This window comes from Haliotis cracherodii, unplaced genomic scaffold (assembly GCF_022045235.1).
Source record: "Haliotis cracherodii isolate W230 unplaced genomic scaffold, xgHalCrac1.p SCAF_14, whole genome shotgun sequence".
Taxonomy (NCBI): domain Eukaryota; kingdom Metazoa; phylum Mollusca; class Gastropoda; order Lepetellida; family Haliotidae; genus Haliotis; species Haliotis cracherodii.
The window spans coordinates 3,075,582-3,147,670 of NW_027266269.1; the positions used below are offsets into that span (position 1 = coordinate 3,075,582).

General features: G+C 41.1%; 2 protein-coding genes, 2 long non-coding RNA genes and 1 pseudogene across 4 annotated transcripts; 1 reads left to right on the forward strand and 4 right to left on the reverse strand.

Moving 5' to 3' along the window:
* Positions 1-137: 137 nt before the first annotated feature.
* Positions 138-10,110, reverse strand: LOC139460915 (glycoprotein-N-acetylgalactosamine 3-beta-galactosyltransferase 1-like; annotated as a pseudogene).
* An 8,572-nt stretch (positions 10,111-18,682) lies between these two features.
* On the reverse strand, positions 18,683-43,278 carry LOC139460904 (serine/threonine-protein phosphatase 6 regulatory ankyrin repeat subunit B-like). Its single transcript, XM_071242378.1, has 8 exons — positions 43,148-43,278; positions 36,840-37,124; positions 36,161-36,314; positions 35,857-35,895; positions 35,580-35,593; positions 34,948-34,983; positions 22,822-22,860; positions 18,683-22,633 (listed from the first exon to the last, which is right to left on the reverse strand). The coding sequence occupies exons 1-8, from the start codon at positions 43,275-43,277 to the stop codon at positions 18,720-18,722; spliced, it is 4,611 nt and encodes a 1,536-aa protein (XP_071098479.1). The 5' UTR covers position 43,278; the 3' UTR covers positions 18,683-18,719.
* Positions 24,695-28,061, reverse strand: LOC139460970 (uncharacterized). The gene is made up of 4 exons (XR_011652857.1): positions 27,802-28,061; positions 27,270-27,328; positions 26,056-26,134; positions 24,695-25,311 (listed from the first exon to the last, which is right to left on the reverse strand). It is a non-coding gene; the product is annotated as an uncharacterized lncRNA (long non-coding RNA).
* On the forward strand, positions 27,936-33,830 carry LOC139460962 (uncharacterized). Its single transcript, XR_011652847.1, has 3 exons — positions 27,936-28,394; positions 28,648-28,729; positions 33,350-33,830. It is a non-coding gene; the product is annotated as an uncharacterized lncRNA (long non-coding RNA).
* An 11,368-nt stretch (positions 43,279-54,646) lies between the features above and the next one.
* Positions 54,647-70,918, reverse strand: LOC139460931 (multiple epidermal growth factor-like domains protein 10). Its single transcript, XM_071242407.1, has 5 exons — positions 70,867-70,918; positions 68,970-69,290; positions 57,335-57,679; positions 55,965-56,073; positions 54,647-54,902 (listed from the first exon to the last, which is right to left on the reverse strand). The coding sequence occupies exons 1-5, from the start codon at positions 70,916-70,918 to the stop codon at positions 54,647-54,649; spliced, it is 1,083 nt and encodes a 360-aa protein (XP_071098508.1).
* Positions 70,919-72,089: the final 1,171 nt, after the last annotated feature.

Below are 72,089 nucleotides of genomic sequence, written 5' to 3' on the forward strand. Positions count from 1 at the left end.
AAAAAATATTGTAAGCCTAAAATTTAGATTCGGTGGAATATCATACTATCGAAAAGATCTATGTATTTATTTTTCGAAATGGCAAAAAGAAGTATGTTGCTCATATGAATAGCAAGACACAATTCCTGACTCCAGACTCACGCTCCTGTTTTTTTCTTTGGTTTCGTCTTGTCTGGAATATAGATAGTTGTGTTCTTCAGTCTCCACTCTGTAGCATTCTTGTAGTACTGCTCTATTGTCTCCCCTGGGTAAGGGCGCCTCCGACGTTCTTGTGGTATGTGAAACTCCTCTGCTCGGAACAGATTCCAGAGCTCCTTGTATTTCACCGTCCGACCAAACACAGTGATCTGGTAGAGGAACATATCCAGAGTTCTCATCAGCTCCGGTTCCACATAGTGGAAGCTTATGGTCAGCTGTGAGCAGCACTCAGGGCCCTGTGTCAAGAACAGAAATTGAAACAACTCAACTACATATTATGTGTTTGTTGATTGTTGCAGGCGACAATAGTACAGCAGCGAAAGTGGGCCATGGAAGTATGTGATACACGCCCATTTTACGATGCTCCCAATCTGCCCAGTCACAGACCTGACCACCTGATCTCCCATTTCAGACTGACACGGAATCCAAACGGGAATATACAGCCTCTAAGTCGCTTTATATAAAAAAAGCTATCAATATATAAACATTGTCTATAGAAGTCTCGCCGTGCTGTAATTATAAAGTACAAGGAAAAACTATACTAGAAATCAAGAAAAAGCCAATACTAGAGTTTAAACCCTAAATCTGAAACGGTGAGAAAATGATTGTATATATATATATATATATATATATATATATATATATATATATATATATATATATATGTAAAACGTTAGAAACAAGTCACTTGAAACTAACAGACACAGTTATGCTAGTTGATATAAACCGTCAGCAACTGCAATCAATACAGGGATTTTTCATGAGGTTCTACTTCATAAATACAGGTTTTCGTTTCGTTAATGAACGCTTGACATATGAGACCTAGATACTAAGACCAAGTTAAGAAACTCTGTATCAAAGGCACAGATACAAGATACACTGGAATAATGAAACCTGGCCCATGCTAGTTGGTCTGTCAACACAATATAATGGTACGTGTTTTGTTTTAGCCAGAGGGAATATAGCCCTTTATTCCAACATTGAGAAAACTGTAATCCTGTTCATAGTAGCGTTACACCAAATTACCCATTCACCAAACAGGAACAGGTAAACTCAGCTTACCGAGTGGTATTTGTTGGCAGAAAACCCGGAGATAAAGCTACACCAACTTGGAATGTGTCAGGATTTGCACCATGAAAGGTCGATCTGTTGTACTTGTCTAACGAAAGATATGTAGACACTGCAACCTTGTACATGCATCGCCCGGTCTCGATGTCTTCACTTCCTCCAGCGTGGCGACATCTACCTGGCACCCTGTAACCCTGCTCCACCAGTCGACGGAGAGCTTCCCTACTGACAGCATACCCCGCCCCACCACCCATGTACCCGTTAGGTGAGAAGGGTGCGAAGTGGTCGCCAACGTAGACAGGTTTGCTGGCGTTTAGATGCGCGAGAAGAAATTTGAGATTTTCTACAATGACATATGTGTCATCATCAGCCTTGAGGAACCAGTCATACTCGTCTAGTGATGTACTATACATGTGAGTGAAAGCATGGACGATTTTCTCTGTGAGAGTGCGATGGGAGTCAGGAATGGTCACTCCTAATATGTCCGGCCCTGTTTTGTTGGTTGTCATTACATACAGCATCTTGTCACATCTCTTGCCCCACGTCTCATTGACAGCCTTCAATTTGGTCTCCATGTTGACCTCCCTGGTGGTGATGAAACAGGCCAGACGGACCTTCCTGGAAAGAGCTTCAGCCACGGTGCTGTCCACAGCTACTGCAAGAGTGGCAACAATGGGATGTTATATGACAGTCATGCATCAATCAGTCAATCACAGAGCTCCCCATAGCTACTGCAGGAGGGGCAACAGCAGAATATTATTAAGTATCTAATAATATTTAGGGTCACGAACGTTTTTCATCATACATTTAGATATGAATATATACACAATCAACATTAACAAAAGATATTCTTGAAAACTAGGAGCCTGCTGTTGGAAGCAAAATAATACATTCTGGTCAAGTAAAAAAATGGCGCTTTGCGAAACGAACAGTCTCCATTGACGAGTTATATAAGCAATTTACAGTTTGTAAGTAAATATTTACGAGATAATAAAAAAACCTGGCAAGAAGTGATGTTAACTCCATGAATGACGATCTGTCTTTTGCCTTGTCAATGTAGAATTAAAGAAACATGGACGTCAACAGTTTGTGTTCGGGCATGAAACTTGAGATAATGGAGAGCTATATCTTGTAGGACAATAGCTCTGTTAAAGTTTGATGTTCACTGCAGTAAAATTACAAAAGAAAATATCACTTTTCTTAACATCGGAAAACTCAGTCTTTTACACTGATGTATATCATAAAGAAAGTATTTTTTCAGATATTTCAATTTTTTGTAAATCACATATCTAAAAGACTTGTCTGCATAACTGTCTGATGACAAACCATTGGCCAGGTGACATGGATAAAAAACAGGCAGATGAAATGAGAAGCTTCACTGTCAAATCCATTATTATAAAGCACAAATATGTTTAGTAAGATTATATTACAAGTTTCTTGCATTTTCATATACATTAAATGAACACGTTACTCATGGTATAGTCGATTGTTCTATGTCAATGTCCAAAGTAGATCAGAACAGTCTGAAACTAAAATACCCATCTCATAGAACCAATTATATTATAAATAAACATGGAGGTAATCCAAAGTTGTCACGGTACTCTTTCCTATTTGAGAGAGAGTTGAAACTTACAAATATGTGAAATGAAATCACTATTCACATCTTGGGGTTTATTTTTTTGGTGGACAACCGAATACATTTAAACATGTTTCGGAAATCATTGAAAAAAACGCCTAGAATTTGTTGAGACCTTGAGTTATATGAGAGAACATTTTCAACATTTCAGCTTCATGGGCCGTTAAGAAAAACGGTTTCCTTTATATAGTTTCTAATTCCCAAAGCTGATGTTGGTGTCAACGTTTCGTCGATTGAGTACACTTTTGTAACCAAAGCCGAAATCCCTAAGTGGTTAACTTTGGCTCTTGCTTTCTTGATCAGTCTGCCAAACTGGGAGCTTGTATTTTTTACAGCATCATTGATGAGGACTTCACAGGCCGGAAACCCTAAGTGGTTAACTTTGGCTCTTGCTTTCTTGATCAGTCTGCCAAACTGGGAGCTTGTATTTTTTACAGCATCATTGACGACGACTGCACAGGCCGGAAACCCTAAGTGGTTAACTTTGGCTCTTGCTTTCTTGATCAGTCTGCCAAACTGGGAGCTTGTATTTTTTACAGCATCATTGACGACGACTGCACAGGCCGGAAACCCTAAGTGGTTAACTTTGGCTCTTGCTTTCTTGATCAGTCTGCCAAACTGGGAGCTTGTATTTTTTACAGCATCATTGACGACGACTGCACAGGCCGGAAACCCTAAGTGGTTAACTTTGGCTCTTGCTTTCTTGATCAGTCTGCCAAACTGGGAGCTTGTATTTTTTACAGCATCATTGACGACGACTGCACAGGCCGGAAACCCTAAGTGGTTAACTTTGGCTCTTGCTTTCTTGATCAGTCTGCCAAACTGGGAGCTTCTATTTTTTACATCATCATTGATGACGACTTTACAGGGATAAATACCAAACGTCAACCACAGAGAATAAACAGTCTCGATTATCCAAAATAATGGAGGTAACAGTGTATGAATGGGCCTCTGAAAATAAGTGGTGACACCAGGTTTTCGTGAAAAGGGAAATGTAAGTTTGTCTTGCCCTACCAGTTGCAATGAACACTCACACAATTGGCATACAATAAGTATGCGTTTGTTGCTTTAAACATGTTAACACATTTTAATGATATGTTGGCTTGTCGTGACTATCAAACAATTTCATTGTTCATAGTTCATGGTTTGCTGGTTTTGAGTGAAGCCTTGGGCTATTCCATTTACTCTCTCACTGGTCAGAAAGACAAGACGATCAATTGAGACAAGGCAATGTTTTCATGCAATTGGTAAGCAGACTGTTTACAAACTGACTTCAAATTGATTCCATGTTGCTACAGCCCAGGGATCATTGTCGTATGTATGGTCATTGTTTACTCAGCATACCAAGGAACCTGCTGTGGCTTGAAGCACCAGGCAATGATCCATATATCTGACTAGTCATAATATAACTGATATCATATTCATTAGTGGCGTCAAACCAAATTTGTGATGTGATGACGGAAAGCATTGACTTACAAGTGAAATCTTCGTTATTCCCTTCTCCGTCCTTGACCTCATCCTTGCTTTCTAGAAACAGGTCAAGGCCGTGTTCTGTCAGGCGAATGTCATCTTCATGAGCACCGGTCCCAATAATCGAATCTTGTAGGTGGGTAAAATCACTTGCAAAACGTGCTGTTGAATAGCGACTATCTGCAATTTTTTTTTTGAATTAATCATAGTTCATTGGGTATCAAACTAACAAATGCCCAATGTGTCATTTATAGTCCTCTGTGTGTTCAGGGATAACAAGAAGGACTGGAGAAATTTGACAAAGCACATTGTTTCGTACATGATCAAGCACATGGTACATCACATGATCAAGCACATTGTACATCACATGGTACATCACATGGTGCAGCGCATGGTACATAACATAGTACATTACATGGTACATCACATGGTGCAGCGCATGGTACATCACATGGCACATCACATGGTACATCACATGGTACCTCATATGGATATATCACATGGTACAACACATGGTACATCACATGGTTCATCACATTGTACAACACATGGTACATCACAACATGGTACATGCAACAATTAGATGCAAGCCGTGCTCATCAACGTCTTACTCACCTGAATGCGTCATCACGAGGAGTAAGATGACGAAGACGGCACCACCGAGGAAGGTGAACAAGACAAAGAATCTCCTCAAACTGTACATACTGGTGTCCTTTAACCACCTGTAACAAAGTACCTCATGACACTGTACATACTGGCGTCCTGTAACCACCTGTAACAAAGTATATCATGACACTGTACATAATGGCGTCCTTTAACCACCTGTAACAAAGTATCTCATGACACTGTACATACTGGCGTCCTTTAACCACCTGCAACAAAGTATCTCATGACACTGTACATACTGGCGTCCTCTAACCACCTGTAACAAAGAATCTCATGACACTGTACGTATTCGCGTCCCGTAACCACCTGCAACAAAGTATCTCATGACACTGTACATACTAGCGTCCTTGTAAACACATGTAACAAAATATTTCCTGACATTGTACATATTGGCGTCCTGTAACCACCTGTCACAAATTATTTCCTCACACTCTACATATTGGCGTCCTGTAACCACTTGTAACACAACCTATCTCCGAACACCATACATATTTGCTTACTATAACCACCTGTAACACAACTTATCCCATGGAACTTGCGCCCACGTGTGTGTGTGTGTGTGTGTGTGTGTGTGTGTGTGTGTGTGTGTGTGTGTGTGTGTGTGCGAAATGTTTTCATTGACAAAGTGTTAGTTTAGACCAGACAGACTGGTGATTAATATCAGGTGCAGCGTGCCATCAACCAAGTCACATAAAGTAATCACTTAATCGTCTCTTTTGACCATGGGTTGAAAGGGACCAATTGTAAGCTGTAATTCTAATGCGGCATCTGCACCGGTTCCCAAGCCAATAACATTTTACAACTAGCGACTCGCGCTAATAAGGTCATCATGTACCGCATCGTGCACCTTCTTAGTGTCTATGCGACCACGCGCTAATAGGGTCATCATGTACCGCATCCTGCCCCTTCTCAGTGTCTATGCGACCACGCGCTAATAGGGTCATCATGTACCGCATCCTGCACCTTCTTTCTGTCTAGGCGACCACGCGCTAATAGGGTCATCATGTACCGCATCCTGCCCCTTCTTAGTGTCTATGCGACCACGCGCTAATAGGGTCATCATGTACCGCATCATGCCCCTTCTTAGCGTCTAGGCGACCACGCGCTAATAGGGTCATCATGTACCGCATCCTGCCCCTTCTTAGCGTCTAGGCGACCACGCGCTAATAGGGTCATCATGTACCGCATCCTGCCCCTTCTTAGTGTCTAGGCGACCACGCGCTAATAGGGTCATCATGTACCGCATCCTGCCTCTTCTTAGTGTCTATGCGACCCCGTGTAACGAGTGGATTAGCGTTGGTGAGATGGACCAGTTTGTTTGTATACGTAAAAGGTAATATAGTTCCAAGTAATGTATGTTTGAATCCCGTCTTTGCCACATCCCGCATTTCTGAATCACTTCATCACCAACACATGCCCTTCCAAACCCGCGCAATCCCGTCAACACACCGGAAAACACCATCCCTTACCCTCAAAAAGAATAAAAAAACGAAACTACGCGTAGAATCAATTGACCCGGCCAGGTGTAACACACGGTGATGTATACGGTCGGATATCGCTGGACATGTAGTTACATAGGCAGGTGTGACACACGGTGATGTAGAAGGTCGGATACCGCTGGACATGTAGTTACATAGGTAGGTGTAACACACGGTGATGTACACGGTCGGATATCGCTGGACATGTAGTTACATAGGCAGGTGTGACACACGGTGATGTATACGGTCGGATACCGCTGGACATGTAGGTAGGTGTAACACACGGTGATGTAGAAGGTCGGATACCGCTGGACATGTAGTTACATAGGCAGGTGTAACACGCGGTGTTGTAGAAGGTCGGATATCGCTGGACATGTAGTAACATAGGTAGGTGTAACACACTGTGATGTACACGGTCGGATACCGCTGGACATGTAGGTAGGTGTGACACACGGCTTGCACCTGTTACGCCTGTTACACTTACATGTATATGTACCGAAACGTTGCATCATAATGGGATAAAGAAATTGCCATCAATAAAATACTGTGTCCTTCTGGTATTTAACAACTTCTGAATATGCCAATCAATCAGTTCAGACGCAGTGTCTTGAACACCACCGCGTGTTGCACCTGTCCAGGTCGAAAATATATAACAGCCTGGTAATGATACTTGAAGATGAACGGCAAGGATAACAGTCGTTCTATAGACTGTATACCACACCTGCGTTATCTGGCTCCTCGTTACACACCTAGCACTGTGAAAACAACAGGTGGAATAATACGCTGGGTACTTGCTCGTGGGTGTAATTTAGACCGGGAACCAAGACGGACACGAATGAATTAGCTTAGCCTTTCTGAAGGGTGACGTGACGTCTTTCAACTTTCCACAGCTGCATAGATCATTGAATGTCTTGAAGTGTCATCCCCCAGAGGTGACACTGCTTGGGAGTGAGTGAGTGAGTATGGTTTTACACCGCTTTTAGCAATATTCCAGCAATATCACGGCGGGGGACACCAGAAATTGGCTTCACACATTGTACCCATGTCGGGAAGCAAACCCGGGTCTTTGGTGTGACGAGCGAACGCTTTAACCACTAGGCTACCCGACCGCACCTGACACTGCTTGGGGAAATGGAATATTTATTTAACGATGACAAAACACCAGTACAGGAGACAGATGTTCCGATTTGCAATATGTACACTTCATTTCAAAAGTTCCTTCCCCTGTATCGCAAATTAATTTCGCGATACGTTCAGTGCGACTGTCGCATTCTCTCTAAATTTATAGAAAAATGAAATTTGAAGAAACAGCCACCCGTAGATATTACTTTCCGTTTCGTGGTCAAATAAAACCAAGAAATACGTTAACAAAGATCTGTAAACAGCAACGGAATAACTTTCTGGCTGTCACAACTTAGCTTTGTAGGTGGGGACCGTTTGGCATATGTCGCCAGAGACAATATAAGTATAATTCCCCTCCTCCTCCTCTCTCTCTCTCTCTCTCTCTCTCTCTCTCTCTCTCTCTCTCTCTCTCTCTCTCTCTCCCTCTCTCTCTCTCTCTAGGTAATATAATATATGAATAAAAAAATAAGCTCGATACGAAATCCCAACCACCAGTGTCAGTGAGTAAGCAGTTTGTGAATTCCAAAAGTAGCATAGGTATTCATGTTGACAAGCGACATGAGATGCGTCACGCATAAATACACAGAGCTGGCTGTTTTGCCATACCTGTTATTCGGTATCGCCTGTGGCAGGAGTGTGCGACCCTTTATATTTGGTGATAACAGTGCACGCATGGCTGCTCATACATGACTTCAAGATTCTACTCCAGTAAGATAGTGACAAGACAAACCAAGAACATTTAATCTCACGCGTTTTTATTCTATGACCTTGCCCTAACAGTACTATATGAGTACAGGCGCAAACACATCAAGTCAAAACGAGCTTGCCATCATCGCCGGGAGGAAAGTAGCAGGAGGGACAGACTAGAGACTGTGTAGTGATAACACGTCGGGTATTGCCAGATAGAGATGTGAACAGCTTATTGCAGAGGGACACACTAGAGACTGTGAAGTGATAACACGTCGGGTATTGCCAGATAGAGATGTGAACAGCTTATTGCAGTGGAAGAAGTCTCAATGCATCCATGTCAACTGTGTCATATCACATGCAACACATCAGCAAAGCACAGTTATAGCACAACGTCCTCGTATTGTATGTGTGATACGTGTTATCAAGTAGACAGTTTTAGCACAACATCTTCGTGTGATACATGTTATCAAGTAGACAGTTATAGCACAACATCCTCGTATTGTATGTGTGATGAGTGTTATCAAGTAGACAGTTTTAGCACAACATCTTCGTGTGATACATGTTATCAAGTAGACAGTTATAGCACAACATCCTCGTATTGTATGTGTGATGAGTGTTATCAAGTAGACAGTTTTAGCACAACATACTCGTATTGTATGTGTGATGAGTGTTATCAAGTAGACAGTTTTAGCACAACATCATCGTACTGTATGTGTGATAAGTGTTATCAAGTAGACAGTTATAGCACAACGTACTCGTATTCTATTTGTGATACATGTTATGAAGTAGACAGTTATAGCACAGCATCCTCGCATTGTATGTGTGATAAGTGTTATCAAGTAGATAGTTTTAGCACAACATCTTCGTGTGATACATGTTATCAAGTAGACAGTTATAGCACAACATACTCGTATTGTATGCTTGATACGTGACATCAAGTAGACAGTTATAGCACAACATACTCGTATTGTATGCTTGATACGTGTTATCTAATAAACAGTTTTAGCACAACATCCTCGTATTGTGATACGAGTTATGACGGTGGTGTACTACTTATCGCAACATCAATTATTGCAAACGAACACAATGATTTACTTTCGTCGCAAACCTCATTTTTAACAGACAATACAACGGACACAATGGTGCACAATTTTGTCGCAATATTCAAATATGTTGTATCATGCAAAAATACAGCGGATACAAAGGTGTACTGTTTCTCGCAATGTAGTGAGTGAGTGAGTGAGTATGGTTTTACGCCGCTTTTAGCAATATTCCAGCAATATCACGGCGGGGGACACCAGAAATGGGCTTCACACATTGTACCCATGTCGGGAATCGAACCCGGGTCTTCGGCGTGACGAGCGGACGCTTTAACCACTATGCTACCCGACTGCCCCTTCTCGCAATGTACAACTATGCGGTTGATGTTTCCATGAAGGAGTGCACCACCCCAGGACTCTCGACAGGCTGCATCCCCCACAGTGTCTGCTGTCTACCCCACTGTGCTGAACAGGGTTCTAGACACTTGACTTTAACACAATTATACTCCTAACAGTTTAGATGAAAAAGGTTTGGAAGAAAGTGGAGACTTTTATATTCAACTGTCTACATTCCATGTAATATGTGTCGATTAAGACGTGGCTTTTACCATGAAAAACAAAACGTATATCGACAATAGCAAACTTACCTATCTCTAATGGATGCCACAGCAATGTATAGGTCTCGTTTTAGAGCGGCGTTTAAACTTGCCCTCAGCAGACTTGTATTCCGAGATAAAATCATCGATTGTTTCGTATGTTTTATTTCTCGCTCGGAGCAAGCTATACGTCACAAGAAGAATCTATCCATCTTGGGGAAATATGATTATTGAATATTGTCCCACAGTCAGACTTACATGAACAGCTTTAAGATGTACTCTAATTGGTTGACATGCTGGATCAATGGTGTACCAGTACAGCTGACTGGGATGTTTTATTTAACAATATTGACTTCACTATTGTTTTCCGTTGATTGAGGTATATTTATACTAGGACGCAAAGCGTGCATATCATTGTTTACGTTTATACCTGTATAAACTCAATATCATGTTGAAATAGGTTCGTATTACAATCAAGTCACAGTAATAACTTTACAGACTATTTATCTACAAGTATTTATGAAGACACAAAAATTCCGGAGACAACAATAGTGACATCGTTCGGAGCAGCATTGCAACCCAAACCAAGCTCACCCTATCATCAGCCGACAACAGGCAGGCAGGCAGGCAGGCAGGCAGACAGGCAGGCAGGCAGACGGACAGACAGACAGACAGACAGACAGACAGACAGACAGACAGACAGAGAGAAACACAATGCTTAGTTAGACAATCAAATACCATGGGGTCGCTTCATATGCATTTACTTGCTAAACAACTTATATATTAATGTAATGTGTTTGAGCTTGGTTTACAAGAGACGTTTTGTCTAAATTAAATACTTAAATAATTATATACTCTGTAGATTTTACAAACTAATGTGTGAAGGTCGAAATACGAATAATAAAAATATATAAAAGCAAAAGGCAGCAACATAAAAGGTGCTAACGTCCATACAGTGTGACATACACAAAAAAACACCTGTTGCCTTGAGTTTATCTGAGATGGCAAAGTACATCGTGACACATACTGGTCGAATTTGGATGTTATTGCTCAGAAATAGATGCGTGGACTTGCCAAACTGCAGTGTGCAATGTTTCATAAGATGTTTATCTCTTAGCTAAAATAAGTCAAACAATAGTGGTTCCGTCCATTTACATAAATAGGGAGGAAACTGAATTACCAGTGTGCCAACAGGAATTTCTGTCAGGATATTGGGATGTGGACACAATGGGATTTAAACACACTGGGATTTAACCTATGCACTTTTTATGTAAATCATAGTTATCCCAAGCCACCTGACATATCTATTTTAGCAGGAATCGACTTCTCAAGTACGGTCGTGTTTACAATCACAACACGCGTTATTTTCAATATTCATCAACCTCTTCAACCCTCTGTTTACAATCACAGCTTACGCTCTAAATCTCTTTGTTTACAATCACTGCACGTGTTATTTTCAACATTCATCGACCTCTATATCCCTTTGTTTACCATCACCGCACTGTTACAACCCTTAATGTAAAAATACTTTTAAAGTAAACATTTTTACATTAGGGGTTACCTGTTAACTCTCAATGTAAAAAAGTACATTAAGAGAAAAAAACGCAACCCTTAATTATTTCTTTTTTACATTGGAACCAGTTTGTACAATGTAAAAGGAGTGACCTAGAAAATACAGCAGCGGTAGACTCTAAACGTTTCTGGGAAATCGTAAAGCTTGTGTCTGGACGACTGCAACAACCTAACCCTATTGATATACAAGACTGGGGGTGGGGACTATTTCTCGTCGCTGAATTGTGAACCAATGGGTATTCAAGATAATCTTGGTGAGGTGGAGGACAAAGCGACTTGTCAAGGTTATGTGCAAGAATTGAACAATTGACATATAAAAATACCCAATTACCGGATCCGAACTTTTTGAAAGCATCAGTCCCAAGAAACATAATAAATCAGGTGACCGCGACGCCATCTATGGAAGCCATTGTACAATGGTGGTAATAAAACCGCACTTTTAAATATGTGACATCAGCGGTTAAAACTGTTTTTCAGGTTTGGCATTGTGATCTATGAAAAAGCCCCCAAACGCCTTATTATGCACAGTTTAAAACACCCATTTCATGTAAGAACTATTTAAGTTATGGACACACACACACACACGCACACACGCACGCACGCGCGCACGCACGCACACATGTAAATGTCTCGCTTTAGAGCGGCGTTGAAACTTGCCCTCAGCAGATTTGTACTCCGAGATAAAATCATTGATATTTACGTAAGTATTACTGCTAGCTCGGAGCAAACTATACGTCACAAGAAGATTCTGTTCATCTTGGTGAAATATGATTTTTGAATATCACTTAAATATAACACATTGGATTCCATCATAAATTCCAAATATGTTCGATTCTGAGTAAATTTTGTCGAACAGAGTTCAAACCAAAGTGACCATTTCTGATTGAAAAAAGGTGATTTGAAGGCCGCTTCACAAAATGCCTAGGGGGTCATGTTCAAAGAAACCCAGATAACACCAGATTGATGAATAGTACCGGTATTTCCTAAATTAAATCGGTAACCCACTCAAAACAACGGACTCGCCTACAAAGGTGTTGAGAATATAAAGTCGCATTGATTGTTGAGAATATAAATTTTACCGGACCGCTCACCTTACGATATCTATTATGTGCAGTGATTGTGGACGGAACTTTGCGCTTTCCAACTTGGAATGACACGGGCGCCGCAGCATCGAAGGACGATCTGTTATACATGTCTAAAGATAGATATGTTGGCACTGCCAGTTTATACAAACACGTTGCTGTCTGAATGTCTTCATTGGAACCTGCCATTCATGTATCCTTGAGGGTACGATGTGCTCACCGACGTAGACACGTTTGTTGGAGTTTAAATGGGAAAGGATGAATTTGAGATTCTCTACTATAACACACGTGTCATCATCAGCCTTGAGATACCAGTCGTACTTGTCTAGTGATGTGGTGTACATGTGTGTGAAAGCATGCACAACATTCTTGGTTAAAGTAGCGCGAGAATCAGAGATTGTCACTCCTAATATGTCCGGCCCTGTTTTGTTGGTTGTCATCACATACGGCATTTTGTCACATCTCCTGCCCTACGTCTCATTAACGGCCTTCAATTTGGTCTCCATGTTGACCTCCCTGGTGGTAATGAAACAGGCTAGACGGACCTTCCTGGACAGAGCTGCAGTCACGGTGGTGTCCACGGTGCTGTCCACGGAACTGTCCACGGAACTGTCCACGGAACTGTTCACAGCTCCTGCAAGTGGGGCAACAATTGGATGTTATATAATGACCCTACATCAATCATAGAGCTCCCCACAGCTACTGCAAGAGAACCAACAATTGGATGTGAAATAATGGTCCTACTGTGTCTGAGTGGGGCATTCACGTTAAACTGCGACATGGTATCTCAGTGAGCTAGCACTAAAAATCGGCTTCAGTCCGGACTAATACTCGCAGCCACACACACACATACAAACACGTGCATGCACGTCGCAATATAAGTGTAATAATCTTGGACGCGACGTTAAACCCAATTTCACATCACCTCACCTACATCTCAAACAGATGATGACCTGTCACTGCACGTTTATGTTTATAGTTGAGATTGGTAAATCAGCGGTGTTGAATTGTTTTTTAACCATTATTGATCCGTTCTAGGTCAATAATATACCTGGCCTTGAATTTGAATTTCTTGCCCAGGTTTCCTTTCTTTCATTTTGCCGATTCGAGAATGAATTCCGATTGATTGTATAGAGTAACAGATTAGAAAGGAGGGGAGCACAAATGTACCAATGGGGATGACTACATGTACTTCCTGCCTCCATGTCTTATACACAAGTTTTAAATGGACACGTTATCGATGAAGTCGAGCATTTTATATTTTGTTTCCTCAGATAGTATTAGGCCTCATTTTTTTATAACTTACCCTTTTAGAAGTATATTCCATAGTTTGACCTCTAAATAGAGTTTCGAAATAATAATGGTAATATATTTTAAATCTGGCATTGCCTTGTTCATCGACCCTTTTTTATAATGTTCTGTTGTAGTTTCTTTTTCTCAAAGGTTTTGTCGGTTAGTAGGGAATTAGGGAATAGGGAGTTTGCCATTTTGGGTCGTACTGGATACAATTTGAAAAAAAATCAAATGTTTTGAACAAGAGGAATGGGCAAAAGTTGACAGTACTGATGCGTGGTTCTGCCATATTTCCTCCTCAGTTTATAAAATGGCCTTACATGTGGCATTGTTTGATGTCATGTGTACCAAGTCCTTTGTTTGAATCTCGGTGGCCCTGATTACGTTTCTCGGTTCGTCAGCACCATACCCGTGCTCATGGGTTTCACAGAAGTGGTAAACGTCTGAGACCTGCATCACTTCGGGCTTTCTCCCCCCCCCCCCCCCCCCCCCCCATCACCCACCCACCCCATCACCCCCCCCCCCACACACACACACACCACATTAAGCTGATCCGCCGTGATGTAACTGGTATAATGTTAAAAGCGGTGTTCAACCCAACTCACTCACTCACTCACTCCATCAGTCGAGGTTTGTTGACAGGAAACGTTTATGTCACGTCGTATTAGAATGTCATACAGGTGATAGCGCCTTACGACCAACACAGAATGGAGATTGGTACGCATCCAAGCATCAGTGAACTTATAGTTCCGTCTGTCGCCTGATTTGTCATACATACTTTCCTTATTGATGGTTGGGTGTTGGTGAAGCTTTTTCCAGCCATTTGCATAATCCTTGGTGGACGACTGGCCTGAATGTGTTATCATGATCATAGATGCGACCACACCCACAGTCAGCACATAGTACTTCTCTGAAGTCTTCATGTCTAGGCCATACATTCACAATCACCTGTAACACAATGTCCCTCTTGACGTCATGTAATTACTAATAATTCGTTTAATTTGGTAAACAAATACGATACGCACACTTTGTTTGGCAGTTTAGACCGTCTTGAACGTTCATAAGTCCATACTTACGTTGTTCTTACAGGTACATATATATGTCTGACGCATAGCATTTATTTATTTAATCAAGGCGTAAGTATATACTCCGAAACGCTGTGTTCCTCATAATAAATATATTATCAATAACTGCTCTTTCTTATGAGTGTCAAATCTCAATGCCACTGATAGACTTGATATAAAACGTGTTCTTAAAAAAATAGTAGCAAATTGTAACCGATTTTAGTGTGGAGGCAACAACAAAAGTCCAAGACACTGGTTACGGGGTGAGAACGTTTTATTCCCGGTCAATTAAACACACCCTGAAACAATATATCATTCAATATATATAGCGTCATACAATATACCCGAGGCTTAAAAACAGTCCATTACACAAATTAGGTGAAACAAAAATGACAGATCGTATGACAATACAACAAGGGGAGATAACTGCTTGATTCACTCATATCTTCAAAATATCTTCAAATTAAATATGACACAGACGTCTTAAAGCAATACGCATATCAAATAGAATAAATGTGATACTCAGTATCACATAAACATACGAGATGCAAAATAGCATAATTCCTACCCGGTGTATGGCACTAGGGTGCACACGACGTTCACCAAGCTCCGCCAAGCCAGATATACCAAGCGTACCTAAAATCCGTGTAAACAATATGCAACATTATTTCTACAGTAACTACAAATCAACATAGCTATTATCATTACCAACACCTGGAACACATCAAAACAACTTAGGCTAAAATCACATTCGTACTTACATTCACATATACACTATTCTTCCTCTCATATATGAAATCAGTCAATCAATCAAACACTCAAACATGCAACAATTCACTCATAGGGAAAATATAATTACCTGAATGAATTATATGAGTTATTTGATAGTTTTTTGTATTGATTCTATACTCTGAAATGCACTAGAACCTGACTGAAGTGTTATTTACATTTAGGTTAGATTTACCATTATTAAGGTTGAATTTACTTGTTTTATTTATATCCACACAATACAAATATAACATAAAGTGTACACACACATAAACCAATGTAAGAGATTAAACTAACCTGTGAGGTATTTGCATTTGTTTATGACTCCATGGCATAACAATCCTGATGGTGCAAAGAGTGACTGTGAAGTGCAGCTTTGAATTAGGAAAGAGGGCAAGAGTTTGAATGATCCAATCGGTGTTCATGAAATCAGGCCACGTAATAATGTGGTAGCCCTACCTATCTACCCTTAATCATATTAGAATGAAACTAACTATAGAGCTAATAATAGACTCAACCTTCTGTGTCCTTATAATTATAGCCTGTATCAAAAATGACCAAACCTGTTGATAGAAAAAATACATTCATTAGTTAAAATCGGAAATAATACACCTGCAATTCATAATGCAATTGTCATTATACAAATATCAATGCAACACTCAAATGACTTAAAACTAATATTTACATAACTATATAATACAATAATATGTATCTGCCACACGTTCAACACATAACAGGAGCAGGTCAAGTCACATGGATGGTATATACTGACTGGGTAGTTGTCGTTAGGCCAGTCTGATACATGTGTATGTAGCCGTCCCGTGCATACCGGTTTGGGACAACTCATTTCATCCGTACAAACGTCTTGTGTTATGTCCAGGTGAATGAGCATGGTTTGAAAACGAGTCACAACACGCATTTACCTGTTCTTCACAACCCCCTCGTGTAATTGACGACTTCACGCTCTGGTTAACCTACTTCTCACCAAATGCAGGCCACAAATTATATATCGGCGCAGGATGAGAGTCTTGTCGGGTTTTCAGGGTACGGTGTGTGCTTGTTACACTGCTGTTAGAGACATACTATGGCGGCTGTAAACAATCGAGTCTGGCTAGGTAAACTAGTGGTTGATAGCATGAGCACTCTCTTTCGTTTCAGTTAGGGTACATGTATTTCCATTCCTTGTTTCCAGCTTGGCTAAACCCTACTGAAGATAAGACGTAATTCTATCCTTTCTGTCGAGATCGCATGAATATTCCTTCTGTTTCGATATAATTAATTTCTCACAGTTCGGTGTTTGCCGCTTTATGTTCCTTCAATATTTCATTTTTAATTCATATATCATTTGATGTATCTAGATTGAATTGCAATTCATCGATATTGTTGGTATGTCGTTTTCTTTCTGATCTGGTTTTCGTTTCCATTCGGAGGTGAATTTTAAAGTTTTACCTTCTTGCATCAACAGTAGTGTTTCGAAAAAGAGTTGGTCATCATACCCGGACAATGACATGCAAAACAAGCATATGAGGGGGTTCGCTAGGCCGAGTTGCGTGGCTTGGGCACGCCAGAAACCTATGATTGTGGGTTCGAATCCCGGTTCGCCCCGATTATGTTTCTAGGTTTGTCAGCACCATACCCGTGCTCGTGGGTTTCACCGAAGTGGTAAAGGTCTGAGACCTGCATCACTTCGGGCTTTCCTCACACATTAAGCTGACACGCCGTGATATACTGGCATAGTGTTAAAAGCGGCGTTAAAACTCAACTCACTCGCTCACTCACATTGCACAACTCATTGCGCAACACATTGCACAACACATTGCACAACACATTGCGCAACACATTGCACAACACATTGTGCAACACATTGCACAACACATTGCGCAACACATTGCATACCACATTGCGCAGCACATTGCACAACACATTGCGCAACACATTGCACAACACATTACGCAGCACATTGCACAACACATTGAACAACACATTACGCAACACATTGTACAACACATTGCGCAGCACATTGCGCAGCACATTGTGCAACACATTGCACAACACATTGCGCAGCACATTCCACAACTTATTGCACAACACATTGCGATAGTTCTGAACCAAGAATACATTAGTTAAAAACTGTTTAAAAGAAAATATTTTATTGAGCTTCTAGCTAGGCTACAATATGTTATACAATTTATGAATATTCTCCTTCTATAAATGCACAAATAATGAAAAACATTCCCCAAATAACATTCACTTGGTAGGCATTTTCATGGTATTTTAAAATGGTTCAACTAATATCTAAGAGCATTTGGTATCCGAGTAATACTGTAAATCTTGAAAACAATGGGACTGTGAAAAATGTGAGTGGCCTTTGTTTCTAGTAGTTAAACAGGGCATGTGTATCTCAAAATGACTTTCAACAATAAGTATAACATAGAAATGTGTACACTCTCTCCGTACATTACCCCGAGACATATTTACATGCACATGAGTGATCCAATTGAACAGCATACAAATAGTTCAAGACATACATAGAGCGAAATAAGGTGTTGTGCCAAATGTGTGGTGAGGTGCGGTGACATTGGGTTTAACGACGCGTTCAGAGTAATTGCACTAATATGGCGACGTGCATGATCGTGTGTGATTGCTTAGTCCGATTTTATAGTGCTGGCTCACTGAGATACCATGCTGCAGTTTCAAATGAATACCCTACTCGTGGCATTGCATAACCATTATTATTTACGGTTGACAAACGCGATTGTGTAGCACCTGATCGCAAAGCAATCAATGTGTGCTGTTCACATAAACACATATGTGAGTATCATGCTTCCAACAAACAAGGATACACAGGCTGATTTGTCGCTGTGACGTTATCCCATGGGTCTGTCACTCTCCTTTCCATTCGTTATTGCAAAAAAACATATGGAGATGTAAGTTCAATATAAATGAAGAATTCAATACTTTGCTCAGATTTAATGTTCATGGAATACTTTCATTCCAATCATGTTTCTCTATTTGTGTGATTATTTCTTTGTTGTTTCCACGCCGAGCAATTGTGAGCATATTCTCTCCTGTGCGTGATTCCAGGAAGATATCTGCCTCATGATCCACCAGTAGCTGGAAGACATCAGCATGTCCACAAACAGCCGCCATCATCGCCGGTGTCCAGCCATAGCGACCTTGGACATCGATGTCATAGGATGGGAGCAGATACTCCACACATTGTATGTTGCCTCCTCGACAGGCGAGGTGTAGTAAACTGTCGCCATCATGATCTGTCTGAACCAGGTCAGGACTCCCTTGACTGTAGGTCTTCAGGAAAACTACTTCACCCCTGACCAGGGACTTCATTAGCTCATTCCACGGTGCCACCTGCTTGACTTGTTTTCTGTCCAGTTGTTTTATGATTTGTCTGTTACCGAGTTTCAGGGCGAGAGTAAGGGCATCGTCTCCCGTGTTGTCAACTGAAGTCAGATCCGTGCCTCTATTTGTCAGGTATTTGACAACTGCAGCTTTTCTGTGCAGTACAGCCGTCATGACAGGTGTGAGGCCCATATTGTCCTTTGAGTTGACATCAAAATCAGCTATGATATGTTTCAACATTGCAAGCTTTCCGTGATGACATGCAAGATGTAGTAGAGTGTGTCCGTCTTTGTCCACCAGAGTATGGTCAGCACCTCGGGACATCAAGTATCTGTACACAGCAATGTGGCCTCCACAGACTGCTCGCATCAGAGGAGTCTCGCCATTATTTCCCCTGGTGTTGATGTCAAAGATCACAATCACCTCCTTCACAATGGCTAGATTACCCCCAAGACAGGCTGCATGAAGGACATTATCATTTTCAGAGGTAGTTAATAATTGATTGCCCCCTTCTGCTGCGATCAGATCATAAGCCTCCTTCTTCCCACTGAGAGCTCCCATCATTAATGGTGACAATCCATGTTCTCCAGGGCTGTTCATGTCAAACAGTGGTATGAAATTCTCTATGATGAACGTATTTCCACCTCGGCATGCAAGATGAAGAATGTTGTTTTTGTTGTCATCAGTCAGAGTGAGATCAGCTTTCTTTGAAATCAGAAAGTCAAACACATCCTTCTTCCCTGCCACAGCTGCAGCCATGACTGGAGTCCGGCCATTCTTTCCCCGAATGTTAACATCTATTCTCAACAGAAGTGATTGTACAATGGATATATTTCCGCCTTCACATGCCAAGTGAAGTATTGTGTCACGATATACATTGTATGCAGACATGGAATCTTGTTTTGAAGAAAGTAGTTCAAATGCGTCTTTCTTTCCAGACCAGGCTGCAGACATCACTGATGTGAAATCGTTTTTCCCACGACAACTTATGTCAAACTGTTTCTCTATCAAGTCTTCAACAATGAAGCAGTTTCCTCCCTGACTGGCAAGGTGAAGTATAGTATCATTGTTATCATCAACTGTTGTGAGATCAACTTTCTTTGACACAAGAAGTTTGAAAACATCAGCATTGCCTGCCCAAGCAGACTTCATAACCCCTGTTCTCCCAAGGTTTCCCTGACTGTTCTTATCAGCTTTTGGCAGTAGATCTTTCACTATGGTTCTGTTTCCTCCGATACATCCCAAATGAAATACAGAGTTGTTGTAGTCATCTTCCAGGGAGAGATCAGCCCCCCTTGACACAAGCAGGCGGAACACATCGCTGTCTCCATTGACAGCGGCATACATCACTGGCGTCCAGCCATTGCCTCCACGACTGTTGATGTTAAACTGTGGGAGTAGGTATTTCACAATGGAGACATTTCCGCCGTGACATGCAAGATGGAGGAGATTGTTACCACTGTCATCAGTCAGTTCAATATTCACTTTCTCTTTCACAAGCAGGTCAAATACATCCTTCCTTCCATTCACAGCTGCCTTCATTACCGGAGTCCAGCCATGTTTTCCTGGCCTATTGATGTCAAGCTGTGTAAGTAGATACTCTAAAATTGATGTATCGTCCGACTTGCAAGCCACATGAAGGAGGCTGTTGTTGTCATCATCAGTCAGGTTGATGTTGGCCTTTCTTGACAAAAGAAGGTCGAACGTGTTCTTCTTTCCAGATGATGCAGAACACATTATGGGTATCTGGCCATGTTTACCAGTGGCATTCACATCCGTTAATTGCAGCAGGCGTTCCACAATGGAATTAATCCCACACTCACATGCCAGATGTATCGCATTCCTGATGTTTGTATCTCTTAATCTATCGTCAGTTTTGTGTTTCAAAAGAACATCCAAAACATCCTTCTTCCCATCAAACACTGCACACACAAGTGGTGTCCAGCCGTGCATTCCTCGAGTGTTGATGTCACATTTCAATTCTTTAAGTAGATATTCTACACTGGACTTTGTCCCATTCTCAACTACCAGATGTAATAAGCTGTTATTGTTGTTGTCACATAGTCTTACATCAGCGTTGTGTTTCACCAGGAGTTTCAGGCTACCCACCTGTCCAGAGACAACTGCGTACATAACTGGCGTCCAGCCATTCAACCCACGACTATTGATGTCACAGTGACGAACAAGTTGCTTCAGGATATTCTTGTTCCCAGTGAAGCAGGCGTAATGGAAGATGTTGTGCATGGCATCATGAGACAGAAAAGCTAGATCTTTAATCTTTTGAGATAATCTGTCAACTATTTCCTTTCTTCTACATATGGGATGCATGATGTATCCACTTAAAGAACCACTGGCAAGACAATCAGCCATTCTGTCAACAATGGTTCCACTGTAGGCCCCTGAGAAAGGAATGATGAGCTGGTGTTCATTGACGGGAGCAATGTCTGCTTGCTGATCCTGTACATGTTCAAAGAGAAACTTAATACTACAATGTTTACGGAAATACTCAGGATCAATACTGAACAAGACAGAAGCACAGACATCATAAATCATCGAATGGGAAAATGATATTATGTTTCCTTCTGTCAAAAGGGATCCACATAAACTTCTGACAGCCTCAGCTACATCTTGTCTGGTTGATGTCTTCACAAAGGACAGAGCTGACTTGATGTGGGCCTCCAGGTCTGGGTTGTCAGATTCAGTCTCCAGGTGACTGAGGTTCAGCTGCCCGTCACACAGGAGCACCAGGATTAGGGCAGCTGACTGGTTATCCAATCGACTTATAACCGTGTTGAATTCAAGTTTTAGACATGATACGGGATTTTCAAAAAAACGCTTTTGGTGTTTTTGAAAGGCAGCACAACTGGAGAACAATTTGAATACAAGAGGAAATCCAACAGTTTGTTTATCACATGCACCAAGTTCGATCTCATCGACGTTTGCTTTGCCTTTGTAATGGTGTTTATGTTTCAACCATATTTCTTTCTTCTCCTCCGGTGTATAAGACAATGATGCTTCTGTAGAGTTACTGAAAAAACAGATTGGATGACCTTCAAGTTTTAACATTGCATGTTCTAGGGCGGAGGTTTCTGTGGTGAATATGAGGTACATGTCTGACTGATTGTCTCTTCTTTCTTCCTCTCCCGACTCCTGCTGCATACTCTCATATCGTCTCTCAGACCTGTCCTTGCACTGTGCTAGGTACAGATGGAGGTCATACAGAAGGTGTTTAAAACGAGGCACATCCATATGGGACCCTGCCTTCTGAAATATGTCATCAAATATCACACATACATCATGGCCATGCCAGTCAGACAAATTTACTTGTAAGAGATCATCAACCAGTAGCAGCTCATACCCCTGCTTCCTGTATTCAGCACCCAGCATCAGGGCCATGGATGTTTTACCTTCACCCGGAGCACCACAGATGGTCACATGATGGAACGTCGCCAACATTTCTCTCACTTTCTTAAAGATTTCAGTTTCCACAAACAATGTTCGTGTATTGTTTATCTCTCGGTCAATTGGATCTGTACAGGAAGAAAACGATTATGTAAAGAAAATTGAAATGTAAATAATACACATCAAGTGAGATTATTATATCAATGCTATTTATATTGTCATCACATTATATATCACATTTGATTTGGATATATGTACGTTGTTCAATACAATTGTTATAACTCATGCTACAGTGTGAAAAGCAGTTTGTATGTACCTGGCTCCACGCGTTGTTCATCCAGACCATGTCCCAATTCTGGTAAAAAAATAAGAACCACAACTCACATACCCACTCATGTACAGTTCAGAAAAAACAGATGTGGTGATGTATGACTTCAGAATGTCCATGTCAAAATATACACTTAAAGCAAAAAGAGGACCATGTACGTATATATAGCGCTACACACGTATGTAGGGTGTCATTGTTGGTTTTGTCACTTTCACGGAAGGTCGATTGATCTCTGTGAACAATTATGTCTGTCGATCTTATTGTTTCTGCCTATGATACAGTTTTGGTCTACTTGATTCAAATCATTGTTTGTTTATGAACAAGTGATACGAGGTAATGACATTCAGCAATCTGCCAGACGCCAAGACACGTTCAATGTATAACCAACTTCTTTTTATTATTCTTTGTAGTCTGCTACCTTTATCAAGCAAGTGATTAATATCAAGCTGAAATATGATATAATTTCACAGCAAAAAAAGTGTAGGTTTCCGTCTTCCGGAAACCTTCCGGAAACCTTCCGGATACCTTCCCATTTTGGATCCGGCCCGGATACCTTCCGGAAACCTTCCGGAAACCTTCCAAAAAAAATGTCAAAATTTGGGGGGTGCATTTTGTTCACTTAAGTGTGAAACACATAAAAAAATTAACTTGAAAATACCAAGCAATTTGAAGGTTGTTGAAGGCATCTGGAAGGTTTCCGGAAGGTTTCCGGAAGGTATCCGGAAGGTATCCGGATGCAAATTTTCTTCATGACTTGCTTCTGGTAAATAATGTTAGCCTGTGCATTACAGGTACCTGTTGTAATATTCTGTGTTATTTTAATGGTAAATATCCTCCTAAAACATTTTTGGAGAAGAAAATTGTTCAATTTCATATTTTGTCCTTTTCGGATGTTAATGGTATTTAATGAACAAACATCAGTTCTTGTATAATGATATCCTTAAATTTCATGTCCAGACTTCCAGTTTGTACTGAGAAAAAGAAAAAGTCATTGACAATGTGCTCACTTGGGCCTTTGGTCCTAGTGAGATGATAATAAGACTATTTGTAACGGTACATGTACTTGTTATATCCAAAATACTAACTTCATTGACATTTGCCTCACCCTAGTTTTATGGTACTACAGTAAGCTCTTCCTCAGTTACTGTGAATTATTTTATTAAAAGGGATTGACAGTTAATTTGACACTGGAGTTGTAACCACTGCACATATATGTGCATTCAAATAATATAACAACGATGTGCTTAATACTTCACAAATATCTCCAGAAATAGGCATTTTAGTTATAATTGCAGAAATACTTTATGAATGACCCCTTCACTGTTTCCTTGATCTTACACTTCAACCCCTCATGAGTTATCACTTCTGAGTGTGAATTTGACCTTCAATATCAGTGATAAATATTTCAAAAACATTTCAAAGAGCTATCCAGCACATAAACCAAATATGCAGTCCTTTGGTAGAATTCAACATATCATTGACCAAAATATGGAAGTAATGTAACCAGTATATGTATAAGAGTTACTAAGACTTCTGTAGAAAAGGCAATTTAAGGGAAAATGTAGTATATATAGATCACACACGACCTTTTTCCAACTTCGACCCCTGCCCAAAGGAAGAGTTAGACCACAAACAAACTTTTTGTCTGGTTGTGACTTTAACCTTTGACATAACAGATCAATGTGTCATCAGACATTTTCAGAGCAAAGGAAACATGTGTTATTTATCTTGAGATGCCCAAGCAATGCATGGTTTCATAAGATAAGTGTGGCTTATAAACTGAGGCAAAATCATGAAACATCCCCATTTACACAGCTGGCAAATGAAACATAAGCAACAATCAAATTATCAATTTCTTTTATTCATATGCCTATAGTATATCGCACATTGAACAGTGTTCACATGATGGTTCCTGATGCAGTATGCAATTTCATCCTATTCTTCAATACTCATAACAGAGTGTGATAACTGTTCGCTTGACAGTACCTACGGATTATGTTCACCAGTTCAGATGACTTACTTTCCCTCAATCCTCCTTTTCTTTCTATATTGCCATGGATGAACAGGAACCAGGATGAGGGGATACCAGTTAGACTCTATCTCTGCTGCATTGTGTTAGTAGAATTGTGAACTTTCCATTTGGTGTTTGGGTCCACATTTAAAGACAATAAGTCCAATTTATCATTCCTTTCAAGTGTTTACAAGAATTTCCTGAATGTCCTGGAAGAATTCCACTCCAGCTTGGCATTGGTTGGTCTTCTCACATTAGCCAGACCAGCCTTTGTGTGTCCCAGTACCATTTGGCATACTATTTCTCGGTCGGCCTCCATTGAAATAACAGGACCCTCATCGTCGCTGTCTGCAAATCACCTCTGATATCTGAAGGGGTGCAGCCTCTGTTTAGGACTCCCTTGTCTGGTCCTTCCAGACTGTCAACCTGGAGTACTCATCCAGGGATCTCAAGCAGGACTTCAGTTTCTGCAGCATTATGTAAAAAGATTTTAGCAATCAAAAAGAATTGTTGCCACATGTACTTACAGATAGAAGGCAGCAAAATCACTTAAGTTGTCATATGTGAGTCTATATGCTAAACATTTAAGATAATCACATCTCAAATCTCAACCAGACAAACCAGTGACTAATGTTATGAACTCGGTCCAGACAAACCGATGATAACTATTATGGACAATATCCCACATCACTGTGGTATGATTACATGTGATCAATGAGCCTACTCAATCACAACCTTATCTATTAATTAGGCTTGGAATGCTGGGAATCTTTTTAAGAGATGTCATTTAGTGATTGTTTCAACTCATCAACATGGAAAAATATATATTCACAATCCTTGTCACATAGCCAAACTATTGCTGGATGCAGTGTTAAATAAATGATTTGGCTTTAACACTGCTTTGAACAGTATTCCAGATATATCACCGCATGTTAGTTTGATGTGGGAAGAAAGTCCTAAGTGATGCAGGTCTTTGATGAATCCCACGAGTATGTGTATAATGCTGACAAACCTAGCAACATAATCGGGGAGAACCAGGATTTGAACCCATGACTATAGGTTTCTGCTAAGCCCAAGAGATGCAACTCTGCACAGAAAATTGTAGTGCCTTAGATAATAGGACATCCGTGCCTACAGCGATAAGGAACAAACTGAAGACATATTTGCAAAATAACCATATGAACCAAACAGAATAATTTCAAAATATTTACCACTCACTGTTGCTCTTCTATGGTCTTTCTTTGCATTGATGCTGCACGGATGACTGTCTCTTTTATTCATCCGGACATTCTACAAACATAAGTAGCATTCACATCACAAAAATGTCCAAACTGTACATGTTGTACATTTGATTCAAATGAGAAGTGATTCCGACTTAGAACTACCCTAATCATAATAATTCATGTCAAACATTCAGAGATGACATTTATCCCCATATTTAACAAATGTTAAAACAATATTTTGACAACAAAGTCAGGGTCATTCAACACATACATTACATAGGAAATAACTTGTTCGACAATGCAGAGAGATCCTCACCATGTTGAATATCATTCCATGAATTATTGCCACATTTTCTTGAAATGCAGATTAATGCAATGCAGTATTTACTTTTATTTCTAGGCTATTTGTTTGGCTTTTCCATGGCACTGTTTTGACAGAGATCTAACCTTGATATGACACTTTGTTCAGAAATGATATAAATAAGAGAATACTTTATTATTCCCGAGAAAATTTGGGTTACATTGTAAAAGCACAGAGAAACAAGTATAGGATTCATGATTTAAGTTAAATACACTCGACCCGTGAAGATTCCGGGGTAGACTAGGTCTTCAGCAACCCATGCTTGCCGTAAAAGGCCATTGTGCTTGTCGTAAAAGGTGACTAACGGGATCGGGTGGTCAGACTCTGACTTGGTTGATGCATGTCATTGATCTAAATTCCGTGGCTCGATGCTCATGATATGAATCACTGGGTTGTCTGGTCCAGACTCGATTATTTACAGACCGCCATCATACAGCTGAGTGCGGCGTTAAACAACAAACCAACCTAAATACACTCATACATACACACACAAACACAACATCCAAACACCAGGGTTAGAAATTGGCACTAGTCATTTTGACATTTTAAAGGTTTTGCTATATGCTATCATTTTAGGACTAGTGGACTGAAAGTGTTAGTTTCTACCACTGCAAACACTTATCAACTAATGAATTGAGTGGTCAGACTAGGTTGTCATCATACTCTGAGGGCATGGATCTTTACTGAAAATAACAATCACTAGATTGCCTGGTCCATGTTCAATTATTTACAGGCTGTCATCACAGAGCTGGACTATTGTGAGTGTGATGTTTCACACTACATTGAAATATACCATGATGAATACATGTAGTTTGTATTTATCACAAACAAAAATACTCACTCAATACTTGGTATCCTCCCTGAGGATGTCTGTGAACCTCCCCACAAACCCTGAACATGCTGAAACAGAAAACAACTAACTTGTCTTTATCCTTTCAATGTTTCAGTGTGAATTTGTTAAAGATTGATAATCTGTCATTATTCATTGTAATCCATATCTCACTTTCAGGTGGTTCAGGTGGCAACACATGATTGGAATTGAATGCCACGTTTTGTTTGACATGCACTTTGCCAGATTTATACCCTTGGTAACTAACCCTCATCATCAAATCCCAGCGTTATGTTGAGAATAAGGACACGACCCTTAAAAGTCCTGCAACTGTAGCTCTTATGCAAGCCCAAATAGAAATACCATGTCACAACAAACACTTGATCATAATAATAACAAAGGGTTTCCGAAAACAACAAAACTAAAAGGCCCTTGACGTTTACAGTAGTAACATGGAGATCAGGAAAATATCTAAATCAATCCATTCCATAAGATCTCTGTATAGAAATCATGGAACATTATGTCTCGAAGCCCTGCTACATACCTGGCATCTGCAAGCTGCTCTTCCTTCCTTCGGCTGTCAATCGAGTTTTCGAAATACTTGACGTCCTCGTTGTGGATGGCTCAGGTGGATTTCGACCGGGATTTCCGAGTTACGGGTGATTGAGAACAATGTATCCATACACGAGGTAAGCATATCGCAATCAAGCATCACGGTGTACATCGAGTACACGAGGTTTGAGTGTTTGTTTACAATTGTGTTCCAAAATGGCGCCCTCGGCCATACAGGGAATTATGGGTAGACTTGCTTGTCCCGGAATAACACGAGTTGGTCACGAATGACGAGCGGTCATTTCTGCAGCAGTTACGGAAAGAGACGAGGTTGGCCGATTACAGTTCATACAGGCCATATTGGGAGCCGCGGGGATTTCGACAGTGTGTATTAGGAAGTATACCTATGTGGTGTATGGAATATGCGTTTGCCTACCATGCCAGGCAGTGTGACAAGGGATATCCCAGCGGATGTAATATTCCTATAGCAGAAATGTTTCACAACCTCGATTGCAGGGAGCTGAAGATGTGACATATTCAGACAGAGACCATAATACATAGACTGTTATATGGTCTCTGATTCAGGTAAGGAATATGTTAATCATATTGATCACGTATTAAAGTTATTTATCTTCTGTAAGCCACTTATTCTGTGTTATATATGTTAGTAAATGTGTGATTTAATTTTTGTAGGATAAGCAATCTACCTAATTTATGTTAATCCTTGCTAATGTATATGATGTAGAAATATGTTTGCTTACTTGTATTCCTTTATCTAGATACTCTATAGTGACTCATTTTTTAGTTCATACCGTACCGACTAAACTTACTTTTGCAGGTGTGAATAATCAAGAACAAATTAAATGACAGGAGTTTTGCAACAGTGAACATAGTGAAGTGGAAGATAAGACATTTGAAAGGTATGGATATTTTCACTTGAACTTGTTGAAGAATACCGTGATAACAACTTTATCATGTTGGGAATTTTGGCGGTGGGGTAGCATAGTGGTTGAAGTGCTGAAGACCAAGGTTCGATTCTTGTCATGGGTACAATGTGTGAAGTCTATGTCAGGTGTCCCTTGCTGTGGTATTGCTAAAAACAGCGTAAAACCATACCCACTCATTTGGGGATTCCGGGTTGGAATTGGTCCCCATCAACCTATGCTAGGTGTAAGAGAGGGTAAAACTATAAAGGGAAATAGTACCTCGCCTACTATTGCCTGGTGAAAACAGCACCTTGTTATTTTTTTTTACCTTGGGTCTGAATATGCCCGAATACATGAAATTAAACTTGCATGGTCACTTGTAAACACAAATAACTGAGAAATTTTCAAAAAGGTTTACATTAAAAACTAGCATCTACTTGCCGACTCTGATTTGGAGATGCAACTAAACTTATTGTGAAAATATAATATGCTTTGATTTCTTTGAAGTAAAATAAATGCAATTAAACTTGCAAACACAAATAATTGTTAAATGTTAGTCACCTAAAAATAGTTTACATTAGAAATTAGCCTCTGCTCAAATTTACTCATGATTCTGATTGGGAGGTGCAACTAAACTTATCATTGAAAGATCACATGCTTTGAAGTTTTAAGTAGCTTTACTCAGATTAGCTCAATGTCAAGCTGAACCTGAGTCTGGCGAAAATGTCAAGAAACTGGACAGCAGGTATACTATATATGTCATATTTATTTTAGTATGTAGGAAATAAATAGTAATTTTATAGAAATTTCATTTATATATATTTCGGCCAGGAATCAACATGTCTCTCCAGATAACAGACAACAATTAGTAGCCCTTTTTGCCAAATCAAGGTGCTGTTTTCGTTGGAGAAATCAGTGACATTTTGCTGAGGTGCCGTTTTAGCCTCACCCATAAGAGATAACCTAATAGATCAGGTGATCAGGCTCAGTGACCTGGTTCATGGCATCTGACAGTGACCATCTAACAGTGTGGATTGATGTTCACAATATCAATCACTGGATTGTCTAGAATTTTGGGCCTACCTTTAGAATACAGTACCTTTTCAAACAGGTCACAGTACCCTGTGATGTAATTCGTAGTATTCTGTTGCCTGACACCCTGGCAAAACAATGCCTTGTGATGTCAGGGGTCATTGGATGTGCATATATATGCTCTTTTCAGTGGTCTATCGTCTTCACACGCTATGTTGTTGCATGAGTTTAAATTATTTGTTTACTAAATATTGTTTTAAACATTTATATGTGAACTGGATGGGTAAACAAGCAAAAACTTATTTGAATACCGCTCCAGAATTAGAATACAATATGATATGACAAAAGTACAGTCAAGGAATACAATTATATACATGTTCTAATTATAGAAACTACGTTGTCGGCGCTGTCAGGTCGCATTTTTAGTAGTAATAGTGTACTGCAATATACGGCAAGGAATAGTATTATAAATTTAAGATGCTATGTACAATCACAAAACCTATTGGATAGCTGAATGTAGTCTTCTACTGATTTAAGAATTTCTAAGTTTATTTTTGACGTCCTTTCAGGATTACCTAATAGAATTGAATTTAGATCATATCCCTTAACATAATAGTACATATTCTGTCTTAAATCATTGTAATTTGGACATATGAAAAAGAAGTGAAGTGCATCTTCAGTGTGATGGCCACAGCTACATGCAGGATTATCTTATAAATATTGCCTGCGGATGCACATTTTATAACAAGTGCTTGTTTATTTTCTATATACTTTTATTTCATTTTTTTACTTATTACAGTGGTTAAAATGATTATAAATATAAATTGAAACTAATAATGTGCAATAAGCGGGTTATAGCTGAAACGACACCTTAGCAAAACAGCACTGACTGGCGAAATACTCGCCGAAAGCGAAAACGGCGATTATTACTTGACGAAAATGACACCTTATTTTTTTTTTTACCTTGGTAAAATAAATGAATTTAAACTAGGAATGATAACTTGCAAAGACCAATAATTGTGAAATGTTAAAACAGGTTTACAATAGAAATTAGCCTCTACTCCAACTTATCCGATACCCGACTCAATTTATTGTGATAACATGCTTTGAAGTAAAATATATGGAATTAAACACACATCGTCTCATACAAACACAAATGCATGTAGTTGTTAAACGTTGAAACAAGTTTACCTTCGAAATTATTCCCCTACTCCAATTTACTCACCGACTGTTGTGAATGTATTTTTCACTTTAAAGTTTAAAGTACTCAATGTCAAGCTGAAACTGTATTTAAGAATCCTAACATGGTGCAATTTTTCACAATGTCCTTTCGATGTGTCATTTGAACATGTTGAAAGGTTTTACAAGGGATATTTGTAACCCAATACTTTCCGTAACGGGCGACAATGCTCGTCTAAAGAGTTGACTAACGCCATCAGGTTGCGATCAGGCTCGGTGACTTGGTTGATGCATGTCATTGATCCCAATTGTGTGGGTCGATGCTCATGATGTCAATCACTGGACTGTCTGGTCCAGACTTGATTATTTACATATAGCCGGAATATTGCTTGAGTGCGGCATAAAACAACAAACCAAATCATAAGTGTGGGATGAATGATTTGAAATTAGCAAGTTTAATGTGACCTTCAATCACTACAACCTGATCTGAGTCTTGAAAAGATATGACTTTGATTCAGTGAAAATTTGCATCATGATAGTTTCAACTGTAGATACAGTTAATCTGTTTGTTGTACAGTTTCTGTATATCAATATATATGTTGTTCAAATAAGCTTTGCCTCTTCACCAACCCTATTCCTCTTTTGGAATAAATAGTGTCTAATAATTCAAACACCATCACCATCATCCTAGTGAACACAACAAAGAAATGCACATCAAAAACGTCATTATTATTATTTCTGATCTCTGATAAATTAGAAAAAAACTGTTATCCAGCAAGATACATTTCCTTGGTCCCAAGAAGCATGGTACATAGTAAACTGACTCGATAAGTTGAATAACATTTGTAAAGGCACAACTGACTAAGCCGTCACTACTCAATTAAGTAATTAACAGACAATTGCAAGTACTAATACCCACCCGACACTAATTGCCCTGTTAATCCCTAGTCCACAATGATTTGACATTGAGTTCATTTTGCTAATTAGCTGTTTTTAGAGTAGCAAGGTAATAAACATCAAAGGTGGGGCAGGCTTTGATCATGTGTTCTGTAGAAGAGATGATGTCACTTGTTTTATGTTTATTTAGGATTAGCTACATCCCTTGATGCTACCAAGGCAGCCCTTGAGATTATCAGACAGTTTGGCTAGACACAAACTGATGTCTCCCTTGTAGCACACTATGTGTCAGACACAGACTTTGACCACTCTGTGCAGATGCATATCAATGCATAAAGAACATTGGGTAGATGATTCAACAATGCCACACAAGTCAAAGTTGGGTTTCACTGTATTTAGAAACAGACGATGGATCCAAAACTTTATAACAGTAAGTATGATTCATTTAAACTTTGCCAGGCCAATATTTTGGCAGATTTGCATGTTATAGTTAATCTTTATTTAGTTAATTTTCAAAAAAGATAGGATGAATGATAAAATATGATAATGAGTCATGAATATTTGAATTCAGATCAGAACAAACAGGGAGGGTCACCCTAAAATGTGAGAGTCTCTAGGGGAGACTTTTGACAAAATGGACAATAAAATATAAAGTGCTTTGCATTTTCTTTCAGGGAGGGTTGTGTCAAAAATGAATGAGAACATACCGGTAATACATGACCGGCCCCTTTAATGTAAAATACATAGTTTTTAGTTGATGGTTCAGGTTGTACTTTTCAGTTGAATTTCTTATCACTGTCTATGATGGACTACCAATTAACGGTAGATATTTAATATCCATAATAACTTAGATAAATGCTTCTACAGTCTCATCCTAATTTGTCAAAATTTGAATTTCAATATAGCTTCCATTAATGAATTAATGAATTTGGTGAGAATATCTATTGTCTGAATTCCTAATATACTTTCTTTTGTATTTGGTGTGCAAGGGTAGCCTAGTGGGTGAAACAGTCTCTGAAACCCGGGTTCAATTCACCACATGGGTACAATGTGTGAAGCCCATAGCTGGAATATTGCTAACAAGCTGCATGAAACTATACCAACTCACTCGCTCATTATGTTGTATTTTGAGATCACTTACATGACATGTGTTTTGATAATTATGAATAGTTGCATTTATGTATTTATGTATAAGAACCTATGTAACTTAGTTTTTCATAGTCTTGTTTACCCTTCCTTACATTTTGATGTAATGCAAACACTCAACCAAAATTCAGGTGAACCTTGTGGTATTGTTTTAGAAGACCGGATACATTTTTGTATTTTCTGAACACTTTACTGTTTGCAATGGCTTATTTACATGTTCAAAGATTGGTTAAATATCAGTTGCAAGATAAATTGTCAATACCTCACTGTTTGAGAAAACAACTTTAAACATTTGTAAATATGTGTGTGTTTCATAACTTTTGACTAACAAGTTTCTAAAGATGTTATGAAATGTTTCAGGTACCTGGATTTCACAATCTCACACCAGCTACATTTAAGAAGATCTTGCTCACACAATTCAGACAAGGGACTCGCCGGAAGATGAACAGTACTCCTGATAACAACCAACAGATTCACCTCAGAAAGTGATGATTCTGAATGAATAATGCCACATCAGTGTGACTGTAGGTGGTTTTATTATGACACTAATGAAGTCTGAATGAATTTATGCCAAAGCACTGTGACTATGTCCAGGTTGTGTACACCGATGCTGACCATACAAATCTGAATGACTTTTGTGGTTTACTGCAGAAACATAATTGACTTTAGATATTTTTCTTCAATAAAATTCTTCTGAGATTTGACTAATTTGTTTATTTAGAAAATGGCATTGAAGCGTCTGTTCTGTAAGGCCTTGCAAACACCACTGGTTACTTTATGCTAGTTCCTCTTCTTGCTTGATCAAATTTCAATTTGTGATATGTACCTATGAAATGCCATATAATCAATAAATAATATTTTTTTCCAAAAACATGATTTGTTTTGCTTCATTAGCATAAAGATATATAATACTGATCAGCCATAACATAGGTGCTGAACAAATATGAAATGTACTAATGCCCTGAATGTTTTCCTACTATAAATACTTAACAAAAGTTGTAGTTCCACCTTAGTAGACAAATGACATTGATATTTTTTCTGTACTTTATTTAGGTGTTTTCTATGGATGCCATTAGTCTTATGCACCAATTTGGGACAATTGTATTCTGTTTTATATTCCCATGAAACTACACTGTCCCGATATAACAAGTACTGATACCGTTCCAAACTAATCTGTTAATCTCACCAGGGCCAAATGCCAAAGCACATAGCCAATGACTTTCCATTTTTTTGTGAGTGAGAATGCTGTTTTGCCACTTTTAGCAATATTGCAACAATATCATGGTGGCGGACACCAGCAAAAAGCTTCACACATTGGACCCATGTCGCAAAACAACTTGTGAACAATGCATGCCCACATATCTCAGTTTGAGGAGGATATTTACCATTAAAATAACACAGAATATTACAACAGGTACCTGTAACTTTTTCTTTTTCTCAGTACAAACTGGAAGTCTGGACATGAAATTTAAGGATATCATTATACAAGAACTGATGTTTGTTCATTAAATACCATTAACATCCGAAAAGGACAAAATATGAAATTGAACAATTTTCTTCTCCAAAAATGTTTTAGGAGGATATTTACCATTAAAATAACACAGAATATTACAACAGGTACCTGTAATGCACAGGCTAACATTATTTACCAGAAGCAAGTCATGAAGAAAATTTGCATCCGGATACCTTCCGGATACCTTCCGGAAACCTTCCGGAAACCTTCCAGATGCCTTCAACAACCTTCAAATTGCTTGGTATTTTCAAGTTAATTTTTTTATGTGTTTCACACTTAAGTGAACAAAATGCACCCCCCAAATTTTGACATTTTTTATGGAAGGTTTCCGGAAGGTTTCCGGAAGGTATCCGGGCCGGATCCAAAATGGGAAGGTATCCGGAAGGTTTCCGGAAGGTTTCCGGAAGACGGAAACCTACACTTTTTTTGCTGTGTTTATACTCACTGCTAAAGGCCGCTCCACTCCTTTCCATTAAAGGAACTAAAACATAGAAGATGTCCAGATCAGATCAGATAAACAACTGAACAAATGGCTAAACACACAATACCTGAAGTTGAATACGAGATGTTATCCAGTAAAAAATATGAACACATTATTAACTACTATATATCCAGGTCATATAAACTGCATTGACGAATAACAAGGTTATACAGGTGGGGTATCCCCAAAGCCACTGTAGTCATGAAGTTCAATTTGATGTTGAATCATTCATTTTGGTGATCCATTCATACATGGTAAAGCGTCTGTGGTCCAACAGAAGGTCGGTGGTACGATCCCTGTCCTAGTCATAACGAAACTGTGTTAAAATATAGTACTTGCGTTACTCTGCCTGGCGCTACATGCTGAGGGCTCAATACTCGGATCTTAGTGGGCCAGAACTATAACAGCCTCCTGATTTCTGACTGTCAGACGGGCGTAAGAATGCACGTGAATGTACGTCTCTACATCAGTGTAACAATATAAATTGCGACGTTCAGTCCCCAGTTCACCTTACCTCCAAACTCGTAACTCTTATATTTGAAAAAGTACACCCATTGTACATTTAAGCAGAAGCCAAGTTACTTTAATATACTTACTGTCTTCCGGGGACCTGTAAATATAAAAAAGTTCACAACTACAATGGATACTACAATGGATGGATGACTCTTGTGTTAAACATACAATCAGTGAAGTAAAACATAATATCAGGGAATACTGTTCTCTTATCCCAGCCTCATATTATGATGATGCATACCATGAACGACGTGAGCTGCATGTTATATCAGAAACTAAAAGATTATGGAGATATGAAAGTAAAGACATTTTAGCCTTCGTGACGTGATATCTTTGCATAATCATTGGTCTTGGTATTACCTGTCATCGCCGTTATTTCTTCCCTTTTTCCGTTTTATCCTGCAAAGAATCACAATTATTAGAGCAGTTGGAATTCAATTTAAACGATGAATAAAGTGCTTAAATATGAATATCTTTGCTCGTAGGTGTGATATTAGTAAAAAATCAAGAACACGGAATATTCCCTTCATTAATGGAACAATTGTTTCGTACAATACCAACGGATGGGAATGAAATTTCGACCGTGAAGATCTGGGTAAAGTGTATCTCGTGAATAACCATACCGTTATTTATGGATGCGTTATTCTGTCAGGTCTACACTCACACTATAAATGCCACCACTGCGACTGTGACAAGGCAGATTATGATGATGATGGGGACAATAATCACGACTAGGTCCGTGTGTTTCCCAGGCCTAGGGGTAGATGCCCGTGGTGTTGAGGCATCTGTCGGTGACGTTGAGTGCGTTGAGACCACTACTTATGAAAACAAAACAAAAAGAACTTACAGATCTTAGGTCAATCAAGTATTATTATAATTATTATTATCAAACAATATTTTAAATATCAAGCATGTTAATCGAAGCATGTTGTAAATATGATCAAAGCCGGAGTATTGCTTTCGAGTTCTTTTTTGAACATATGCCAACCCCAGTTAAATGTCAAATTTGTACTTATTTGTGAATGGCAGCTCATTAATTAATTCATATTTCCTTGTCAAATTGTAAAATCAAAAGAAAACTTTCATATAATGGTACTGGTGACCTTTCGTACAAGGCATAGCCCGGAGGCTTCACAGAAAACTATGATAGTTGAACCCTGGTGTATATTTCTAGTTTTGACAGTACCATACTCATGCTCAAAGTTTTCACCAAAGTGATGGGCGTCTCCACATCAAGCTGACACGCCGTGATATAACTGTAATAATGTTCACAGAAACGGCAAACCAAACTCGCTAACTTTTAAGAACATGCAAGTCCCGAATGACACAGTAGACATTCCTACCTGTTGTGATGTTGCAGAAGTCTCCTCTGTAGGTTCCATCACAGCCAAAACTACACAGACCATTCTGCTGGTTGCATGTGTTCTTTTGGCAGTGGCTGCTACAAGGTAGATCACACATATCGCAATGCCAACCACGCATGCATCCCTCAGAACACTTCCCCGTCAACTTGTGGCAGTGCTGGAGTTTCCTGGCTTCATTGACAGTACAATGTTCAGGACAGGCTTTTTCGCACTGTTCTCCATATCTTCCCCATTCACAATTCGTCTGTCCATACACTTGTGAGGCTGAAAGTACATAGGGAAGAATGGACTTTAATGTTTAACAGTCGACTCACTGTTAAGAAATACTTCGTAAAATATATGAAATAAGGTTCGTTTGTTTGTTCGTTTCTTTGCTGCTTTGATGGCGGTCTGTAGATAATCGAGTCTGGACCAGACAATCCAGTGATTGACATAGTGACCCTTAAGTGAGATACGATGACATGTATCATCCAAGACAGCAAGCCTGACCTCCCCATCTAGTCTGCCGTCACTTACGGCAATTATTGGTTGCTGAAGACCTATTTTTCCTCGGATCTTCACGGGTTTATACATAGAGGCGTCCTAATCAATGTACCAATGTCATGGAAGAGAATGATGAAACTTAGATCGTAGTTAAAGTGCAAAAGAGAACCTTATACTGTGATGGACATCGTGAACTATTACAATACACAAGGAAATGACCAGGGAGAAACATGGAGAATACTTGTCAGGCAGGGTTTCATTGTGATGCAGTTGTTGTAACGCCTTCCATATTACCAGCAGAGGTTCAGAATTACCTCGCGTGAATGACAGTAGAATGATTTACCATTTGTTTAATTTTGGCAGATAATCCTACATATCCTAGTGAGTGAGTGAGTGAGCTGGTTGGGTTTAACGCCATTTTTAGCAGTATTCCAGTTATATCGCGGCGCGTCAGCTTAATATAGGAGGAAAGCCTGAAGTGATGGAGGTTTCAGACGTTTACCACTTCGGTGAAACCCGATATGTAACCGAGGTGTGACGCCTGTACTCCAACACACTGTACCCGAGGTGTGACGCCTGTACTCCGACACACTGTACCCGAGGTGTAAGGCCTGTCCTCCTACATACTCTATCCGAGGTGTAAGGCCTGAAGTCCAACACAACGTACCCAGGGTGGTTAGCCTGTACCCCTACACAATGTACCCGAAGTGTGAGGTCTGTATTCCTACACACTGTACCCGATATCTGAGACATGTGCTCCTACACACTGTACCCGAGGTGTTAGGTATGTCCTCTTACAAACTGTACCCGAGGTGTTAGGTATGTCCTCCTACACATTGTACCCGGGGTGTGAGGCCTTTTCTTCTACAGACAGTACCTGAGGTGTTAGGTATGGCCTCCTACACATTGTACCCGAGGTGTGAGGCCTGTACTTCTACACCCTTTACCCGAGGTGTGAGTCCTGTACTCCTACACATTGTACCCGAGGTGTGAGGCCAGTACTTCTACACCCTTTACCCGAGGTGTGAGTCCTGTACTCCTACACATTGTACCCGAATTGTGAAGCCAGTACGTCTACAGACAGTACCCGAATTGTGAGAACTGAACTTCTACACACTGTACTCGAGGAGTGAGGCCTGTACCCCTACACACTGTACCCGAGGTGTGAGGCCTGTACTCCTACACACTGTATCCGATGTGTGAGGCCAGTACTCCTACACACTGCATCCGATGTGTGACGCCTGTACTCCTTAACATTGTACCCGAGGTGTGAGGCCAGTACCCCTACAGACAGTACCCGAGGTGTGAGGCCAGTACTCCTACACACTGTATCCGATGTGTGACGCCTGTACTCCTTCACATTGTACCCGAGGTGTGAGGCCAGTACCCCTACAGATAGTACCCGAAGTGTGAGGCCAGTACTCCTACACACTGTATCCGATGTGTGACGCCTGTACTTCTACACAATGTACCCGGGGTATGAGGCCTGTACTTATACACCCTTTACCCGAGGTGTGAGGCCTGTACTCCTACACATTGTATCCGAGGTGTGACGCCTGTACTCCTACACACTGTATCCGAGGTGTAAGGCCCGTACTCCTACACACTGTATCCGAGGTGTGAGGCCTGCACTCCAACACACCGTACCCACGGTGATTAGCCTGAACCCCTACACACTGTACCCGAGGTGTGAGGCCTGTACTCCTACACACTGTTCCGTTGTGTGGGGTCTGTACTCCTACACACTGTACCCGAGGTGTGAGGCCTGTACTCATACACACTGTACCCGAGGTGTTAGGTATGTCCTCCTACACACTGTACCCGAGGTGTGAGGCCAGTACTTTTACACAATGTACCCGATATGTAAGGCCAGTACTTCTACACACTGTACCCGAGATGTAAGGCTTGTACTCATACACACTGTACCCGAGGCGTTAGGTATGCCCTCCTACACACTGTACCCGAGGTGTGAGGCCAGTACTTCTACACACTGTACCCGAGATGTAAGGCCAGTACTTTTACACAATGTACCCGATATGTAAGGCCAGTACTTCTACACACTGTACCCGAGATGTAAGGCTTGTACTTCTACACACTGTACACAGGGTGTAAGGCAAGTACTTCTACACACTGTACCCGAGATGTAAGGCTTGTACTTCTACACACTGTACACAGGGTGAAAGGCGAGTACTTCTATACACTGTACCCGAGATGTAAGGCCAGTACTTCTATACACTGTACTCGAGGTGTGAGGCCAGTACTTCTACACACAGTACCCGAGGTGTGAGGCCAGTACTTCTACAAACTGTACCCGAGGTGTGAGGCTTGTACCTCTACACACTGTACGCGAGGTGTGAGGCCAGTACTTCTACACTATGTACCCGATATGTAAGGCCAGTACTTCTACACACTGTACCCGAGATGTAAGGCTTGTACGTCTACACACTGTACCCGAGATGTAAGGCTTGTACTTCTACACACTGTACCCGAGATGTAAGGCTTGTACTTCTACACACTGTACACAGGGTGTAAGGCGAGTACTTCTATACACTGTACCCGAGATGTAAGGCCAGTATTTCTATACACTGTACTCGAGGTGTGAGGCCAGTACTTCTACACACAATACCTGAGGTGTGAGGCCAGTACTTCTACAAACTGTACCCGAGGTGTAAGGCTTGTACCTCTACACACTGTACCCGAGGTGTGAGGCCAGTACTTCTACAAACTGTACCCGAGGTGTGAGGCTTGTACCTCTACACACTCTACCCGAGGTGTGAGGCCAGTACTTCTACACAATGTACCCGATATGTAAGGCCAGTACTTCTACACACTGTACACAGGGTGTAAGGCAAGTACTTCTACACACTGTACACAGGGTGTAAGGCAAGTACTTCTACACACTGTACCCGAGGTGTGAGGCCAGTACTTCCTGACACTATCCTCGCATATAAGGCGAGTACTTCTACACACTGTACACGGGGGTGAGGCCTGTACTTCTGCACACTCCTACGAGAAGTCTGATGAATATTTGCAATATAGTTATTAAATCAACACCTAAAATGACGCTCATACTTTCATTCAGCGTTCAAAGGTTCACCCAGTGTGGCCCTCGGTGGAGGTTTCTACTGCTATAGGTTCACCCAGTGTGGCCTTCTGTGGAGGTTTCTACTGCTATAGGTCAACCCTCACTTGCCAGGATACACACAGGAACATAAGGTGAATGACGATGTGATGTGTGTAATCCCCACGCACTTCAGTTGAATCCCTCGAGTCAGACTGGTTATATTTTCCGTATTTCTAACCTACTCAAACTCTAACCTGCTTTCCCAATATCTGAAACTACACATTGCACATGACAAACGATGTGTGTGTGGGATGACAACAAGAGAGCAATGGATTTCGTTTCCTGAATCACGTGAACTTCACAAGGATGTTATAACTATAACTTGCCCTCAATTAAATCATCATCGTGACTTGATGCGGAAATATTCGTGACTTGATGACGTTAACCCACAGAGCTTGCATTTAAAATAAAAAAATAGTGTATTCCTGACGTGGAGCTTGCTTTTGTAGAGGGTATAGAGGGACAACGACAACCGGCGTCATTGAAGAACTGCTTTAGTGTGTGGAGAGATCCGCTGACTTCTGGAACCGGTTACAATGCCTAGTGCTAGACTTACACTGTGCTCCGAAACGTGTATGGTTCTAAGCATTTTTATTATCCAAGACGTTAGTCGCCTTTTACAGCATGCATTGTCGCCTTTTACGGCAAGCATGGGTTGCTGAAGACCTACTCTTCCCCGGATCTTCACGGGTCGGCACATGATGTAGGTGTCTGGGATCGAACACATATTATAGGCAGGATGTCTGTAACACTGTTCACTGGACGCCAGGATGCAACATTGACAGAATCTCTGTTTGACCTGTTTGGTGAGCGATACGTAGATGTCTATCAAACCATACATTATTAAAGCCAAACCACACTTTTACACTATTAACAGTAGCTGTGATCCATGTCTCTATTCGTATCCTATGTATTGTTTATCTGTCTGCTGTGTATAGTGGGGTTCGTCTTCCGTACTGTTTACACACAACGTGATAAATAGTCACCTATAGTTGTCAAAACTTATGCATGCTGCCCAACCTATTGTGTCTACTTCTAACACACATGCAGTGTTCACACAGTTTTGTCCATATCTTTGCAAATATAATTTAGGTAAGGAGAAATCAAATTTAAAATTACCCAATGGCCATCTAGAATACATAAACACAGTTAAAAAACATACCTAACGTGTTTGTCCACACATGTTCAAGTTACAAATACAGCCTTGTGAAAACTCATGTCACGAAATACTATGTTCGACAGTGTTTTAGAATAGTGTATTTTCTTCATTCACAACATTTATGTTCCAATATTTAACCATACCAAAAGTCACAAACAAACAACAAAGATAAGGGCATATCCGTTACGACGGTTGCTATCTTCAGTACACGGTGTGTACATTCCCGGCAACCAGTAACGGGCGTTGAGGGTAAGCAGTGTCTGCTCCATGTTGTTGTGATAGTATTACCCGGAAAAAGTGAAACGACTCGTATACTGAAACATGTCAAACGTTTTTTTAATATGCCGCTTGTGTTCGGCAACGATCTATCAGGGCCCTGATCGTGGTGTATATTGCACAGGGTGGTCTGACGCCCGAAATACGAATAGAACTCAAGGGACGGCCAATTTTGGTTTATTATAACAGTAGTTCGTTATAAGCATATATAAAGCATTGCCGGGACCAAAAAAATAAATTTGTTATATCCATCAGTTCGTTATAAGCATGTTCGTTATAACCGTAGTTAACTGTACGTCGACATGTTTCATAAACACGTCTATAATCTAGCAGACACCGGTTTGGTTATCAGCATATCCCAGGACAACACACACTATGTTCTACTTATACTGTTAACTTCGTAGCCTTGACCTATTGAACTATAACCTATGAAACACTCCCACAACAGCCCCATGCAATCACTATGAACACAACAGCTATACCATGTGGTGGCACGAGTTAGACTCTGTCCCCAGCAAATTATCCTTGTCAGAAGAGGCGTGAAATGGATCAGAGGTCATTTTGGTTGATTGTTTCTCATCGTGATCCATTAGCATGGGACGTTGCTCATTACATCAAAGCGCATCATGCGACTATCAAAAGTTGTTTGATCAAGGCTACAACATTCAAGGCATCACGCGACTATCAAAAGTTGTTTGATCAAGGCTACAACATTCAAGGCATCAGCAAAGCTTTCAAAACGTTTTATGACGGACGTGTGGAGAGCATTTCCAAATTTGACGCATCATTGATATAATTGATGGCAATGGATTCCCTTGTTTTGAATGACACCAATTGTCCCTGTGCATTTGCAGATTGAAAAGGAGAGGCAGAATAAATCCGTTATACCCCGCTTAAAAGCAAAAAAAACGCATGTTTTTTGCGAGCAAAGTGATGTCACGTGACCTAGCGCAAGCTCCCCTCAGCTCAAACGCAGTTGTTTTCTATCAGTTTTGAATTTATTTTTGATATTTTACAATGTCATATTTAAACTATAAAACCTAACGACGCATAAAACCCCATGTACCCCGAGTGATCCTGCTACAACTTATAATGTTGTCGGTCACGGTAAGCCAGTTACGATAGACATTCCTTCCGAATCTGTATGAGATGACATGTCAAAAGCGATACTATACAGTCACGCGATATATACTATTCAACACGTGAAACCAAACAATATGACGACGAATGACATTAAATGCTTACCAACATCACAGGAGAACATGCTGTGTGTGTTTCTGTATCCCATTAAGGCTGTCGAACAGGACCCTCCTTGTATCATACATGCACCAGTGTGCATTAAGGCTGTCGAACAGGACCCCCTTGTATCAAACATACACCAGTGTGCATGTAGGCTCTATGCTATGTCACCGCATGACAAACTTCTCAATCAGGTCACGTATATATATAGATATGTAGCGATACACTATTCAACTTGGGATAGGGAATCAGTCGTCTAAGGCACCGCGATTCGCTGTGCAGAGTTGCGTCCCTTGCGTACCTATGATTGTGGGTTCGAATCCCGGTTCGCCCGATTATGGTTCAAGGTTTGTCAGCACCATACCACTGGTTTTCACCCAAGTGGTAAACGTCTGAGACCTGCATCACTTAGGGATTTCCTCCCACACGCCGCTATACAACTTGAACACACATACACGAACGCTAATACCATGAGTAATAGGCTGTAACTAGGTATACTAAGAGCTCTCATAATACAACTAATGCAATTTAGTGGACAGCTTATTCGTCAATGTATAATGTGCACAAACAAATAACCTACATTGCTTAATGTGCTGAAGATGGGAGCGCCAAACTCAATCAGGTCACGTCGACTTGTGCTAGCTGCATATATACTAGATATGTAGCTATACACTATTCGACTGAGATTAGGAGCCTTCTCATAGTCTATTCAGCACATATTTACGTCCTGCTTGCCTATATTAGCAGCATATATTTACCCCCCCCCCCCCCCCCCCCCCCCCCCCGATTGTATATACTAGCCGCATACATGTATACTTACCCCCTGCTTGTCTATACTGGACGTATAAATTTACCTTCTGCTTGCCGATAGTAACATCATATATGTATCCCCTGCTTGCCTATACTAACAGAATATATTAACGTCCTGCTTGCCAAAACTAGCAGCACATATTTAACCCCCTGATTGCATATACTAGCAGCATACATGTATATTTACCCCCTGCTTGCCTATACTAGACGTATAAAATTACCTTCTGCTTGCCTATAGAAACATCAAATATTTACCTCTGCTTGCCCAAATTAGCAGCACATATTTACCTCCTGCTTGCCTATACCAGCAGCATATATATACCCCCTGCTTCTCTATACTAGCAGCATATATTTACCCTCTGCTTGCCTATTTCAGCAGCATATATACACCCCCTGCTTGTCAATACTTGAAGCATATATTTACCCCTGCTTGCAAGTACTAGCAGTATCAAAATTAACCCACTGCTTGCCTATAGTAGAAGAATATATTTACCCCTGCTTGCCTATACTCTCGACATGTAGTTATCCCCTGCTTGCCTATACTAGCAGCATAACGTCACCTATGATCCCCTGCTTGCCTATACTAGCAACAAATATTTACCCACTGCTTGCCTTTAGTAGAAGCATATATTTACCCCTGCTTGCCTATACTCGCAGCATGTATTTACCCCCTGCTTACCTATACTAGCAGCATATATTTACCCCCTGCTTGCCTATACTAGCAGTGTATATTAACCACCTGCTTGCCTATACTAGCAGCATATATCTACCAACTGTTGCGTATACTAGCAGCACATATTTATCCCCTGATTGCCTATACTAGCAGCCAATATTTAAATCCTGCTTACCTACACTAGCAGCATATATTTACCCCTGCTTGCCTATACTAGCAGCATATATTTACCTCTGCTTGCCTATACTAGCAGCATATATTTACCCCTGCTTACCTATACTAGCAGGTTATATTTACCCCTGCTTGCCTATACTAGCAGGTTATATTTACCCCTGCTTGCCTATACTAGCAGCATATATTAACCCCTGTTTACCTATACTAGTAGCAGGAATTTACCTCTGCTTACCCATACAAGCAGCATATATTTACCCCCTGTTTGCCTACACTAACGTCCCTGTACTAATAACCTGTATTTACCCCTACTTTTCTGTACTAATAGCCACTATTTACCCCTGCTTCTCTGTACTAATAGCCTCTTTTTTAACCCTGCTTCTCTGTACAAACAGCCTCTTTTTTAACCCTGCTTCTCTGTACCAATAGCCACCATTTACCCCTGCTTCTCTGTACCAATAGCCACCATTTATCCCTGCTTCTCTGTACCAATAGCCTCTGTTTACCCCTGATTCTCTGTACTAATAGCCTCTTTTTACCCCTGATTCTCTGTACTAATAGCCTCTATTAAACCCTGCTTCTCTGTACTAATAGCCTCTATTTACCACTGCTTCTCTGTACTAATAGCCTCTATTTACCACTGCTTCCCTGTACTAACAGCCTCTTTTTACCCCTGCTTCCCTGTACCAATAGCCTCTATTTACCACTGCTTCTCTGTACCAATAGCCTCTATTTACCACTGCTTCTCTGTACCAATAGCCTCTATTTACCCCTGCTTCCGTGTGCTAACAACCTATATTTACCACTGCTTCTCTGTACCAATAGCCTCTATTCACCCCTGCTTATCTGTACCAATAGCCTCTATTAAACCCTGCTTCCCAGTACCAATAGCCTCTATTTACCCCTGCTTCCCTGTACCAATAGCCTCTATTCACCCCTGCTTATCTGTACTAATAGCCTCTATTTATCCCTGCTTCCCTGTACTAATAGCCTCTATTTACCACTGCTTCCCTCTACCGATAGCCTCTATATACCCCTGATTCCCTGTACCGATAGCCTCTATATACCCCTGGTTCTCTTTACTAATAGCCTCTATTTACCCCTGCTTCCCTGTACCGATAGCCTCTGTTTCACCCTGCTTCCTGTACTAATAGCCTCTGTTTCACCCTGCTTCCCTGTACTAATAGCCTCAATTGACCCCTGATTTTCTGTACTAATAGCCTCTATTTAACCCTGCTTCCCTGTACTAATAGCCTCTGTTTCACCCTGCTTCCTGTACTAATAGCCTCTGTTTCACCCTGCTTCCCTGTACTAATAGCCTCAATTGACCCCTGATTCTCTGTACTAATAGCCTCTATTTAACCCTGCTTCCCTGTACTAATAGCCTCTGTTTCACCCCTGATTCTCTGTACCAATAGACTCTATTTACCCCCCTGCTTCCCTTTGCTAATATCCTTATCTTCACACCCTGCTTGCCTGTGTACGCCTGAGTCCCTGTACTAACATCCCTTATTTATTACTTACTAAATTTCTACACCCCCAGAAACTGATTTCATTACCACTCGTTTTGAAATACACTCATTGTAATACAAGCGTTATCTTACGGGGACTCGTTTGGCAATCTATATCTGTACATATCGCCATACGTTTTTCTTCACTGGAAATAGCCATGGGATCAATACTATCAATGAAACAACAGAAACTATCCTTTGTTCAGACAGTGATATAAACTACATTTTCTTTCCTGGGAAGAAAACAAAGAGACCCATATTATTATACAGACATAGCGAGACACGTATACAACCACACGGATGGCACATCAAAGTGGGAGTAACGTATACTATATCTTTTGCACATTAGTACTTCGAGCTTTATGGGCTGACATGTGGTGGACAATACTTGTATTATAGTACGTCATAACACACCTGATATGATGACTGCATGGATGACCTATTGTCCAAACCATTGCCACAAATGAACACTTAGGCAGAAACGTGACAGTACCAAATGCATGTCTGTTCAAGTAGCGTCCAATCCAGACAGTCATTGTTGTAAACTAGCGCTAACACTGACATTGTGTGAGGTCGTGCGTCAAGCACGAGGGCTATTATTTTCCGGATGCTCCAGCACTTAACGACAACAATCGCAGGTCAACAAGGCCCATGTAGAGGTTCTAACATAATGCATGTCTCATAGGACTTGAAGTGAAGCCTTCCCCTGTTAAGAGTCCATGGATAACGCCACTTTGAGTATTGTAGAGTGACTAGAGATTGATTACTAAGGACAAACATATAATGAGGATGGAACTATAGCTACAGCTATTACTAACTCTACTATTACAACTACGACTACCATCACATGCTCCTTTTATTACTACGACTCCTACAACAACTACTTCTACCACTATTTGTACTACTACTACCACCACTAACGCCACCACAACCACTACCACTACCACTACACTACCACTACTACCACCACCACCACTACTTCCACTACCACTACCACTACCACTACACTACTACTACAACCAATACTACTACTACCGCTACTACTACTACTACTACTACCACTACTACCACTAATACTACTTCTACTACTACTACTACTACTACTACTACTACTACTACTACTACTACTACTACTACTACTACTACTATTACTACTATTGCTATTACAACAGTGCCCAGAGGACAACAGTCCTGGCACAATGGTGAGTCAATAGAGAGGCAAGTCCTCCAAGCCTATACACATGGATGTTATGATCACGATAACAGGTCCCACAAGGGCAATTGAACCACTGCAGCATGTCAGACCAGGAAGTGTGGTTATACCGCTAGCTGTGCGTTGCCTTGCCGCACTGTGTCGCCTGCTCAACCACCCTCAGCAGAAAGTGTTCAGGTTAACTCGCTGATAATGAAATACTGTAGGCCAAATATGTCCCAGGCTTAATTCATGCAGGTGCCTCTAAGTATGTATCTAGCAATGTATAACAAAATATACAATTCACAAGTATGACATTTCTGATATGCATATGCTTTATATATCACCATTTGCCTATTTCACTTTATCAAACTCAAAGAATGTCACTACAAACATAGCTTTTTTAAGCAGACATATTGTTTGCAAAGAATAGTCTTGTTTCATGAACATTGTCACATTTAAAAACTTAGAGACGGAATTTATGTAATGACCTTATAGATATATTCATTAACTTTTGACACAGTATGCAATAGTATTACAAGGAAATGTATCAGAGTATTATGAACAAGTGTGTGTGTGTCATTAAATCAAACCGTGTATATCATTCACTGCATCACTCACTAACTTGACCATCTTGTGTCAGAGAAACTCTCTCGCATGTGTGGCATGTTCATCATTGTCTGGTGGTCAGAGTCACCAAGATGGTTCATGTTAGGAACGGACGCCAAGTTTAGTGCTACAGTGAGCTGTGTTTATTGCTGAAGTAATTCTAGTGCTAAAGTGGCATGTGTAGTGCTAACATAAGGGGAACACTATTTTCAGGGCATTATCATTTGCAGAAGCCCGATGTCTTCAATTAACTACCCGGCGAAGGAGGGCAGTTGAAAAGACCGAGTGTTTCTGCAAATGATAATGCCCTGCAAAATACCGTAAGGGTTATTATAGCTGTAATTGATAGAATCTGTTGTCAAATAAAATTAAACCAATAATTTCGGTATTGAAACATTTACTGCAGTCAACACGAATATCACTTACCCACCTTTACAAATATGGAAACGTCATAGAACAAACCGGATGACGTTACTATTGAACATCAATATGACATCACCTAACAACAGGTGTGATAACGGCCTGTCGTCAAGCAATATGAGGGCATTATCAAGTTATAGTGTCCTGCTCATATCCGATAACATGCGGGCGGCTTATTGATAATTATATCCATTTAAGAATTAATATATGCTTTTTAGCATTAATAAATTCGTAGTTTTATCTGGAATCATATATCATTATCTTGTTGTGAAACGTTATTCGCATTCGCATTCGCTAGTTTGACTAAGCACTTAAGCAAATATGCGTGGAACACATAATGATATAAGAATGCATATTGAGGATTCATTATATATTGACTACAAATTTAAAACATTGAGATACCTTCGCTGAGCACTGGCGTCGTGGCTGATGGACACTTGATCAGAATTCCCTCGTCCTCTTTACTGTGATCGTAAGTGCACCGGTTACACATCTGTGCAAACACGTCCAGCCTGGTGTCGCCCAATACTGGACACTATTAGGAGTGAAACATGGCCTCCACAATGACCAGGATAACACCATGCGATAACGGGGTCTGTGTTTGATCCAAGCATTAGGTTTCCTGTTACATTTGAAACATATCAGACACACACAGACGATCACAAGCAGTAAAGGTTTATATGGGGAAATCACAAATAGTATTATCTCATATATCACACTTTAATGTCCAAACAAATACTAAAAACTAAGCAATGGTCATCAACTTACGCTCGCCATCATCTAATACACCACTAATTATATGAGGGATGGCCAAAATATGCTGAGTCATATTGACTGTATACTAATGCCTGTCAGTTTGCATGTATTTACTACACTAGTGTATATGTTTCTAGTCTGCATTTCAGCTAAATACACAATCAAACATCAAGGTATTATCTGTTGACTGACATGTAGAAAATTGGTTTGTGATGTTCCTTCCTTTGTCACTGTTTAGATGTGGGCATCTGATGATGAACATTCGGATGCATGCACATTGCACCACACGGTGTTTCAGCACGCTGGGTTTCCAGGCTTCAGATTCCTGATTCGGAACGCCCCTGTTGACTTAGCTGGATTCACAACTATCAGCCCGAGACTAAACTACAGTCAAAGCAGTGGACATATTTAACGACTCCTCCGACGAAGCAGCGATTGTTCCATCAGCTGACATGGAGATGAATTTGGTTTTCTATGGAATGGGGGACTACCTCCCGAAAGGTCAGATTAACGTTGTAGAAAACTCACGGAAGACGTGTTGTTCCAATGGGCAATGCATCTACGTACAAGCCTGTAATGCCTGACTGAGTCTTTTCACCAGATTTGGTAAAATTTCCATCATTCCGAACATGAAGTAGGTGTTGAGCTAGCAATATGCAAACGACGATTACATCATTCCTGCTGTGCTGGGTCTTCTACACCCCTAGAAGGAAGTACTCGATAATTATTGTCAGAAGTGTGTGGACTGTATTGTAACACAATGAGCAACCAACCAATCCATCATCATGTCGGCTCAGAACTTTTCGCTCTCTGGTTCGTGGCATATTTCAATGCTTAATCGAACAAATCATTTCAATTACCGAGCAATGAAAGAGAAACACATAAGTGTGTTTTGTTTCTACACTAAAAGCGTGACTAACATTGAATGATAGGTGCTGACTATTGGCGTCGGTAGCCTGTTAAGGCCTAACAGTGACATAATAATTGTTCTGACAATTCTAAGATGTTATATTTAATCTTAACAAGGCCCAATAATCCATGAAAGTAAAATGGTATTACAGTGACGGTCTTTCGGTCTTTCGTGAAGACAAAATGTTGAGACAAGGGACCGCCTCATCGTTTTCATATTTAGATTTATGCAAAAATATTCAGAGTGACAAAACATCCCAAAGAGTTTGGGCAAGAGGGATGACTTCAACTTTCAAATAGCAACTGTACCTTTATGTCGAGCACTGTTCTAGTGGTCTCAGTTTTTGGTGTCTTCATTTTACAACTTTTGAAATAAAATCGATCATGCTCTTGAAAGAGCCCCACACGAGTCATGCTCAGAAGTTTGTGATCAGGGTTACAATGTTCCAGGTTTTGATATGGCGATCAAAACGTTTTGTGGTAAACATACAAAGGACACTTTTAAATTTGATGCATCAGTGACAAAAAATGATGTGTGATGCAATTTCCTAGTTGAACTTGTACCATACGTTACCGTGTTCTTTCAGGTGAACACCTGACTTGCCGGAACACTTGCAGCCGGTGGGACAGGATACGCTCGCCATACCTTGTTGCGAACGCCAAGTATCATCACTATTTTTTTACATTGATTAATAAACACATGTTAATAAACACATGTTTATGATATATTCAGAATTGTACAGTGGACTTATTAGCACACACTTCTTATTATTATGGAAATAGTTTTCTCGTTGAAATTTCCATATACTCAATATACTGTTGGGGGATAATATAGATAAGACACTTAACCAGCATAACATACAGACTTTATTGGTAAAAAAATTAAATTGACAATAAGGAATCAAATGTCTTTAAATATAATTGTGATACTTAGCAAGGATAACAGTTAATTCGTATTCCAAACAGAAACACATGGTCGAACATTAACATCGACTTTGATAACGTTGTCATATCCATGTGTTTAACAGAGCAGATAAGTGGATTTGACAAATAAAGAGATAGGTTTATTTTCCACCATATTGTACAGGTTTCTGTTTCGCTAACCTCTTCCTTACAGCACATAACTGGGGTGATTCAGTATCTGTGTACAGGGACATGCTTTGTTGGGAAACACCTGACTGGGGTGATTCAGTATCTGTGTACAGGGACATGCTTTGTCGGGAAACACCTGACTGGGGTGATTCAGTATCTGTGTACAGGGACATGCTTTGTCGGGAAACACATGACTGGGGTGATTCAGTATCTGTGTACAGGGACATGCTTTGTCGGGGAACACATGACTGGGGTGATTCAGTATCTGTGTACAGGGACATGCTTTGTCGGGAAACACATGACTGGGGTGATTCAGTATCTGTGTACAGGGACATGCTTTGTCGGGAAACACATGACTGGGGTGATTCAGTATCTGTGTACAGGGACATGCCTTGTCGGGGAACACATGACTGGGGTGATTCAGTGTCTGTGTACAGGGACATGCTTTGTCGGGAAACACATGACTGGGGTGATTCAGTATCTGTGTACAGGGACATGCTTTGTCGGGAAACACATGACTGGGGTGATTCAGTATCTGTGTACAGGGACATGCTTTGTCGGGGAACACATGACTGGGGTGATTCAGTATCTGTGTACAGGGACATGCTTTGTCGGGAAACACATGACTGGGGTGATTCAGTATCTGTGTACAGGGACATGCTTTGTCGGGAAACACATGACTGGGGTGATTCAGTATCTGTGTACAGGGACATGCTTTGTCAGGAAACACATGACTGGGGTGATTCAGTATCTGTGTACAGGGACATGCTTTGTCAGGAAACACATGACTGGGGTGATTCAGTATATGTGTACAGGGACATGCTTTGTCAGGAAACACATGACTGGGGTGTTTCAGTATCTGTGTACAGGGACATGCTTTGTCAGGAAACACATGACTGGGGTGTTCAGTATCTGTGTACAGGGACATGCTTTGTCAGGAAACACATGACTGGGGTGATTCAGTATATGTGTACAGGGACATGCTTTGTCGGGAAACACATGACTGGGGTGATTCAGTATCTGTGTACAGGGACATGCTTTGTCGGGAAACACATGACTGGGATGACTCAGTATCTGTGTACAGGGACATGCTTTGTCGGGAAACACATGACTGGGGTGATTCAGTATCTGTGTACAGGGACATGCTTTGTCGGGAAACACCTGACTGGGGTGATTCAGTATCTGTGTACAGGGACATGCTTTGTCGGGAAACACCTGACTGGGGTGATTCAGTATCTGTGTACAGGGACATGCTTTGTCGGGAAACACATGACTGGGGTGATTCAGTATCTGTGTACAGGGACATGCTTTGTCGGGAAACACATTACTGGGATGACTCAGTATCTGTGTACAGGGACATGCTTTGTCGGGAAACACATGACTGGGATGACTCAGTATCTGTGTACAGGGACATGCTTTGTCGGGAAACACATGACTGGGGTGACTCAGTATCTGTGTACAGGGACATGCTTTGTCGGGAAACACATGACTGGGGTGACTCAGTATCTGTGTACAGGGACATGCTTTGTCGGGAAACACATGACTGGGGTGACTCAGTATCTGTGTACAGGGACATGCTTTGTCGGGAAACAAGGTCACGGGGGTGGGTGGAACAACATACGCTGTGCAGTCCTGAATTACAGATACACGCAAATTGATGTCTAACTGGATGTGTATGTTCTTTTCAATAGTATAGTAAAGTACGGTTATAACGAACTCAAGGGGACTACTAATCATAGTTCGTTATAACCGTAGTTCGTTATAAGCATGTATACAGCATAACAACAGCAAAAAGTCGGGACCAAAAAAGTAAGTTTGTAATATCGGTCAGTTCGTTATAACCATGTCACGGGTAGCCAAGTCGTCTAAGGCGCCGCGATTAGCTGTGCAGAGTTGCGTCCCTTGGGCATGCCAGAAACCTATGATTGTGGGTTCGAATCCCTGTTCACCCCGATTACGTTTCTAGGTTTGTCAGCACCATTCCCGTGTTCGTGGGTTTCACCGAAGTGGTAAACGTCTGAGACCTGCATCACTTCAGGCTTTCCTCCCACATTAAGCTGACACGCAGTGATATAAATGGAATAAGGGTAAAAGCGGCATTAAACCCAACTCACTCACTCACTTCATGGACCTCCTCTTTGGTTTAGTGGTAGGGCCCACCCGGAGAGCAGAAGGTCAAGGGCCACGTTACAACAAGACGTTAAAAGATGGTACTTTGTGTTACGCCGTAAACCTATCTGAATAGGGTACTTATATTAAAATGCGGCATGGTATCTCAGTGAGCTAGCACTATAAATTGGCATGAGCAGCAAAACACACACACACACACACACACACACACACACACACATCTGTTAACGGTGCGGGGTCTGACACAGCAATGGGATCGAACCACTGACCTTCAGCTCTCCTGGCAGACGCTGTCCAGGAGACCACAGAGGCGACAGATCAAACTAAGAATTGCATTATCAATAGACAGTGACATTGGTCAATGAAGGACCATTTCAAAATAACTGATTACCATGCATGTGATAAGTTGGAGTATATATTACAATCAAAAGCATCGAATTCCCGTTTCCCTCCATCTGCAACGTCATAAACATCATCGTCCCCATCACCAGCTTCAACCGGACCCCCGCAGTTCCCATCAGGCGACTCAGACTGCACAGCCATGTCTGTCTGTGGCATGTCAGAATACCATTCTAGCTCACTGACAGGGGCATCGTCCATTGTGGGAGCATTGTTGCACACAACATCCTCTGTCTGGGTGACACTGTGAAGTGAGAACAACGTAGACTGATGTCATATAAACAATGGATTCACATTTAAAAACATATATTTAAAAATAGTCAAATTCACAGCAATTTGCAAGAGTTTATTTACGTAAATAACATCTTTGGAAATGCCTGCATTACGCTAGTTGTGTGTGCAATCTTTACACAGATCATGTTTACTGTGTGCGACGTCTGATGACGGTCGGGTGATTTGAATCGGGCTTCAACGTCGTGTGTAAGATTGGTTCAGTAATATAGTGACTTGCATGCATGTGTCGAGATTCCTGCATGCGCTCTAAGATGGCATGTCACAGTTTTGCATGAATACCAAACTCCACCCAGACTCTATAATGACTCGAACTGACCAGTCCTTGTTTTATCCCTTAATGCCGAGTGCCAGGAAGGATAACACCACAGACAATCTGTTAACGGTTCGGGGTCTGACACAGCAATGGGACCGAACCACTGACCTTCAGCTCTCCTGGCAGACGCTGTCCAGGAGACCACAGAGGCAACAGATCAAACTAAGAATTGCATTATCAATAGACAGTGACATTAGTCAATGAAGGACCATTTCAAAATAACTGATTACCATGCATGTGCTAATTTGGAGTATATGTTGCAATCAGCAGCATCGAATTCCCGTTTCCCTCCATTTGCAACGTCATAAACATCCTCCTCCACACCACCAGCTTCAACCGGACCCCCGCAGTTCCCATCAGGCGACTCAGACTGCACGGCCATGTCTGCCTGTGGCATGTCAGAATACCATTCTAGCTCACTGGCAGGGGCATCGTCCATTTCGGTAGTATTGTTGGACACAACATCCTCTGTCTGGGTGACACTGTGAAGTGAGAACAACGTAGACTGATGTCAAATATAAAAAAAAGTCAAATAATCTGAGTATCACAGATTTCGAAGTAGAAGTAACTAGATATCACACGACTTATCAGTACGAATTACATGACACTAACGGACCGACTGTTTGATGTTCAGGAGGCCCAGAGAATTTTCTTTGAGACTAGATTATGGTGTTTTTTTCAGCCACCGCTGCAAAACCAGACATTTTAAAAATTCAAAAAGCTTAAAGCCTAAATAAAACAAAATTAAAACCACCTTGCAACCACACATATTTTTTTTTTTTTTTTTTTGTCAGACAATTTTTAATTTGTCCAACAGTCTGAAGCATATTACCATTTTGTTGAAGCACCCCCACCCCCAACACATTAAGAAGTCAGTCCCTGAACATAAACACTTGCTTGACAATAATATTTCAGTTTGATAAGGTACCAGATGGCACAAACTTGAATACAGAATTTTGCCTAAGTCATTCGTTGAGACGAGTTCAGATAATGTTGATTTCTGTTCATGAGCGAGAGAAAGTTTATTGCTACGTAGCTATAGCGGCAGATTGGTACAGGGTGCTTAACCTGATAGGATGAAGATAATGCGTGGAGGATGCCTCATAATATACTTTATTCAACTACTTTCAACGTCTGTCCCCTTTAGTTAATGTCTATGTTAATGATATCATTTGAATATCAAAGTGACTAGTCATGAAACATGTCTTTAATTTCGTATTGTAGTCAGATTAGTCTAGTATATACAAAGTATGACAATGGAAGCCACCAAGGTGTAAATTGTTGTGGTGCGACCTGTACATATTTGAATATGTTACTTGTAAACAAGTAGCCGATGTAATATCAATATCTCAGGTCGCCGAGGTATGATGAGACACAGGCGTCTACGCCACAGTGACTGACTACCACACTCATCCCCATGTTAGTCGCTACGATGAGACTTGCACGGGGACCATTTGTGACCTGACATCCGGGAAACAGCTGCATGTCGCTCTCTCTCACTTACCTTCTCTTTCCCTCTCTCTCTCTCTCTGTGTCTAACTCACCTTCTCTTTCTCAAACGTTGACGGTACTTGCAGCACACAACCAGACAGATCATTACCATGACACCGACAGCTGATGTGGACAGCCCAACAGAAAGTCCCACTTTACCACCTGACAAAGAACAATGTTAATTTGTAGGAAACACCTGATTCATTTTCTTGTCTTTAGTGCGTGTAGAACAGACAACCAGGGATAACTGTCCATGCTGAATTCTGAACTTGTATAGTATCAGTTATAGTATATGTATTCCGGTTCCCACCAGTAATACCCCCGTCAATGGACCAGTTTGCTCTCGATTGTTATGCTGAACTCCCTGAGGAGTATACAGTATAGCCATGGGGACAGATACTATATCAACTTAGTCAATCTGCAATACTAACCAAATTCACAATCAGACCCGTACTAGGAGACACGGTCAGACATCCTCCAGACTACATAGTGTGGAGAGAATACGTACAATCAGCCTGCAGCACTCCGTACTAGGAGACTCAGTCAGACATCCTCCAGACTACATAGTGTGGAGAGAATACGTACATCCAGCCTGCAGCACCCTGTACTAGGAGTCACAGTCAGACATCCTCCAGACATCCTCCAGACTACATAGTGTGGAGAGAATACGTACAATCAGCCTGCAGTACTCCGTACTAGGAGTCACAGTCAGCCATCCTGCAGACTACATAGTGTGGAGAGAATACGTACAACCAGCATGCAGCACTCCGTACTAGGAGTCACAGTCAGACATCCTCCAGACTACACAGTGTGGAGAGAATACGCACAACCAGCCTGCAGCACTCTGTACTAGGAGTCACAGTCAGACATCCTGCAGACTACATAGTGTGGAGAGAATACGTACAACCAGCCTGCAGCACTCAACGTTTCAGCAAGATACATTTCGAATATCAAACTGCGACCATCACCGCAGTCTTTCCTGTCAAATTCAGTTACATGCACTCACTCACCACTGAAACACAATTGCTGCCATACATATCAATATAATATGCATGGGCATTTACAGATGTCCATATGAATCCTAAATTCACAGGAATACACGTTCTTGACTGAAGCTCAGGATTGTTGTTCATAATATCTTCACTTATAAGGGACCCGTAAAGATCTGGGGCAGAAAAGTTTTTCAGCAACCCACGCTTGCCGTGAAAGGCGACTATTTGTCGTAAAAGGTGATTAACGGGATCGGGTGGTCAGGCTGGTCAAACTTGGTTTATGTATATGGATTCAAGCTCATATCAGTCACTGGATTGTCTGGTCCAGACTCGATTATTTACAAACCGCCGTCATATAGCTAGAATATTGCTGAGGGCGGTGTTAAACAACAAACAAACAATATAAAACCTAGCTGTAAAATAACACCTACCCGATTTTCCATCACAGTCAGTCCCGTAGTAGGAATCTACACATCCAGAATAGCAGGAGGAGCCCAGCTGACAATACCCTCCATCACAACCACCTGGACATGCTGTACAGGTACCTCCTGGACTGTCACATGGTATGTTGCAGTTGATGCCTTGGTACCCTGGGACACAACCCTCAGTGCAGTTGCCAGAACCATTGGTTGAAACTATACATGTCTTGTTCTTACAGCTCTCACTACAAACTGAACTGCAATGCTGATCGTAATACCCAGTGTCACACTCAGTGAGGCAATATCCCGTGGTGTTGTCACAGTCTGAACAGTGATGGTTATCAATACATGGACCAGCTGCAAGGAAAGATGCAGGTATGTATTCATAGTGTTTCATGAATATGATTTAATGGATAAAGAGTATGATGTTTAATACGAGTAATTATGAGTATATACCTATACATTATACACTTTAACATCATATAGTTAGTGTTGTGTCTTTAAACAAGCTACACATACGATCGTGATTAAGACAGGAATGTTGTATATAGTTCCCAATTATCATAATATCATTTGACTTTTCATTTATCAGGCAAATGACATTCTGCATATGAATCATAAAAGCATGCGACATTCACACAGCAGCAATCACAGACTCCCTGTTGTAGTGAATAGTGCGGAAGGTCATGATCAGTGGTTCAGTCCCACGTCCTTCCCTCACACCAAAAGATGTAAGAGGGTCCTGATGGTGGTGGTGGTGTGTGTGTGTGGGGGGGGGGGGGGGGGGGGGGGGGATAAGCAATAAGCAGTCACATTTAGGGTACTTTTTCATTAAGCAGCAATTTTTTGGGGGGGTCGCATATTTGTTTCACAAAATATGCCAAATGAATTTTTCAACAAATATTAAAATAATCTAAATTTGGAATTTCGATGCGAAACGATTCCTAAATCGGCCATGGCGGGACATGAGACTTTTATTTCTGTTTTCGTTTCATCCTGACAATTCATATTTTTAATACCTGGTAAAATCTCAAATCGCTAAACATTATAGACTGGTCCCCTGTGTCCCTTGCGCAGCCTGCTTTCTGTGGCGAAGCATTAGGGTCTTGAAAACAGACTGTGTTTTTCACCATTTTAATCATTTTACGATAAGCAGTAAATTGTTTAATCATTGACGTTAAGCAGTTATATTTTGGTATTTTCCGTTAAGCATTTACGATAAAAAAAGATGAATTTTACATTTACGATAGTGTTTGAATGTAGTTTTACGTTAAGGATTAAAACCCATCAGGACCCTCATGTAATAACAATGCCTGACGCTTGCAACTGTGGGACAGGCTGGCATGGAGTAGGTGTAAGTGTGGGATATCCATGTTAAACTGCGGCACTTTGTAGGGATACCTTTATGATAATTATATTATATAAAGCAGAATCAATTGCACGATTCCGACTATACCAACAACATGAATGCCGATGAAATCGAAATGATACCAGGTGGTCGCGAAATAGTGAGCGAATCCTGCCCCACCGATGGCACGCATGACAAACACATGCAAAGTTAAGTCAATTATTCCCTAAAAAACACGGGCACATATAGACAAAGTTAAAATAGGGAATTGAATTCTTAGCAGGAATACGACTGGACTAGTACAAACAGCCACATGCAAGCATAACATTGTACATGCACGTAGCTATATATGGACATAATCTTGACCTTGATCCCCGTTTCACCTCGGCTTATAAGACAACCCTGCCTTCATTTATGTTACTATCTCCAACTACCACTTAGATTTGTTAAAGTATGGATATTACCAGACCAGATCAGCAATATTAGCAATGCAGTGTTTACCTTCAGTCACAGTTAGCAAGCATGCTATCCACATCATCACGGGTACGGTCATTCTGTTGACTGGAATTGATATCAAAGAACCAGTTTCCTAACATGCACAATGCAACAAGTAGATTAAAAGCAGAACAAGTGTTGACTGCACAAACTAAGATCATAAACACAGAATAAATATTCAGAAAACAGTTGTAAAATTAGACCAGGTGTGTGGTATGTATGTTACCCGAGAAGCTGAGAATAAAATCGGGATGGACGCTGAGGATGAAACATTTATGGAATCTAGTATTTATCAATGAGCATTAAAATTATTGTGCGTGAAGGTGCAGTTTACACGAAGTGCACCTTTCACACTGGAAGCAAGCTGAGACGTTATTACAGTTAAGCCCTCATTCTATTAAAGGCCATGTTCTAATGAACTCATACAAAGTGAATGTCATTTCGTAGATTAAATCTTTAAAAGGCATTAAGAAGTGATACACATAAGGAAGAGAATTTATGGATGTCAACTTCTTTATTGTGAAGCACACTACGTTTGGGAGTATGTACTTTCTCCTTCATCGGTTATATACTCCGAACCGTCGTGTTCCTCACACTAAAGAAGTTGACATCCATACATTGTCTTCCTTATGTCTTAAAATATCAAGTATATAACACCAGCATATACTTACATTTTGATCAGACTTATGTACGGATGTTTCCTGTTGTTACAAATGCAGACCCCGCAGAATGTAACCCACGAGTCGCCTGTATCATGCTGGAGGGATGGTGGAAGTAGTGCTATCTTACATCAATCACCCTTCTTTAACAATCCCTTAAACTTATGTTTCCTGTAGATAGTCACATGTCTTTACCAGGATGGTGGACGTGACCCCTCTCTCGTGAACAGAAGGAAATATTACCATGCACAGGTGTTTGAAATAATGATAAAAAACAACGTTAAGCATTGTATCATAAGTTGTTTGAAACCTTTCTTTCAGTTAATATTTGTTTTCCTTGTAATATTTTAACGCAAATATTTCTGTGAAGATATTGAAGGAGAAGTTTAAACAATTCCACATATAATATTTCCTGAAATGAACTGTGACAGTTTCACAAATAAAGAACATATTAGACTTTTAAGCATATTTATGATCATGTCAAAGGATGTCAGTTTTCCTCAATATGTGTTATTTCTCCGTGATTAAGAAGGGTTGCTATCGATGGTGTGTGTGTGAGGATCATAGGCAAGTGAGGGTCACTACAGCGTTTGGCATGCCTGGAACCTGACATTTTTATTCTCCTTGATTCTGTTTCACCTAGGTAGTAAAGGTCCAAGACATTTCATACTTTCATAGCTTTCAATGTCACTGTATAAAAAGTCAACGCTATGGAATAATCAGTTATGATTGTCGAAACAGATTCTACTGGGTGTAAAAGGCAAACGAGCGGTGAAAATTATGAGTGAATCACTGAAAATCAGTGATGCCACCAGGTACTCGCGAAAAGAGTAACATGTCCTGATATAACTTGAAGCGACAAAACACTTTCCATAATCATTGGGTATATCTACTAAAAGCAGATTCGATTGTACGATTCCGACTATATCATGAGCTCGTGCTTATAAATCACAATCAAACAGTGATGATACCAGGTGTTAGCGAAAAATTTAGCGTAAACTGCCCCATCTTTCATAAACACATGCAAAAACAAGTCAATTGTTCCATCAAACCCATCCACTCACCGGTGTATCTAGCTTTGGGGTGTCAGTGTCTATCTGTGAATATGTGATTTCTTAAAGCCACCGGGGCGATGTAGTTACGAGATGGTATGACCTGCTTCAGCATTTTACTTGGAAACATACAGGGTTTGTCGTCCACATGCCCCTGTACATGGTCCGTATATTCTGACACTTATGTGACCATTAGACTTTAACGACTTAAAGTCCAAGGTGATGGTGGTCTTAGATGTTTACTAGTAACTAATAAGGGAGGGAAATGCAAGGTGATATCTGTCTTAGATGTTTACTAGTAACTAATTAGGGAGGAACCTTGAACATTGAACATGGCATTCACGAGGGATCCAACTGTGTACAACTACTTGTGATGCCTTAGACGACGGGGCTGGCCGTGACATCCGTATTGCTGATGACATTATAATCACTGAGGTACGTTTTGTGAACCTTCAATTCAACACACGTTAACTATTAAGATATAGCATTACATAAAGAAATGAGGCTCATTAAGAGTAATAGGAATACATCTGATTCCCGTTGATGTTAGAGATCCATCGAGTTGAAATGATTAAACAACACAAGCACTTATTTCGTTATTTTCCCGTTTCAGGTTTGTGATTTAGTAGGGCGGATTCATAAACAATAATGTTGGTGTCAGTGGCTCGCGTCCTTACATAATTTACAATTCAAAATAACTACACGGAACCTGAAACCAGAGATGTAATGTTGTCGTTTGTTAGACACAGATACACAAATCCTTTCTTGAGTGAATGCATCGTCGTATATATACGTAAGCCCAAGAACATGAAAGTGTGTTCGATTGTTGCGTTGACCCAGTCCTTCATAACTCCGCAATGAGCAGTATTCAGGGTGTATCAGGCGTGTATGTAAATTGTGGAGACTGGACCAGAGGTTGATATCATGAGCAAATATACGACGACCAATTCACCAAGAGTCACTGATCATCAAGGCGCCACAATTCGCTGTGAAGCGTTGCGTCTCTTGTTTTGGTTCGAATCCGGGTTCACCCCGATTATGTGTCTAGTTTTGTCAGCACCATGCTCCTGGGTTTCACCAAAGTGAAGTAACCGTCTGAAACCTGCATCACTTCTGGCTTTCTTCCAAGATCAAGCTGACACGCCGTGATATAACTGAAATACTGTTAAAATCGACGTTAAACCCAACTCACCCATTCACCAACTCAACCATCAAAGTAAATCAACTCACAGATTAACATCTAGTCTCTGAAATTAACATATCTTGCAGAAATGAGTTTTAAATTATCTTAATAAATAAAAAAAGGAGCCCAGATACACTATTCTGTGATCTAGACTTGCCAGACATTATAGACATGCATGGACTGTATTGGCTTTATTTGTATCAGGACTCACAGTCACGGTGAATGTCTATTATCCCAAAATACATTCACAAGGAACATGGGAGTGAAAATGTAACTCTCATCAAACTGTAAATACATGGTGGTGAATATTGAGGACTGCCATAGCTTCAGTGTTATCTAGGTCGGGTGAACAACAGACACACGTCCCTCAGTGCATGCAGTATGCATCCTGACACTGCAGATATGAAAGCCTAACGCACAGTTCAAGCCAAACGCCTTAGCACATGTCAAGGCTGTTATCGTCATTTCCTTGATGTGGTTAGGGTCATCAGGGGTTGAAGGTAGCTGACATTTTGACAAACAAAACAGAGAGGCAATCATTGCATATTATATACATTTTGTTTCTAATTATTATTCATGATGTCTTAGTTAGTTCAGGCTGTGGGTAAGGGTAATCTCTGATAAATAAACTAACTTGTCCATGTTGAACTAACGTTACCCCCTTCATGTAATAGTCGCGACCACATTGTTTTCTCGAGAATTAATTTGGGTATGGTGACACGAATCAACCAAACATGCTCCATTAAGGGACTCGTTCGACCATAGGTTGCTAGGGCCCTATTGCAACCAGGAATATGCATTTGTGGACTTTGGATAAAACCTTCTTATTCAATGTCGAGCCCAACAACACACTCAACAGCGTAGTGAATGAGAACAGTTCATGCATGAACACAATGCGGACAGAACACAACATCAACAGACGAGGGTATGCCTGTGTAGCGATACATGTAGACAGGTTGAGCAGGACGCATTCTGTGCACAACTAGGAGGAAACTATAACCGTTTTCGACGTAATAAGTGACCCGCTCTAAAAAGCGCCCATGGCGATATTCGCTAATATATTGGCTAGTGAACAATCTCAATCACCCCTACGATCAATGTACACAAGACTTATTTATTTGTGTATAATACGCACTCGTGTGTTTTAAGCACCCTTAATTATGGGCAATTATGTCCTGGAAAAATATATAGATATCGTATATCTATGTCGTATATAAACATTTCAGGCTGTCAGCATAAACCATGAAATTTACGAACTTTCAACTCCGCAAAATAATATTCCAATAAGAGCCCCCTATTTCTAATTTTGAGAGCGCCCTAAGCGCCTATTACGTCGAATACGGTAACTATCAACTGTACAATTAACCTAAATCTGGCTTGGAGTTGTAGTGTTACAACTTCCTCAATGATGTTTACGTGAGTGACCAACAACACATTGGTCACTCTGGTTGTTGGTGTGGCTTAGAGCTTATGTGGTGTAGGGTAGAACAGGGCGTGTGTGGGAGGGAGTTATGGAGGTGAGGGAGATGTCAGTTAGAGTTAAGTCGGTGTGGTACACGACAGAGAAGGTTTGGGTGGTGTAGGGTAGAACAGGGTGTGTGTGGGGGGGAGGGAGTTATGGAGGTGAGGGAGGTGTCAGTTAGAGTTAAGTCGGTGTGGTACACGACAGAGAAGATTTGGGTGGTGTAGGGTAGAACAGGGTGTGTGTGGGAGAGAGTTATGGAGGTGAGGGAGATGTCAGTTAATGTTAAGTCGGTGTGGTACACGACAGAGAAGATTTGGGTGGTGTAGGGTAGAACAGGGCGTGTGTGGGAGAGAGTTATGGAGGTGAGGTAGGTGTCAGTTAGAGTTAAGTCGGTGTGGTACACGGCAGAGAAGGTTTGGGTGGTGTAGGGTAGAACAGGGTGTGTGGGGGGGGGGGGGGGGGGGGGGGAGGGAGTTATGGAGGTGAGGTAGGTGTCAGTTAGAGTTAAGTCGGTGTGGTACACGGCAGAGAAGGTTTGGGTGGTGTAGGGTAGAACAGGGTGTGTGTGGGGGGGGAGGGAGTTATGGAGGTGAGGGTGGTGTCAGTTAGAGTTAAGTCGGTGTGGTACACGGTAGAGAAGGTTTGGGTGGTGTAGGGTAGAACAGGGTGTGTGTGTGGGGGGGGGGAGCTATGGAGGTAGGGGAGGTGTCAGTTAGAGTTAAGTCGGTGTGGTACACGGCAGAGAAGGTTTGGGTGGTGTAGGGTAGAACAGGGTGTGTGTGGGAGAGAGTTATGGAGGTGAAGAAGATGTCAGTTAGAGTTAGGTCGGTGTGGTACACGGCAGAGTAGGTTTGGGATAGAGCTATGTTGAGATGGGGTTTGGCGGTGAGGGCTAAAGCTGGTACATATGAAACATATGAGACGGTTTCATTGGTCTCCTTTATGTCTAGTTCTGTTGGGCTATAGGGAATTGACTATTTGTTGTTTATTGAACGATATCCGATCATCGATAGGCCTGAAGCTTAAGTTAAACTCATTGGCCAAATGACCTTGTTTTACCAATCCGAGCAGAAATTCCAATTCCTATGCATAACGAAACAAATTTGCAAGAAGGAAAGCACAATTGGTGTCCATGGGGATGCCTGCTTCTTGCCTTAGTGTCCTACCACCACATGTTACGTAAAGGTAATGAACGTGGAAGTCCAGCATTTAACAAAATTGTTTTCTCAGAAAACTTCAATTTATGACAAATTATCCTGAACCTCTGAAGACACGTAACTGTATCTGTGGTCTCTTCGTTTTATAACAAAAGCTCCACGGATCAAGGAACGAAGTTTTTCCCAGCCTCAGGTTTGTCATGTGGGATTGTGGTGTATAAAGTTGAAAAAATCAAATGTATTGACAGAACAGCATTTATTATTTTCTGAGATTGCATAAAGTCAACAAATCTTTGAGAATGCACATGTTTTTAGTTTCAATACTTTCTGTGAATATAAAGAAAATCGTTCTTGGCTATATTAAGGATTATGGCTTGTTCTTGAGACAGGGATTTGGTGGTACATTTGCTGAAAATAAATATCATAACATATGATAACATATCCTTGATACATGTATCAGTAGGCGACCCGTGAAGATCCGGTGTAGAATAGGTCTTCAAAAACCCATGTCGCCGTAAAAACGACGTAAGAGGCGACTAACGAGATCGGGGTGGTCAGGCTCACTTGACTTGGTTGATGCATCGCAACATATCCCAATTGTGTACATCGATGCTCATGATGTCAATCACTGGATTGTCTGGTCCAGACTCGATTATTTACAGATCGCCGTCATATAGCTCGAATATTGCTGAGAGCGGCGTTCAACAACAAACCAACAAACCGACAGCCAAAGCATCCAACTTATTGACCTGTAAAGGTTTTGGTTTGGTAAAACTCCTTTCAACAAATAACACGTCACCTTACTTGATTCATATCTGTGTAAAGGAACATGCTTTGTCCAGAAACAAGGCCAAGCTGGCGGGTAACAGAATATGAATATGCGCTGTACAGTCTTGAATTGCAGATACACGGAAATTATTAGACAATTATTAATGTTTTTTTACAAATAGTTCCTTGAGTCGGCAAATGAGTCGCAACATACACACATGTATACACTATTTCCAGAGAATAAATGATTGAAAAACACTGTATAACCAGTAGACGCGTGCACGTCTAACGCTGCAGTCAGCAATATTCCGACCCGTGAAGATTCGGGGTATAATAGGTCTTCAGCAACCCATGCCTGCCGAAAAAGGCGACCAACGGGATCGGGTGGTCAGGCTCGCTGACTTGGTTGATGCATGTCATCGATCCCAATTGCATATATCAATCACTGGATTGCCTGGTCCAGATTCGATTTTTTACAGACCGCCGTCACATAGCTTGAGTATTGCTGATTGTTGCGTAATACAACAAACAAAGCAAACCTGACTCGCTGGGGAATCGAACCACCGTCTTCCGCTTTCCGCGCAGACGTTCAATCGAGGAATAATATTTTGTCAACAATTGACGTTTCGGAAATATTCGATTTCAATCCAGATGAGGGGCACGGGTGGCCCAGACGTCTGAGGCGCCGCACTTTGCTGTGCAGAGTTGCATCCCTTTGGCACGCCAGAAACCTATGATTGTGGCTTCGAGGTCCGGTTCCCCCCAATTATGTTTCTTGGTTTGTCAGCATAATACCCGTGCTCGTGGGTTTCACCAAAGTGGTCAACGTCAAAGACCTGTATCACTTCGGGCTTTCCTCCCATATTCAGATTACACGCCTTGATATAACTGGAATACTGTTAAAATCGGCGTTAAACCCAACTCACTCACTCTAAGCACGTGATATTTTGGAGTATATGTTGTCAAAGACAGAAGCAAGTTCCCGCCTGCCTACATCTGCAACGTCATAAACATCATCCGCTCCACCACCAGCTCCACTTCCTCTTCCACAGTTTCCATCAGGTGACCCACAATGCATGGCCATGTCTTTCAGTGGTGTCTCAGAATACCATTCCAGCTCCACAACAGGGGCATCGCCGGTCTCGTCAACAGAGTTGCACACGACGTCCTCTGTCTGGGTGACACTGTGGAGTAAGAAGAATGAAAACGTATGTCATTAACTGTGGACATCCTTTTCAACATGAGCACGAGAATAGCCGAATAATGGTTTCTGAGACTTACGGATTGGGTTGTAGGAGTGATCAGCCATACAACGACTTATGCATAAGTGAGTGAGTGAGTTGGGTTTAACGCCGCTTTTAACAGTATTCCAGTTATATCGTATCGTGTCAGCTTAATGTGGGAGGGAAGCCCGAAGTAATGCAGGTCTCAGGCGTGTACCACTTCGGTGAAACCCACGAGTACGGGTATGGTGCTGACAAACCTAGAAACATAATCAGGGCGAACTGGGATTCGAACCCACAATCTTAGGTTTCTGGCGTGCCCAAAGGACGCAACTCTGCACAGCGAATTGCACCATTATTAGTTTGTTGTAATGAAGTGCAAATAATGCACAATGGGGGGGCTGATTTTATGATCAACATCTCACGCCGCAAGACACACTCCCCCATGTTACAGGCACATCGATCTCCATGTTGGATTTGGATTAAATGTTTTGGCCATTATTATATTTAGCGGGCTTCATTTAAGTTGTAAAGGGAAGTAACTAGTTTTGTTGTCAGCATCGCTTTGTGCAAGAGAGTGGGCTGTTACAGGGGACTGTGGAGGATATAACACGTTGATTATTTAGTTAAATACAAAACTTGTAACCGAAGACATTACTAATGTGACCATGTGTTTACAGTTTTGCTTCAAAATATGAGTATATTTCACTGACGTTTCTGCCTTGTATTACAGTCAATCAAGCCGCCAGGACTACTTCAGTATTTGAGGCAACGGCACCCTTCAACTTCGAACAAGTGTTAGAACATGTGACTAGAATAAACCCGACGAAGCTTCAGAATGATATGGCGTCCTCAATCCTCGAAACCCACACTCGATGTTAGTCATTTGTTATGAACAGCATGGTACAGTGGCCAGCTGTGACTGGAATATTGCTGGCAGTATTGATAACTGTGTCTCAGTCACTCACTCACTCACTCATCTTTTTTGTCTGAAGCGTTGGCGATATTTGCAGCACACAACCAGGAACCCCATCACCAGGAAGCTGATAGCTGCCCCGGACACTCCCACTGTAGCACCTGACAGAACAATGTCAGTATGAAACTCAATTTATGTCCTTAACTCGTGCACATGGAGAACGGCCAAACAGAAGCAAGTCATCACACTGAATTGTGAACATGTATAATACTAATTATATTATATAAATACGAAGCGTGTGACACAATAGTGAGTGAGTTGGGTTTAACGCGGCTTTTAACAGTATTCCAGTTATATCACGGCGTGTCAGCTTAATGTGGGGGGAAAGCCCGAAGTGATGAAACCAATGAGCACGGGTATGGTGCTGACAGACCTAGAAACATAATCGGGGTGAACCCGGATTCGAACCCACAATCATAGGTTTCTGTGGTGCCCAACTCTGCCCAGCAAATCGCGGCGCCTTAGAGGACTGGGCCACCCGTGTCCCCCGTGACACAATAGGAATAGTGTATCCCACCGTTGTGTACTCCTGGCAGATGATCGATGTGTTTACGAATGTCATGTTCAACTCTCTAGGGAGTTTACAGTATGGTCTTGAGGAAAGTAAATTATCAATAAAATCAGGCGCTAATACATCCAGATTCACGACCATACCCGTAGTAGGAGTGTACACATCCAGATATCGAGACTACTCTATTTTGGAGAGAGAGAGAGAGGCAGACACAGAGAGAGAGAAAAGAGACGAGAGAGAAGAGAGAGAGGGGGGGGGAGAGGAAAGAGGAGAGAGAGAGAGAACGAGAGAGAGAGATAGAGGGAGAGGGAGAAGAGATATGGAGGAGAGAGAGAGGAAAGAGGAGAGAGAGGGGAGAGGAGAAGAGAGAGAGAAGGGAGGGGAGAGAGAGGAGAGAGAGAGGGAAAGGGTGGGAGGGAAGAGAGAGAGAGAGTGGTGAGAAGAGAGAGAGAAGAGAGAGAGAGTTTGATTATCTGAACGTTTCAACAAGGCAGTGACACGTTAAGGGTATCATACGGCCATCATGACTTTCTCACAGATCCAGCTAATATCAAGATACTATATATGATACCTCAATGATTGGAATCATTCATTAACATGAACACACGTTCTTGACCGGAGATGATCAATGGTGTTGATAATATATTGATGTGTATGTGATAACCTGTAAACAGACGTCCGTCTCGCTCAGTAGGTTACAGGACTATTGACACATTAAGCAACTTTACCGAGAGTATAATCTACAATTTCTTATCGCCACATGAATATCGATCATATGAATAGTAATGCCATTAAAACCGTTTGTAAAACTATACCTACAATCACAGTCAGTCCCGTAGTAGGAGTCTACACATCCAGACACACAGGAGGAGCCCAGCTGACAATATCCTCCATCACAACCACCTGGACATGCTGCACAGCCACCTCCTGGACTGTCACACGGTATGTTGCATCCCAAGCCTTGATATCCTGGGACACACCCGTCAGTGCAGTTATCACTACCATGACTTGAGGTCACACATGTGTTATTCCTACAGTTCTTGCTGCAGGTAGAGTTGCATTTACGTCCGTAATACCCCGTGTCACACTCAGTGAGGCAATCCCCAGGCATTCCTTTCTTGCATGGGCCAGCTGAAAGTCAAGATGCAGATAACTATTTATAGTATTGGAAATAAGGTTTTCTATCATACCTCCATGTCAGAATGATGAGATCTGATTAGTTAACGTGAACTTGATAAACTACTTCGCAACCAGCAATGGAGGGAAATAAATTTCTCAATAAATCCTTTCTACCCCGCCACGAGCAAGACCCCATATACCCCTCATGCTCCTGCTACAAATGATTCTTGTTGCACGGGTGGCGAGGGTGGCCCAGTCGTCTCTGCAATTCCCACTTGGACATTACTGTTTCGTGAACAGAACGATAAAGAGGACTGGTTATACCTTAACAAATACATTCTAATATTAATAGATCAGTGAGCATTTAATGGAAGCTATTTAAGATGGTTGATGAAAATGGCAGGGCTGAGTATATACCTATACTCTGTACATGAACAACTCCATACTGATCGGCATTATTGGTAACCAAGCTACAAGTACGATCACGATAATGACAGGAACATTTGTTTGTTTGTTTTTTGTTTAACACGACACTTCCGTTTGTATCAAAGAAGAGTGGTAGCTGTATGCCTAAACGTGGATCACCAACCCTCACTGACACACGTGTGATACAGATGACGATTAATGGAAGTACCTACGGATGTATCTACTTTGCATGAGTTCATTGAGGTATAAATCTTTATTGATCGATTGAATGATTGATCCATATATATGACGGCGGTCTGTAATTAATCGAGTATTGGCCAGACAATCCAGTGATTGACATCATGAGCATCGATCCACGCTATTGGGCTACAATGACATGCATCAACCAAGTCAGCGAGTCTGACCACCCGATCCCATTAGTCGCCTCTTACGACAAGCATAGTCGCCTTTTATGGCAAACAATGGTTGCTGAAGACCTATTCAACCCCGGATCTCCACAGGAATGACTTACATGGTTCAAGATTAGTAATATAATTTCAACTTGACGTTTCTCTACTCGTACTTTTATCAGGCTAGTGATACGTCACAGTGAAATATTAAAGCATTTGACATCCATAGGGTAATTACCGACATGGAAAGTGTTATACCTAGTACACAGAACCACACACAAACATATGCATGCACCTCTATATATGTGAAAACAATCTATAGAACGCAATAAATACTTCAGCTTTTCAATACATGTAGTCGACTTTCCCTTCATGTCGAGCAGTGCTCCAGCAGCTAAAGCCTCTGGTGGTTGCATTTCACAACTTTTGAGATACAATTGAGCATACTCATTATACCAAGATTTCAAAGAGTGTCATACAACTCTTGCTCAGACTTTGATTGATCAAGGTTACAACATTCAATGCCAAAGTAAACCTTTAAAAAAAGATTTCAGGAAGACACGTGGAGGATATGTTCCCGTTTTTCTTCAGGTGAACACTTGACTTGCCTTTGCATGGGTTTGTGACGAGTGCTACCGGTGGGACAGGATACGCTCAACTATTCGCGAACACGAAGTATCATCACTGTTTGATAGTAATTCATAAACACATGGTCATGACTTTGAGAAGACATTAATATTGAATATAGAAAGGGTTTCGTCACTTTTATTTACCTTCAGTAGCAATTACCAAGCATGCTATCCACATCATCACCGAGGCAGCCATTGTGTTAACTGAAACTGAAGTGAAACAACAAATTAGTGATGAAAAACATTTCCCGTTGACATACACAATGAAACAAGACGATGAAGAGCATAACAACAGGGGTTGGAAAGTAGCGGAAGGACGTCAGCATTGTAGTTTCAAATTATATACTGCATTATATTGTCATAACGCTACTTTTACGTGTTTACGTTTACAAACTGTCCGTCCTTTGAGACGCTGTCCGTCATTTGTAGTAAAGTTGCTGACTGACGCCCACAGCGACATGCCACCTGTCATGCCTGTAAGTCTCAGCTTCATTGGAGATAGATGAACATAAATGTCAATCAGGCAAACTCAATTTATTCATGTTCTTTCAATTGAAATTGTATTGTATCCATGGCATGTATTGTCCAATCAGAATGTTGTACGTACTTCTGTAAATGTATTCATCATGATGTATACAACTGTATGTTTGTACTGATATAAGGAAGAGACACGACCGGAGTGGCGGTCGACTCACGGGACTCGGGACACGCTGTCCCGGGACCCCCGGTCACACTCTAGGACGACGCCTACCAGTGTCCGTGTGATAAAGACTCTATATACAATAAGACTTATGTCTTATGTTGGATCTCATAGGGTCTGTCTGTGACCTGGTTACACCAATACAGCTTTAACTATACACAGTCTGGTACGTGGCATTAAGTGACACTATGAAGACTCTACATACAATAAGACTTATGTCTTATGTTGGATTTGTCGCTATATAAGTGCAATAATCTTGGACGCGACGTTAAACCCAATTTCACCTCACCTTATGTTGGATCTCAAAGGGTCAGCCTGTGACCTGGTTACACCATTACAGCTTTAACTATACGCAGGCTGGTACGTGGCATTAAGTGACACTATGAAGCTGGGAATCAGGATGGACACTGAGCATGCACCATTGTATCGATTCAAGTGATTTATTAATATTCAGTAATATAATGTAAAGTTTAAATGTGACGTGTACATGATGTACACTGGAAGCAAGCTCAGTCGTTTATACATGTCCTCACTCGGTGAAGATTTATACCTCAATGAGTGAGTGAGTTGGGTTTAACGCCGCTTTTAACAGTATTCCAGGTATATCGCGGCGTGTCAGCTTAATGTGGGAGGAAAGTCCAAGCGATGCAGGAATTTGACCACTTCA

Bases quoted from the DNA above. Each gene is read 5' to 3' on its own strand.
- LOC139460904 (XM_071242378.1), bottom strand. From the start codon at position 43,277: ATGTTTGATACAAGGGGGTCCTGTTCGACAGCCTTAATGCACACTGGT. The intron at 35,896-36,160 runs GTGAGTGTAGAC...GATTCTTTGCAG, and splicing joins GCAGTGGTGGCATTTATAGT to GATAAAACGGAAAAAGGGAA. The intron at 22,634-22,821 runs GTACATACAAAC...CTTCCTGTACAG, and splicing joins TGAACAACGCGTGGAGCCAG to ATCCAATTGACCGAGAGATA.
- LOC139460931 (XM_071242407.1), bottom strand. From the start codon at position 70,918: ATGGCTGCCTCGGTGATGATGTGGATAGCATGCTTGGTAATTGCTACT. The intron at 69,291-70,866 runs GTAAATAAAAGT...CTTGACTTTCAG, and splicing joins CTTGGTAATTGCTACTGAAG to CTGGCCCATGCAAGAAAGGA. The intron at 57,680-68,969 runs GTTTTACAAACG...CTTTCCTTGCAG, and splicing joins TGACTGTGATTGTAGGTATA to CTGGTCCATGTATTGATAAC.